This window comes from Nyctibius grandis, chromosome 8 (assembly GCF_013368605.1).
Source record: "Nyctibius grandis isolate bNycGra1 chromosome 8, bNycGra1.pri, whole genome shotgun sequence".
Taxonomy (NCBI): domain Eukaryota; kingdom Metazoa; phylum Chordata; class Aves; order Nyctibiiformes; family Nyctibiidae; genus Nyctibius; species Nyctibius grandis.
This window is the reverse complement of record NC_090665.1, coordinates 16,307,958-16,380,046: the sequence shown is the minus strand read 5'-3', so window position 1 is coordinate 16,380,046 and position 72,089 is coordinate 16,307,958. Positions and strand designations below refer to the sequence as shown.

Here is a 72,089-nt window from a genome sequence, read left to right as displayed (position 1 = left end):
TCATTCAGTTAGTAACATCTGAACCTGGTAACAAAACTTGGATGTCTATGACTGTATTTTAGTAATGACTGACTTAAATGATAATCTCTTTTGGAATATTATAGAAATGGTCAATTCTCAGATCAAAAATATTATGGTCCTTGGGGGGTGTGTGTATTCTTTTAAAGAGAGAAATTGCGAAACAAAAATGTAATCTTTAAAATTCTTAGATCATTTGTTTTTCTTCAATGAGAAATGTTTCCCTATTGTTGCTTTGTGGAAAGAGTGATAAGAAAGTAAATATTTTCAAGGAAATATCTTCACATCACAGAAGGGGTATCCTTACTGAAAAGGTAGATGTAGTGCTGTTCTTCCAAATGCTATTATTTCTTGGCAGTCTCCCTGAATCTTTCTTGAAACCATGGGAATGACCTCTGAAGAATGTCTTAAAGACAACTTTGCCTTTGGGCTATTTCTGTGCTATTTAAGGTATCCTGGAGATCGTTTTAAAGTTGTGGGAATCCAATGCAAGTACAAGTTGAGATTGGAAAGCGCTGTATTTGATGTGTCCTTCCGCTTATATTTGTTTTGTTAGCTTATACCCAAATTATCATATATTATGACTGTTGTAGTCACTTGTTGCTTCATCGGGTGGCCTTTTCAGGAACTCATTACTCCTGTTCTCCTGTTTATCCACTGTTTGTGTGAAGCTATGTGGGAATCTGCTGTGAGTTTGTGTCAGAACAGTTGTTCTTCCCCTTGATCCCCTTAATAAGTTCTAAGTTACAGGCAAGATTATAAAATGTCTAATTTTCAGCATGCTCAGAATAAAAACTCTAACCTGCCCACTTCAACAGCTGCTGCAAAATTAAAAAACTCTAAAGTCCTCTTACAGACTTCTACCATGCATATTTTGTATGAAAATCTGCTCATTTTAAGCATCCAGGAACAGATGAAAGAAAATCATGAAAGTACCTGAAATAACTACCATTGATCCCTTTATAAAGATCCAGGCTGAAATGATCACAGTGGAGTTTTTCGTTTGCTAAGGGAAAAGCATGGAATGGAGAAACATTGCCATCACAAGAGAAAAACTGAAGTCTTTAGTAAATCACACCTTGTATCAGCACATATTTTGTACACATTTCTACTACAGTCACTCCCCAGCTACTGTCAGATACACGTAGAACACTAAAACTCTGTACGTACTCCCATGCTTTTGGTGTGCTTACTGCTGTGCTCTGTAGCATTTTTATGGGTCCAGGCCAAGACTGAAGGAATCCAGGCTCACTTCTCTTTCCTTTCCCTTCATATAATTTCCTCAAAATTTGACATTTCTTCTTGCTGCAGCAGACATTTCTGTTTCTCTTTCTTTTTCTGCTCTCCAAAGCTAAGCTGTGGAAGACTTCTAAAATAAATCATGACAAAAAATCCTCTCTTATGAATTCTGCTCTCCTCTGGTGATCAGTCTCATCTGATTATCAAAGTCCATATTAGGCATTTCTTTGTGTTGATACTAGCCTGTTGGGCAAACTGGTTGTTCTTGCTATTTAGGCATGCTAGGTTTTCTGTGAATTGAGGCTCGTGAATTGTTAACAACTGTTTATTATGAATCCTGTGCAATTATCTTTTGGAATTTCTGATTGATTTAGCATCGTAAAATCAGAATGAAAGCATAATTCAGGTTTGAAGGGACTTGTAAGGGTCATCAGGTCCAAAGTCTGAGCCAGCTTAGAACAGGCTCCAATTTGCTCAATGGTTTGCTGTTTTGTTTTCTGGGTCTTTAACTTGCAGGTAGAGAAGAGAGGATGCAAACAAGTACTGCATTCAGAATTAAATTAGCAGTCTGAAGAAGTTCTATACACAAAAACCATTTATAATGTAGAGCTGAAATTCAAAAGTTATGTGTAAATTCCATTGTACTCAAAGCATCATATGGTGCCTCCTGCATTTTCATTCCTCCATCAGTCTGATCATGGAATAACGTTAGAACTATTGTTTTTGTTGCTGAAGTTTCACTTTCTTAGGCATTACATGAACATTTTCCACTAATCTGTTTGTTATGGGAGACACAAGGGACTGAAATACTTAAAATTCTTAGAGACCACTAATTGTGGTGAGATTTTCCCCTACTCTGCTTTGCAGAAAAAAAAAAATGAATTATGTACTGACTAATCTGTTCTATTTCTGAGGCATGTGAGGAATTGTTTCCTGTCTTCTGACATGCATACACAATGTATTTTAGATTACTCTGCTTGGATGCCTAGTACCTTCTTGTATGATTTATGGACAAACTATATTTTGGTATTTGAAAGAGATATCTCGTTTTCCATATCCTTCTAGTAAGAATATACTACCTGAAATGAGCAACAAACAAACTTAAAGCTGTGTCTGTTGCTATCCAAGGGAGAACAGATACTAATTCTCTGCTTGAGGATGTTCTTTCCATCCATGCTGCATGTCAAAATTTACAGTTCTCTGGCACTGGTAGGGAGAGGAACTACAGGGGCTCACCATCCCAGTTCAGTGAAGGCTTGGAATAAAGCTAGATTTGTGTATTTTCAAATCACACATGTTGTTCTGGGAAGTGCTCCTTAAGTGCTTAACTGATTAACCAGTGTGCTTCCAGGATACTGACACTTCTGTGGATGCTCATGTCTCTCACAGCTTAGGTGCTTCTTAGGAAAAATGGAGTATCTTCTCGACATCCTTAAAACTGAAAGGAAATAATATTAGGGGAAATCAGCTAAGTATCCCAAATATGAAGTGGTAGGAAGTTATGCAAGTGGAGCCAGCACTTGTGGCATTGCTGCTTTGTTCTCAGACTTGCTGTTAACAGGGTTCTTTATTCACCTTGTTGTCCCCTCTCTTGCTAGTCGTCTTCCACCTCCACTGGATGCAGGCCGGGAGAAACAGTTGTTCCTTACAAGGCAGCTTTAGCAAAAAGGAAGAAAAAAGGGTGTTGAACTTAGATTTACATATTGTTGTTGCTTGACTTTTCTGCTCTAGAGCACAGCTTGAATTCTTCCATGAAGAATGTTCTCTCCACCATGTCTGACAGTCTAAGCCTGGCAACACTCTACTTGCTGAGTACAGCCCTTCAGGTGTACAGAAGATAGCAGGATAGGTCCTCACCTACGAGAACCAAGATTCTCTAAAATGAGAACAGCCATAAATAAGGGATTATTAGATCAATGTCTCACTGCAGTCCTTTTTTTGTTTGTTTTAGTAGCAGCAAAACCTAGAACATTTTGTGCATCCACACATTCTGTCACTCCAAAGCAGAGTGAATTGAAATGGTCTTGGAAAAGAGGAAAAGTTGCAGCTTCCTGATGAGCTGGATTTTACTGGATTTGGAGACACAATAGTCATAAAGATTCAGCAATCCTCTTGTTGGTCCCATCTTTTTCCCACCTTCTAAAGGTATAGAGAAATAGCCTTTGAATGTAGTTCTTCATATATTCCGCAGTATTCCACGGAGGAAAAAACAGGGTCTTTTGGGGGTGTTAAATGGGATATATTACATCATAAAACATGTTTGCTAGGTTGAGTTAATGTGCAGGCTTAAAAGTTCTCTTTGCGACTCTGGAAGACTCTGCCAGCAAAACATGGGCTATTTTGTTTGAGTATTTGTTAAATCTGGTTTTGAACATGGCCTTTTGTTGAAAGACACGTTATGGGTGAGCAAAAGGTCAGTTACTGGCTCTGAAAGAAAGTAATTGCTTGGCTTACATTTGCATCTTGCATGCTAATTAATTTTTAGAGGTTTTAAAAGAAGTAAAACTGAAAACACTATTATCTGGCTCCGTGAGTTGTTTCTTTATCTAGGAATTATGCATTTAAAAAACCATTTGGAATGTAGATATTGTAATGTTTTATAATGATACATATTTTTCATGTCTTAAAATGGCAGAAGAAGAGAGAGTATGCTAGTATTCCGGTAATACAATGGCTTGCATCTTCCCAATGAAAATTCAGATTTCAAAGTTTCCTCCTAAATCCTTTATAGAAATCAGTTCCATGGAATTTAATAATTCACATCTTGCAGAAGGGCTAGACTTCTTAGGAAACAAAAGTCAGTAAAAATGTTTTAATATATTATTTAAAGTTACTGACTATTATGTCATTCAGCATATCCCCAAAATGGAATATTGTACACTGAGAAATACCTTTTACTGCACTGTTTTTTTTTTAAAAAAGGTAGGTCATGTAAGGTTTCATGTGATACTTCAAAAGATATATGGCATTTTAAAAGATATGATAAAAGCACATCTTAAACTGAATTGCAGTCATAGTAGGCAAATAGAGGAATATTTGCATACCAAGTGGGAATTAGCGAATTTCTATGTCCTTCCTTAACGTTTTTAGAATTTCTATTAAAACGATAATTTTGTAAAGGAAAACAGTATGATTTTTGATATTGGAAGAACCCCTTTGAGACAATTCGTCTCAAATTTATCGCTCGCTTGAAATGGATGGGAGGGACCATAAAAATAGCTAGCCAGATAAACAATGTATTTCAAACTGAACTTTTGGTCTGCAATCAAATCTAGGATTAGCCTGATTAGTCATCTGCTCAGCCATAAATTATTGTTATTCTGCTTCAGCTTCGCTTTTTCTCTCTGCTTTGGATTTAGATTGTACAGACACATTTGTTTTGCAGTTCATAAAGGTGATATTGCCATAAAAACAAGCAATTCACTACTTGTGACTTGTGTTCTGCCATTCTACCTGAATTCATTATAAAAATTAATCCCATTTCAGATTTTTACATATTAATTGAGACACTTTAGGCCTCTATTTCTGAAAATACTAGCTAAAATCATTAAATAGAGTATATGCTTTGTCCTAGGGAAGAATCAAAATTATTTTAAATTGTCCAAACATCTTCATGTAAGTGAGATAACATTTTTTAAAGTACTGTAAATAACGGATTTTTTTCCAACATTCATATCAGTAGGCAAAAGTTGCTAGCAATACCACTCTTTGAGCTTCTATTGCAAAGCAAATAGAAGTCAATACAGTGTTATTTAATGGGGAAAAAGAGATTTATTTCTGAAATAGTACTAAAAAATGTTATTTGTAAATAGGATATGGTATTGAAGAAAAGCTGCCAATAGCTATACAGAAGATGCATCTTTTCTTTCAACTCTGCCCTCCATTTCAATCCCATTTGCAGAAAACTAATGTCTTTCCTCTCTGTGTGCTAAAGTATGGAGTGGAACTCATGGGCCCCCATTTTTGAGTTACTTCCACAGTGCATAGAGGTTTCCATGGGAGACTGGCATTTCTAAAACTGTAGAATCACAGAAAGCTGGGATCTTGCCAGTCATGCAGCCTAAACAGTAAAGTATTGCGGTGGCATACCAAAAAATATCTGTTCAGATATGGTACTTGTCACTTCTGTAAAACTATGATGTATGTTTGGAATCTTCTGGGAAATTAGAAAATCCCATGTTATAATCAATGCTTTGGGTGTTGTTTTCATTTGTCCTGTAAGTCTGCAGTTAACAACTACCTTTGCTTCAGTTTAAGACAGAGTAGGTAAATTAGAAACACATGAAATAGCTTTCTCTAATTTTTGAGAAGAGTTTTGTACTACTATGGTTGAACTGTAGGGGTACAAATTTATGGTTGTTAAATGCAAGTGTACACAATTTTTTTGTGTACCTCTACAGTGTGAAATGTATATTGACTCCACTGAACAATATTATTTCATAAACAGTTTGAAGGAGAGCCTTCTGCTAACTTGAACACTGAATAGTGTCTGTGGAAGACGAAATCAACACCATTTAGTGCCATACATAAATAAGTGTGGAAAAAATATGATGGAATCTTTGTGTTAGGAGGTATATTTCAGAACTGCAGACCTGGCTATTCAGCATATCTGAATACATGGTGCTCTTACTATAAACTCTGCAGTCTTCTTTTTCCTTGTAGTATTAATGTCTAGGAAACAAGATTTTCATCAGTAACAGCAGCATTTAGCCAGACCTTTCAAATGGTCATTGAAAGAAAAAAGCCTGTCACAGTGAGTTGGTTTACTGTCCTTTCCCTGCTAGACACCTAAGGTTGAATTCTGAGTTGGGTCACAAAGGAAAGAGTAATGTAATGCCAGTCACCATCTGTGCAGCATCACATTACCACACATTCTAGCATCGTTTGGAATGCTATGAAATCAAAGTTGCAAAGACACGCATCCTTGCCTCAGTAGTGAGATGCACTGATAGTGCTGCTTGGGAACACTTAAGCAGCGCTGCTGCGTGATGGTTCATTCCGTTATCGCTTCACTTATGAAAAGCAGGTTCTCATCTCCCTTGCATCTGAGGAAATGAGATCATAATTTGGCCCCATAATAGTGAAATAACTCATTTGCTACCTAATGTGTTACTCCATTAAGCACCACTATACCAACCAGTCACAGATATGATTCCCTACTTCTTGTTTTAATCCTGCTACACTTTCAAATGTACTTCTAATGTTCGAGAATTTTTCTGCATGGAAATATAATTACATTTTTAAGTTGAGACTATGAAACATTGCATCTGGCAACAGTGATTTTGATACCTACAGATAGATTGCATTAATCTAACTCTGCTACTGAAAACTGACAGGCCTTACAATTACGCCGTCGCTAGATCTGCAAAAGCAGAGCAGGGAAGCAGCATTTGTAAGACTGCTTTGTGCCAGACGGCACACCATGTCAGAAAAATCTATTTGAGCCCTTGTGTTCTTGCATTATAACCAGCAGATTGTCAGCTGGAGTAAAGTACAGAAAGTACATAATTTAACTGACCTCGTCTCTGTAGGAAGTGATTCAGAACCAGAGGATGAAACTATTGATGTTTTGACTTGGGAAGGCCATTTCGTTTTTCCTTCTCTCTCTCATACAAGATGTATCAGTGATTGACAAGGACTGCTGCAAAACTTGTTCTGAAACATAAATGATTTGTGAACTTGAAAGACACGCCATGTTAGTAACACTATAATGCCACTTCTCAATCTCATGACCTCAGATAACTAGATGTAAGTTTCTGTGGATTGCAAATTACAAAATACAGCTTTCTTAATTTTCATGGTTACATGCTAGAAACCGCATATTTTCAGACTGTGATCTTGAAGTCAAACTTCAGACACAAAATCAGGCTGCTCTGTAATTGATCTGCAAACTTGGATAAACCACTTCAGTCTGAACACCCAAAGCACATTGTCTCCTAACACAGTGTGGCCAGTAAGCACCAACCTTTCAGTTACCTTCAGGTTCTTTCATCAACTTTCAGTCAATTACAAAACATCAGGTAGTTCACTCACAGGGGAACTGTTTGAGAACCCTCATGACTGGATATGTAGGGAGGAAAAAAAGCAGCTGGCTTGCTCCCCACCAGCACAGTTTGCTTGGGTGCACGCTCTTTATCACTTTATCTTGTAACAGGTAAAGATGCTCAGACTGACCATTACTAACATGGCTGCACCCCAGTAGGGTTCTGAGAGAGCCCTACCTTGGATTCAGCAAAAGTTTGTTAAACCCAAGATATTTAAAATGAAATACTTCAGAATCAATGAACCAATGTTTTCTAACTATGTAACTAGCAACATATAATGGTCTTTTACAGAATCCAGTTAAAAAAATGTGGGGTCGTCTGTCAAACCACTCACTAATGTTTGTTCCTGTGAACTACTCGTTTTTCAACCAAAATCAGTGAAAATCAAGTTTGAAATAAATGAAAATGAAATAAACAGTGCCACCTTAGTTGCATCCCTTCATTTCTTTCACTTCTTTAATTTTAAAAAAATCAGGCAGACTTGCTTTCCAGGAAATATAGGGCACTTTTTTTTTCTTTTTTTTAATCTCACTGTTTATGACTAGAATAACACTGCAAACATTTTTAAGCTGACTTTGAGCCTGGCAAATATTCAAGGCTAATGCAACTTATGAAATCAAAGTGGAGGTATGGCTGTCTCCTGAACAGAAGGCAGGTAAATAGAAAAAATCCAGCCTTAAACATGCATCTTTTTGAGTGTTTTACAGTACGAACAAGAAAAAGTATTTATTAGGATAGTCAGAAACTTCAAAATATATATAACTGGCAATGCTATCTTCATTGTTGTCCAAATGTTTCACCTTGTCAAGCAATATTCCTTTAATTTTTGTTTTAGTAAGCAGTTAAACCATAAGTGAATAACAGCTTTTTAAAATATATTTGTTTGTCTTAGGTGTCTAGACCTTTTCCAGTTAATGAAAGTCTAGATCATGCAGTGAATTAATGAGTAGAAAAAAAAGAAACGAACCTCCACCTCTGCACACTGTTACCCTGCAGGCAAAGCCAGACTGAAGGATATTAACTTCAACTAGCTTTGGGTTAAGTTTGTACTTTCTAGCTGTAATATTTAAACTGTAGTAAGCAAAATTATTTCAGTGTGAGTTCTGAACATGGTGCACTTGCATGCCAAACCTTTCTTTGAACACAGGTGACCACATTTTGCTCACTGTCATGGTGCTAAGGTGATGAATAGATATGATGCCAAAATCCTGTGTTATCATTTTGTTTTGCTTTTTTTTACTGTTTTGTGTAATTTATGTTCCCAAATTAATATTTAAAAAGTCATTAACTTTTCTGTCTGTGACATCCCTAATCCTTTAGTTCCCATTTACTATAAGTGAATTAAAATTAAATCAGTTTTTTATTTTTCATTCTATCTGTGGCTATTTTTTTATCTTTAGAACTGAGTAGTGATTAATGAATCTAAGCTTACTCATTTCTTGTTCTTCCCACTATAATAGATCTATAATTTGATCCATATGCCAGGTTTCCCACTTTTAGATTACTGTTTCAATTTCTATAAGAGTACATCTTAACACTCTTGTTTATTTTTGAATACGCTACTGTATCCATGTTATCTGAGAATAAACTATGCCCATGCAGCATGAGGTGTCAAGGTTTTGGGCGGGGGGGGGAAGAGGGGAGGGTGCTGCAGGGGTGGTATGAGCACATGTTCAGCCATAAAGCAGTAGAAAAAACCTGAACTCTTAAAAAAGTAATGTCCTTTGTGACAGCAATTTCTAAGTCAAGTTCTACATTTCATTACTGTGGTAAGTCCTTTCAGAGTCAACAAGTGTTTGTTTGTTTTTTCCAGTATGACTTAATTTTAATGAGCTTGGTGACTTCATATTATGTTCCCTACTCTTGAAAGTCTGCAAAATGCATTTAAGAGAACTTCTACATCCTTTAGAAGATTCATCCCAGTGGCAGGCAACTTTCAATTAGGTTTTAAAAATTATGTCAATAAATGGACATGAAAGCAAGTGTTTGAGCCCTTCAGCATACACTGAAGATCAAGCTTTTAAAAATGCAATGTTTTATAAACAGAATAATAATGAACCTACTGTCCAACCCTTGATCTGCCAAAAACTTTCAAATATTTGCATTTGTTTCATGTCTGAAAACCAAATATAGTAAGACTAAATACCTTACTGTTGTTTTATGTTTTGAAAGGTAATGCTATTTACAGGGTATGGACATTTAAGGACAAGCCTACTGGGCCAACCCCAATATCCACGTAGACCAATATCCTGTCATTAACTGTATCCATGAAGTGGATGCCTAAGAAGTAGGAATATGGTGGACATATACTTTTGCCTAATACTTTTGCAGACTTTCTGCACTTGAGCAGTCCTTTTCAGCTCAGGGACTTCCGAAGTCAGATACAGTTTCTGTGTACTCAGCCTCAATGTCCTTCTCTTTTGTGAACTTGCCCAATCTTCCTCAGAACCTCTGTAAACCCTGAGCATCTGCAATACCCTTTGGCAAGGAGTTTCACAGCTCTGTTACCCATTGCAGTACTGCTTTTACTGCTTTGAAACAGGATTCCACTATCTTAATTCATGGGTTTTTTTAATTGGTTCTTGTAGTTCTTGCAGTAGAAAAGATGATGAACATCAGAGACATATCCAGCCTTTTGATTACACTCACCATCTTGTACTTTTATCATATCCCTCCATGATATCTTTTTCTCAAACTGAACAATCCTAGTTTATTTAATAACTCCTAGTAAGGAAGTTATATTTTTGATCACCCCTCAGCTCTCCGCTGAACCTTTTCCAGGCTGAGTTTACCTTTTTTGATATAGCAGATAATAGGACCAGCATGGTGAACTGTAACACAGAATTTTAATCATTTTGACCCTTTTCTATGCCAAGTAATATTTTCCTTCTGTAAGTAATACTAGAGATTTCAGTCTGACTTGTAATCTTTCTGTGCTATATTTTCCTCATCTTTAAAGCAGGGATAACAGAAAATATTTCTCTCACAAGATTGTTAAGGTGATTAATGGGATTATTTTACTCTTACATAAGGAACACACTTCATACTTCCTCTGCCTGCTGGACCGAGACACACGCTGTTTAGGAGGTATCTACATGGCATAGCAGAATGGCATAGCTTAGATCTAAAGACATCTCTGAAAATGTAAAATAGAGTACAATGTAGAACTGGAGGATAACTGACTGGATTTTAGTTCTTAAACTATGGGACATCAAAAAAAAAAAAAAAAAGGCCTACTGGAACAGAAGCTCTAATTACATATTCCTCCTGGAAAGGTTGGTAAGGGAGAAAAACTTCTTCACAACTATTGTCTATAATTACTATAAAAATTAATACATATTGATAATAAAGATATTTTCTGAAACTGAATTACTGGAAAATCTTCTCATCTTTTGAATTAGACAAAACAGTATGGAAGGGTCTTCATTGTGTTCCCCTTTGTGCAGTTATTTCTCATGGCACAAAATCACACTAAAGCTAAGGCCTTAGCTAATCTTCAACAACTCTAAGACTGAAACTTGAAAGACTAAATAAACCTAACTCATAGATTGGCTTCATTTGACTTTAGATGTGTAGCTTTTGAAATGCTGATGTCTTTTTTCAGGTTAAACACATTAAAACTGAAATAAGACACACTATAATCTTTAACGTATATATGCAACAGCAATGAAAAGCAAGCAGCTGCTGTTGTGGATCATAGTTACCATAGCAATGCATTCCCATAGTCACTTAGAGATTCATTTATAATAGTAGCCACTTTAGCAAAGAAGGTGGCAAAAGTTGCCCGTAGCATTCATGTGATTTCCTGTATTACAGATTTTCACCAAGATCACACTAGGATAACTTTATTAACAAATGGACAGGCACCACTGAAGGAACATGATAAAGCAAATTAGAGAGTTGGTTTTCAGTTCCTTTCCTCCAATCTAAATAATTACTTGTAAATAATCCTTTGAAATAGGCAACATCAGATCCAGGGCAACAAGTCCAAGCCAATGTCCAATCAATGCCCTTCTGTTAATTTTGGTGCAGTCTTACCAGGTTGATACTTATATAAAATAATACAAAAAGAAGAACAACTTTCAGGGGCCCATAATTTTCCATGAAAATTCTGATTACTATAAAATAAAACTTGCAGACGTATCACTGAGTGGTATATAGGAAGAAAGAAAAAAAAAACCCTGAACCCTCCCTGCAGACAAACCTGAATATCCGCATTAAGCAATGATACATTTAAATAAACATGTATCAAGTGCTGTATAATACTTACACATAGAACTAATTGAACAAAAACAAGCTACAGATAAAAGTAGCAAAATTCTGCACTGAACAAAAACAAGCTACAGATAAAAGTAGCAAAATTCTGCACTGAAAGAAAGCCTCCTATGTGTTTAAGGTAAAACTATTGTGTGAAGTTTGAAGATGAAAACAAATCATTGTTTTCATTGAGAGATTTCAAAATTTCCAGGAGAAATTAAATAGACTTCACACAATAACATAAGCACTGTACCTTACTGTTACACCAATAGAAAGAACATACTGCGTGAAATCAGAATAAAAATAGGTATTGACTTTAAAGGAGAAAAATAATGACTGTCCTTAATCTAGACTTGAAGATGTGAGGAGAAAGGAGAACTTAAAAATACTGTTGCAGATTTTGATATTTCAGTGCTACAATCAGCAAATGTGCATATCATGATGATAAAGCACATTTGCTAGGATGTTGATTCAGCAAAATAACTTGTAACATTATTCAGCTGTTCAAAGCATGTAATACTTAAGACAGCAATTAAAAAGAATTGGAGGAAAACCACCAAACTACTCAAGGCAAAAAGTCTACAAAGCCAGTATTTCTGTGTTATGCTGCTGCATGTACAGTACGTTACGTGCATGAAATTCAACCCAATTAAAAATTTGATTATTTCTTAAAAAATGTAACCTTGTTGCTTTTTTTTTCATTTTTGCTTACAGTCTAAGCAGGAATTAGTATTGTACATAGACAATTAAAACAGCAATTTACTGCAATTGTTTATTGGTTAAAGGACACTCCCTCCCACTTCTCATATGACAGATTAACCTAAACCACCTTTTAGGTGTTATTTTTTCCAGAATCACAATAGTAATTTCATTTTGCCGTACAGTTAATTGGTACAATACAGTAAAATAGATTTTGAATCTGCAGAAGGTAGAACACAGAGGTTATGCTACGTGTCCTCAGACAACTGCAAACAGTGTCCCTCCCTCTTGGTCTCTAAGGTGACTGGGATAGATGGTTGGCTGGGTAGATACTTTACACTGCCCAACCATATAACCAGATTTCTTCAGATATGTTCTCTTTTCTGCCAACAGATCAAATTTGAAAGGTGTCTGAGGATATTGAGCATTTGTCCCAATCTGTGGATATTTCCCAACATAATAAGGCAGAATATTCAGAAATTGCAGGCATGTCCACTGCAGCCATTCCTGTGACACGTGCTTCTGCACTATGTGTATGCAGCCAGTCTGATGCATGTGAACAGAAATATGGAAACTCTTGATTATCAAAGTGCAGAACTTAGAATTTTTCTTCCTGGCACATCTTTCAGACTTGCCTGGTTAAAATGACAATGATCCCTATTTTGAAAGTGGCAAGGTGGTTCTGTGACTGAATGTGGGAATGAGTCTCTAGACAACTAAAAAAAAAAAGGATACTCCAGACTATTTTGCAGTATCTGCAAGGATTTTGAGATAGCTGTCAGTTTGGACAGCTGCTCATTCTGTAGTTTGAAATAGAGAACCTCAGAGTGAAGTCCCCTAGTAAACCAGAGTCTGTTATCAGACCTTTATATTGAGTTGCTGGATTATCTTTTCACTCTCAACTGTTTAAATTCTGGGTGGGTGGTTGCTTTCTCATGGAGAGAGAAGGCTTGGATCTATTCAAGTGTTCTTTCAAATCAATATACTAGACAATTTAATGTTGTGTAAGACGTCTCTAGCCATACAGTCTGTGATTTTCATGAAGCCTCTTGATGTCTCTGAAAAGAGTGGGAATATATTATGTACACTTACATTAAAGGTCTACGCATAACTCCAACACAACAGTGTTATGGGAGATGTAAAAAGTCCATGTATGGAGCCAGCAATAATAGATAACTGTTAGAATGATGCTTAACATCCAGCAAACTGAGACCCTATTGATGAGCTACTGCAAAGCGGCCCCCTGTAACTAAACTAACCTGCTATACATGAGAACTTCAGGCACTTGTACTCCACTGATGGTCTGTATTTGCATTCCAGTCACTGGAATCTTTGATGAATTACATTGTCATATATAATGAAGTCTTCACAGGAAAACTACTGTAGTTTCTTCTGAAGCTTAGAAGAAAGAAAACAACTCTAGAAAAACAGGAAATGCATATATTATAGTGCATTATCTAGTTTATTTTGCATTCCCTTGCACCTTGAAATGGATTCCCCTTTCCCCTTGAAATGGATCACTCAGAAATCATGCTTTTTAAGAGTTACAAGATACATTTGCCATTCTCTCAGAATTAACATTTACTCAGTCGCTTGCTCTCCTTTGCTTTTACTTACTAACTCTTCCTCCACTTTTTTCTTCACTTTTTAGTCTTCCAAATGAAATCAGTTGCATCTTCCTTTCAGTCTCCTTTGTTTCAAGGAAAATTTGTAAATCTGTGAAACCAAATTACAGCCACATTGAATAAAAAGGCAGCATCCACCTTCCTTTATTCCTCAGAAACAACCCTCAAAGTCTCCAATGAATACCAGTGAAACCAGAAATAACAACTTCTATGTTACTCAGAACAAGTTTTCTCATCTGTTTAGAAACAGCAGATTTATTTATTTGTTTATGGATTTGCAATGTCAAATGCTTTAAGAAAATAATATTGTTGTTGGAAAAGCACATTAGTTAAACTATTTAAAAGATTCTTTAAACTTTAAAATTATGTTTTCATCTAGTAATGATTGAAATATTCTGTTCGTATTCAGAAGGATCAAGCTGTTTCCCTATAACTGAACAAATGAGAAAGCCTGAGAAATAAGCAATGTAGAAAATAAATGTTAATTCAATATATTTGTTTATATTTGGATTTGTTAGTGACTTGGTAAGTTACAGACTAAATATTGTTACATGAAAAAACACTACTGGGATGTAAAGAAGACCAAACATGTTTGGCTAGTGAGGTTGAAGTTCACATCCAGCAAAAAATTCTGTTCAGCTCTCAGGATCTATTATTACTGTTTGAAATGTGGCATCAAGCAGTGTGTCCACAAATGAAGATCTGAGTTAAGAAAGGCTTATATATATTTATTTGTTATGTATGTATATTTATTTTCTAATAAAGCCAGTGGTTTGTAGAGTAGAACTTGCTGATTGGATGATTTGACCCTACAAACAGCATTTAACCAGGCGTGTTGAATGAGATATGGTCATGGCTGATGCACACCAAGAGGTGCAAGTTCACTGTACACAGTCAATACAGTGACAAAATCTCGGTATGATGGATTCTTTAAGCTGTTTTTACAAATACAAATGTCAAAACACAGTACACAGGGAGATAAGTACATGCTAATGTAAAAATACAAATGTATTTCCAATATTCTAGATAGTAAGCTCTTATATATCATGGAAATGAAATAACTGGAAATTATACACTTCTTCCCGAACGATCATATTCCTACTGCTCTTTTGGGACTGAACAGGCAACATGAAGGTTGTCTTTCACTTGGGAGAGTATAGGATCACTTTCAGAAAATCAGTATTGAAAGACATTAGGCCCTTTTTTCTTCTTAATCTTTTTTTCTCAGTTCTGTGTTACTTTTACAGAACGGTTCTTAACCCGTGGCCAGTAACACTGACAGCATCGACAGGGAAACACTGTGAAGGCAGCGTGCACAGCACACTACCTTCTCCATCCAGCTGACTAGATGGCTACAACCTGTAGGTTCTTCCCTCCAGATCCGGGATAGGATGGACCCATTTCAAAGCACCAGGGTGTAGTGGTCCCAGGATAAAAGCAAGAATTATACAGCACATGAACTGCCCATGCCAGCACTGGAATTTGAAACTGGAAAACCCGTCCTGTGGCCCCCGCAAACCAAACTGGTTTGTGCAGCTGGGTTTACTACATCAGTTGTTTGCAAACTACACGCAGAGTTGTATGAGGTGTTTTACACGAACCACACTTCTGTGCCTCTGTCCTGACGAAAAGCACCGTAACCTGGGCACGAGAGGCAGGGCGCCAGCCCCAGCTGGCTGCCGGGCACCGGCCACCGGGACGCGCCGGCACCGCACGGGCCGTGCCTTCCCCGAGGGCGAGGCCGGGTCCCGCCGCACCCGGGCGTCCCGGGCACTCGCGCTGCGTATCAGCGAGCAGCCGCTGAGCGGCAGGCCTGAGCCGCGCTGGCGCCGGTGCCGCCGTGCCAGGAGACAGCGGCGGGGCGGCCGCGGCGACCCTTGAGGGCGGGCGGGCGCGCGGGAAGCGCGCGCCGGCAGCGCTGTGAGGCGCGGGCTGCGGCGGGCCGCTAAGGGCGGGCAGCGCCACGCGGGGTGATGGGAACCGCGCTGGCAGCACCAAGGTCGGGTCCTGCCGGTCGCGTAGCACCGCCGGCCCGGGCCGGTACGGGGCAGGCCGCTCCCCGCTGTGCGGCTAGTGAGGGCCTCTGCCCCGGACCGGCAGTGAGACAACATGGCGGCGGCAGCTTCCGACCCCCCCCAGCCCCTACCCGGGCGATACACGGGTCCGACGGAGCCGGGGCTGAGGAGACGCAGAGCGCGCCCCGCCCCGCCGCCTCCTGCCCCTTCCTCAGCGCGCACGGACCTCCCCCAGCCCCGCCCTCCCCGCTTCCACCTCGCGCGCGTGGCGGCCCCTCCCTCCGGCTCCCGGCGAGGGGGTGGGCCGCACGCGACCGCGCCGCGTCACGTGCAGCCAACCGCAGCAGCCGCCGGCCCTCGCGCGAGGCCCCTCCCCGAGTGGGCGGGGTCAGCGGCGGGAGGAGGAGACCCCTCCGGAGGGGGGCGGGAGGCTCGCGCCCACCTCCGCGGCGGCGGGACCGGCGGCGGCGGCGGCGGAGCCCCTCCCCCGGGGGCGGGGCCGCCCGGGCCGGCGGGCTGCTGGCACCGCCCCCCCTCCCCTCCCCTCCCCCTCCCCGCCGTCCCCTCAGTAACTTGGCCGCCTTTTATCGGGCGAGCGGCGAGGCGGAGAGTTTATTGGTGCCGGAGCTACGGCGCGGCCGGGGCGGGGAGCGAGCGCGGCGGAGGGTGGGGGGCCCGGGGCCCGGCCCGGGACGATGCTGCGGCTGGTGTCGCTGAAGTTGGGGCGGCTGTACCGCTACGTGAAGCTGGCGGTGCTGGGCAGCCTGGCGGCGGCGCTGGTGCTGAACACGCACTCGCTGCTGGCCTCGCTGCAGCGCAACGAGCTGTCGGAGCGGCGGTTCCTGCAGCTCAATAAGTGCCCGGCCTGCTGGGGCACCAGCTGGTGCCGCAAGTTCCTCAACGGGCAGCTGCGGCTGGAGAGCTGGGGCCGCCTGCGCCTCTTCGACTTCTTCAACGTCAAGAACGTCTACTTCGCGCGGTACGGGGAGCCCCGCGAGGGCAGCCGCCGCGTCGTCCTCAAGCGCCTCGGCTCCGCGCAGGAGCTCGCCGACATCGACACCAAGATCTGCCGCCGCGCCACCGGCAGGGGCCGCTGCGACCTTCTCCAGGCCCTGCACGCCACCGAGTTCGCCAGCCTCAACGGCGACGTGCGGCTCCTCACCCCCGACGCCGTGGAGGGCTGGTCGGACCTGGTGCACTGCCCCTCGCAGCGCCTGCTCGACCGCCTGGTCCGCCGCTACGCCGAGACCAAGGACTCGGGCAGCTTCCTGCTGCGCAACCTGAAGGACTCGGAGCGCATGCAGCTCCTCATCACCCTCGCCTTCAACCCCGAGCCGCTGGTGCTGCAGGTAAGCGCGCCCCACGGCGCCCGGCCGGCCGGGAGGCCCCTGTGGGCGCGCCCCCGCCTGCTCTCCTTGGTGCTGCACCGCCGCCCCCGCCGTCCCGGCTGGGCAGGGCCCGGCGGGCCCCGTGCTGGAAGCGCCGTCGCAGCCGAGCGCCCGCCGTGGCCCTGCCTCCCCCCTCCTCCGCCGCGGCCGGGGTCTCGTTTGCCGCTGCGCAGGGCGCAGGCAGCTGTGTCTGTGGGCGGGGGGGAGCGGGGCTCCCGGGCAGCTGGCCTCAACAGCGGCGAAGCGCTGGGGTCCTCCTCCGGGTCTTTGCCCTAACAGTCACTCTGATGTGAAGACAGCAGCTGGGCGGGCTGAGGAGCGGGTCTCCGATTCCCACTCTGGGCAGGAGGCGTTTCTGTATCTCATTCAATCTCATAGTTTTTCTTTCTTTCTCGAAGTCTTAGTGCGTTTTCCCGATTTTCTTCCTCCTCGGTGCTGCCGTGCCTGAAGGCTTTCGCTCTCCCTCCATCCTTCGTGCCGTTCTCACCTGGGCAGGGCTCTCGCTCCTCCGGCCGGCCCCGGGCGGTGGGAGCCGGCGGCTGTTCCGCAGGAGGCAGGGGAGCGGCATGCTGTAAGGCAGGTGCTTTCTGGTGCATTGTACCTTTCCTTCAGTTAGGCGTTAGGCTTTAATCCTGTGGCACCTCCCATAGTACATATATTCCTAGGCAGCTGTGGGAATTGGTGATTAGTTTCTTAGGGTCTAGTTTAATAGACGGTGGGTAGAGACTTTAATGCTGTTGTGCTTTCCCTGTCAAAAAACTGACTCATGTGACTCGTGTTCTAATGTGAAATAAACACGATTTTTATTTTTCTGTTGGCAAAAATTAGAAATAGGTATTTCATAGCCTGAAAACGGAGTGATGGGTAAATGAACAGTATTCTATTTTCAGCTGTTACACCTTTTATATTCTTTAATTAGGAGGACTGGCTACGTGTGCAGACCAGAAATTTGTGCTTTAACATGTTACGTAAATTTTTAGGTGACAAAATTTGTAGGAAACTCTTTTCATTCTGTGGCACTACTCAGTTTCTTCTATTGCATGTCTATTTAGATTGGGAGCTTTGCGTTTTGGCTCTTACTACGGAGGGAACTCCAAGTATGCCTTTAGTGTATAAGTTTGGACTCAGAATTGTTTCGTCTAACTGCTGGACTGTCCTTGGCTTTATCCAATGTATGATAAAAAGACTATTTGCAAAAATTTGAAAGCATCGCTGCATGATTACTCTTATAAACATCTGCTGTTTCTCTAGTAAGTGGCCAAGAAATATCGAATGCTGAAAAAGCGGTGCTGGAGGCTTTACCCTCCAGCAAATTCACCTACCGATTAATTTCTAGAGAATGCATTTATGAGCTCTACTTAATCAAAAATATGTTTTTGTGTAGTATGCCTCCTGCCCTTCAGTCTCTCCATGTACAGCTCTGGGGTTTTGTTTTCAAAGTTTCCAGTTTGCTTCTCAGTGGACTTTGGGTACAGTATGTCTCTTCCATTTTAGGGTAAAGTTGCTTCTGAGCACAGCGAGGAAGGAAACTCCACTTAAGTAAGAAAATCAGAACTGCTTTGCTTTGCTGAATATGTTTGGAAATTCTTTGTGAATTGATTTGTTTTGGCTGCATTTCATACGGTTTTGGTTTTGAACACTGGTTCCAGCATACTGAGCATAGACGTAGATGGCCAGAAAACAGCTCTGTAAGTTTCTTCATAATTTGCAGTGCCAATGTGTTCTTTACAGACAAAGGGTATGGCACAGTTGCAGCATTTACTATTGTGGGGTGGATCAAAGGCAGTGGGCTGCACTGGTGGAGGTAAGAGTCTTGATTCCTATCAGCTTCTTGAGAAGCTATTGATGAGCCCTGAGGCTGTCAAGCAAATCTGTTGAAGACATGAAAATCTTTGGACGTGAACTTAACAAGAGCTTTGCTCGCCATTTATCTTAGTGAAGGTGCTGCTGAGAGCAAAGCAAGACAGATTGGTGGGAAGTGCGGCAGCCTTTACCAGTCCAGAGCGTGATAAAGTTGTCTGTCACCTCATATCAGATCAAAAGTGTTTTGCAGAGTCTTGTAAATTTTGATGAATAAGCATATCCTGGAAAATATTTCTGGGGAACTTCAGGCCAGCTTTGTGTGTTGAAATGCTCTTAATGTATTCTCCAGGAGAGTATTTATCAGCTTTGGTAATGGGTACTGAAGGTTTGAATACCTTCCCTCAGTTGGGAATGAAATATCTTAAATATATCAAAACGAATGAACTCTTCTCATTTGCATAACATGTCACATACCACTCCATTCTCAGCCTCTACCCAAGAAACATGTAAGGAACAGGCAGTTCTGTGTTATGAAGCTATTGCAACAGTGAGATGCAAGGTGCTCTTAATGAGAGGTGAAGTTACTTTCCAGAAGTGGTAACTGCTGAGAAGTTTGCTTGTATTTATACATAAGATATGTAAAACATCTTATGGTAGTTTCTGCAGCATTGATGAGAGCAGATACAGGCATGGGAATGAGACTTGTAGGCTTGTTTTAAAAAATCAGCTGCTTCCAAGAAAGGAAACCTGCATGATGTCGTGTGAAGATTCTGATTTTAATTTTAAATAAAGAAATAAATAAAAAATTCGCTGCATTTAACTGATAGTCTGTCACCAAAAGGCACAAGGAAAAGTATTGCTAGTTTTTTGCCTTGAGCTTTTCATGAAACACTACTGTGAGTGTTTAAAACACTGTCATGAATAACAGTTTTGGTTTAGAAGCAGAGAGAACTTCTAAATTCCCAGTGTTCAGTGCATTAAAGTTCTGCATTGTTTAATTAAGTTATAGGAGCAACCAAATGTAAATAGGCATTGAATTTAAAGCTTGATCTTTGATTTATAATAGAAAATTCACTGTAATCATCTACTAGAGCTAGTAATTTGTGGATTGTAAGACTTCTTATCAGAGATTGGGATTTTAGTTTGAAGTCTATTTGGAGTATGAATTATTCCTGAAGTGGCATTGCTTACAAACTGCATATTGTCACAGCTGACTGACAGCTTTTGCTGTAGGAAGTTTTCAGGTGGGGCTTTAAGCCATAGCATGGTACACTTTTGTTACAAGTCTCTGAACAGTAGTAAAACAGCACAGTTTTTTATAGATTACTTATTGTAATCCAAACTCAATATTTGTATTTTTTGTAGCTTTCTTGTTAACCTTCTTTATCCACATTTGTTAAACAGTTGCATAGGTGTGCTCAGTGAAGAATTCAATCCCTTTTGCCATTTTACTTCATGAAGCAATTGGTAGGATATCTGCATTATTATTTGGTACAGTTTACATCTTCTCTGTGTATTAAAATATTATTTTTACTTCCATAGAATCACGCTAAGCTGGTCAGTAATTAAATCCTCTCACATTTTTTATCTGAATTCACATTTGAATGAAACAACCTGTATGCAGGGGTTGAAGAAAGAATCTTTTAACTTGAAGTGTTAATGTTTAAGATTTAACTTCTGATAGGTTGGGGCTTTTTTCTTCCTCTAGTCCTTTTCTGCAATAAAGGCAAATACTTTATAGTAAAATAAGTTCTGATTTGTAATCAAAATTTGCTACATCTAAACCAATATTTCATATAAACATGAACAGCTTATTCAGACAAAAGCAACAAAACTTGCTGCTGTTCCCTTCAACTCATTTAATGGAAAACAGAGTATTTTAAATAGGAATCACCTGGAGGATAGGATCTGTGCATGGCATCTGATTCAGAATTGAGTATGATGACTGTGTGCGTCAAACACTTACAAAGGTAGGTCAGCCAAGGTTGCCTTGTGAAGAAATAGCAAAATTTTAAAAATAAATTGGATTACAGACTGAGTGCAATGTGAATAATCACTTCTTGCAGAATTCATAGAACCAGCATGGATGTAAGTAGATTTATCCTCACCCTATGACTTTTTATAAACCACCCACCTTTTAGTTTGCCTTTTAAAAATAACTGTAGTGGGGAAACTTTCTTCATTGTTTTTAGCCATGATGTGCGCTCAAGTAATGGATGTTATTCAGCTTTATGAAGTAACATGATTAATTTTTATCTTCACTGGCAAATAGAAACATAAACTTACTGTTACAGAACCAAAAATGTTTGCTGCCTGTTGTTAATTTCCAGAGGCTAAGATTGTTGTTCAGTCTTTGACTCTTACAAAAATTCTTCTCTTTTTTTTATTATTGTTTTCCCACCCCAGTTCCTAACAAGATTTTTTCCAAAACCGAAGCAGTTTAACAGGAGGATTTGGGGAAATAGTATAGTTAAGCTTTCTCTAGACATACCTCTTATTTTCCATCGAGCTCCTGCACTGATCTCTATCCGCTTCCAGATTTCCTATTTAGAGCCGCTGAGCCTGTCTCTTAACAGTTTTTGAGCTGCTATCGTGCCACCATAGCTGCCATGCCATGAGCCACGGTATGCAACCACGCATCATCCAACACATGAAGGCCTGTGGCAAAGTTTTGTTTTGTACTTACACACAAAAAAAAGCCCCAAAACCAAATGCCCCCAAAACAGGGCAAAGCAGAGAATTCCTTGTTCTGGGAGTTGGGGAAACTACAGTATAACTCATTACTGCTGAAGCAAGAAATTGTTTCTAGGTAAGAAACTAGTGTTTTTCAGTAAGGTGGTTGTATTTCTCGTAAAATGTTATGATTGGCTAAAAAGACAGTTTACATCTGTCCTGGTGAAACTGAAACATGAGTTCAATTGTTGTGGCAAAAGTGCATCTAGAGCTGGTCTTGCAATACTCAGTCCTGCCTTTGTGCTGGCTGTTGTGTTGGTGTACAGTACTGCCAGATGCACTATTAAGATGACAGTCCATTTGCTTTCTTTTCAAAACAAACTTGAAGTTTGTACACAAACTTTGCTATTAAAATAAAAATAAATAAAATGCTTGCAATTAATGTGGGTGTTTTTTCAAACTATAGAAGATGTCTGAGAATTATCTCCAGAGTGCATTAATGCAACTTAGTCTTGAGCTGTAGCTTTTAACAACCTGTTTAAAAAGGAGATTCCTCAAAGAATGATGGTGAACATTTGTATCTTGTATGTAAATTACAAGTCTCAAAGACATTGATTTTTCCCACTCTAAGAAAAATTCCAGTACCTATATGGAAAAATAGCAGTATTTCTGCATTTTTTAATAGTTTGTGTAAATCATTGCCTTTCCCTCAGATATGTATTTAGCTTTCTAAATACTTAAGTTTAATGGCTTTATTTTTCTCACAACTTCTGATCATTGTTATTCCTTGTAGAAAAAAACTCCATCAAAACCAACAGCTGTATCTCTGTTCCTAGTATAATCACTCTGCATGAACAGTCTGTTGCCACATAACCTAAAATTCTTCTGGTTTCTCTTCATGTCATCATTGGGGTTTCTGTTTGGTTTTGTCACGAGAAGAACAATAGTTGACATCTGGTAAACATATATTAAAACATTAACTGTGATGTCTTTGAAACAATTTCTTGTGCTGAGTTCACTCAAAGTAGCAATTTAGCCAAATGTTTTACAGAATTATTTTGCTGATCCATACATAATTCAGTAAGAAGTAAATAGGCAAATTTTCTTGCCTGGGATTTCTCTCTTCTTTTTTTATCATACATGCTGCTCTAGTCATAGGTTATTTTCTATTGATTGAATGCCACACAATTTTAATATTTGGTGTCTTTTAAACTTCATTGCTCACTTTGACATTTCTGATACATAATTCCGGTGCTAAATACCCAGTAGTGGATTTAAGGCAGTTATCTGCTCTACCTGATATGTCCTCTAGTGGACTTGTATTATTTAAGTCATGGCTCATACAGATACTGGCATTTTGACATAGTGTTTTTTATTGTGTAGTATTTTAAAATGTTGCATATTTTCCTCTGATTTTTATGAAAAAGTTAAAACCTAGTTTGAGATCAGTTGTTGCTAGTCATGTTATCTCCAGTTGCTCTGAGGCTTTTTGATTTTCTGCAATTTCATATATTATTTCATTTTAAAGATTCACTATAGTCTGCTGCAGATGATTATAAATGTGACTTCCCGCTCCCTCAAATTACTCCCATGCAATTGGACTATTTTTTTTTCAAAGCTGTTTTTTCTTTTTTGCAATAAACATAAACTAGGCTTAAGGAATGTCTCTACAAGTGCTACTTTATGGGTAAATTGATTTTTTTTTTTTTCCTTTTCAGATCTTAACTTTTCTTAAAATTCTTTTTTGCACAAATCGGTCAACTGGTGCCTGTAGAAAAGAAAATTCAGAAATCAAAGGATTTAAATTTTAGGTGTTAAATTGAGGCTTTAGTCTTTCTTCATTCCTGTTTTACATGCTTCTAAGTATTGTGGAGAAAGGAGATGAATTTGTTATCCATCCCTGAATTTCCATTGTGCAGATTTTTAAAAAGAAATTAAAAGTGATTGTTTTGTTGAATTAAAATTGAGTAGCCTCATGTTACAAGAACATTCCACTGATTTGACTGTATTGAAAATTGAAGAGTTAGTTTTTGCAGTGACATATGAGTGTACGTATTAGGCCAGAACTGGCTGGTACTTGTCACGTTACCATGTTTAATTATGTACCTTAAATGATCAAAGCTATTTTCATCCTTCTTTCTGGTGAAACTTTCCTAAAGTGAAGACATAGAAGTAAAGTATAAGGGATTGTTTTAGAATAGTCTAGAAAGGCTTGAAGTTATTGTGGGCTATGTGTTATGATGAATGACTGCCTTAATCTAGAGGCTGCTGAGAAATCACTGTACAGACTTACATAGAAATCCTCATGATAAATTGTAACTCTTAGCAGTTTTCAGTAACACAAAAAAAGTGTGTTACCCCACATTCCAAACCTTGAAATACCGATGTTGTCCATTTGCTTCTGGTATGTCTGATGTAGCAGGGGAGCTGTGGTTTACTTCCCTGAATTAAGTAACTGAGGCTTTGTTTTAGTCTCTTTAATTTTGCAAATTAACTTTCAGAAATAAGAGTAGGCCATCTCTGCTAGGAGTACTTTATAGTGATATATTCCAGACTCATACCTGATGAGAAGCAGATAGTGGTCATTATCATCTGTTGCAAATTTAATCTGAACAAACTTTTATGAACTAAAAACTAATTTGAACAGGTAACAACCAATATGACATTAAATTTTCTTTACTGTGCTTCTTGCATTTAATCATTATTCATGAATTTATTTGGAGAAATGACATACCTCTGCTAACATTGTGAAATATAACTTTCACAGTTCAAGCGTTCAACTTAATCATTGCACAACTTCTCATTCTGAGTATTTAGAGTTGTCTGTGTATTTTTGCCCTATAGTGTGTCAATGAAGCCTGATATGTACCTCTTGTTGGCATGAATTGTATGTAGTAACTGGTTGAAATGTAATAAAACTGAACAAAAGTCAAATGAATTAAAGAAACATAGTTTCAATAGGAACACTAATATTTGGGATATTCAATTAAATACACTCTTCACTGTGGCGGTGTAGGCTGTAGATATGTATATGCTTAACTTCTGTGGGAGTTTTAGTTGAATGTCAAATGACTTGGCATATAGTTGAGAATGAAATGGTTTTCATTATACTCACTAGCATTCACAAATATATTTGAATACATATCTTCTAGAATGGAGATCATTTCCTGACAAAAGAAGGCATCTGCGTCTAGACCATGCTTTTTAACCTCCTTGGATCTGAAAAGTTTTATTGTAAAATCTGATCTCCAGCCCTTTGTGGTTCCAGAGTTTACATATTTGCCTTGGTGACTAACACAAGCGCTACTTCTGTTTGCACTGCAGAATCAACAGTGCTCTCTGAGAGAGAACGAATTTTTTTCCTTTTGAGGAAGGGCATGTTATTTAAATACTACTTGCCATGCCAGTTTGTGCCTGGGCAAACACAGCTTGGTAGGATGATTGTAGCAAGGGCATCACAAAGAGTGTAATTGTGCCATGAAGGTCTTCAGGGTCATAAGGAGTAGGAAAAGAAGTCCCTGCTCTGTTGGCATATGGTTTTTAATGTTGTCATATTTAAGGAGCTTTTCATATTTTTTTTTTTTTTTTTTAGATAGATGTCACTTTATACAAAAATTGGTAGTGATGTGTAGCACCTTCTAGAGTAGTTTTGAAAATGAAAAGGATATTTTTTTTTTAATGGCACAGTGGAACAGTAGCTCAATGATGTCAGTTGTTAAACTGTTTTGGCTTTTTTTGGACTTGAGTATTAGGATGAATTATATGCTTGATTATGGTAAACTACTATTCTTTTAAGTGTTTAATTCAAAGGGGATTTGTGTTATTGCAGACTACAATAGGCTTTATCAGCTTCAAGCTGGTGAGTCTTCACTGCATAATCTAATTCACAGCTCTGAACATTCAAAACCAGTGGCAGATTTGTATATCTTCTCATGTTTAGACAGATGGAAGTGAGGAAGACAAATGCACTGATAGTGCGTTTATTGCTTCAGTGAAATGATAAATTCACCCTATTAATTCTCAATATTTGTTCTGAGATTACAGTGTATTTTTTTTTAAAGACATAAATGCAGTATTATTCTTTCAGAAACAAAATGTCCTTTGTCCCTTGGACAGATTTTGTTTCAGTTTTTAAGCCTTGCTTAAAGAGGTATCTTATAGCTACACTAATTAGGTCAACTAAAGTATTTTTTTGGTGTATGCGTCACTGGGAATGGAGGTAGCAGAAGTTGTTGTCGTATTTACTGTTTTCTATCTTTCTGTTAGCAGATTATACATATTTCTCTGAATAGAGAAAGATAACTTTAATGAGGGAAAACTTACTAAGCTTCCTGTTTGTAGTTTTTCATATGCATTACTATATTTTAAAACACTTTTAAAAGCTTAATTGTCTGTGGTTTCCATGGCGTTTTTGTAAATTCACGCATAAAATGTGAGTGAGTGCATCAAAATTGCAGATTCTTTTGTCAGATAGCTGTTTCTGGTTTTGAACAAGAGCTTAGTTTTTATCTTATTTGTCAAATGCACATTTTTAAGTCTTCAAATAGCATATTCAAGTACAAAATTATCTAATTAAATATTTATACTACTAATTTGAGAATTAAAATAAAAACTAAAAAAATGTTTTGCATTACTCCACAGAAACGTGAGATTTTTGGCAGCTATCAACTAAGCTTTTTGTTTCTAAATGCAGCTTGTTCATGGAAAACATGTTTAGTGACTGTACAAATTTATGTTCATGTCTTACTGGCTTTCAAAATGTTGGTAATACAGGAAGGAGAAAAAAATCCTCATGTTAAGTTAGCTGCAATTTCATCTAGAAGGATGCTTTCAAAATAGAATAGTACAAAAAGTTACAAATCTCTACTTGCAAAGACAACCGATCTGCACTTCAATTAATATTCTTGTCAAATTCACCGAGTGAATATAAAACTGCTGAATGAGGCACTTGTGCATATTTTTATCCCCTTCTTCGGCTACTGACTTGGGTAATGAAGTGTAGATGTGGCCGTTACATGCCAGTTCGAAGGGAGCCAAAACAGAGATGTTGTTTGTCCATGTGCAGATGTTGGCAGGATTCCCTGCCCTCCTGTTATCAAAAGATCTTTTTATTGCCACAGAGTTATAAATATATCTGTGTTACAGTATGGCATGCAGATATTTTACTAGTAATGTTTGGGATGTTCACTTCTTAATAAACCAAACTGCTCCTAGAATTCCTTGTGTGAAACGAAATTTGATGTACACAATGCAGGAAGCATAATAGATGTGTTTTGAAGATCAGTGTACCAGTGAGTAACGCTGTACTTTCAAAATCAGTTTAATCCGTTACATAAATCCCTGCTGCTGCTGGAAAGGAAAGGTCCTCTTAGCTCCTTTCCTCTCTTCTGCACCTGGCTATTCAGGCCTTCTCCCTTCCTTTTGTCAGTACTAGCATGACGTGGTGATGTGGTGAGCTGGATCAGGCTACTGATCCAACTGAACACCGGCCCAGCAAGTACCAGCTGCATTGCTTTCCTGATGACATAGAGGAGGGGATTGAAATGAGCATGCTTGATGGGTAGGGAGGGATGGACACTTTTGTTTCCAATGGTAGCATGGCCTTTGCCAGGTTCAACTGTTTGTGGTTGAGTTTGTATTTGGAAAGGGAGGCAAAGGCATAAGCAGGACTGTTTGTAGACTATTGGTCTGTTTGTAGAATAAGTAAGGAACACTGAATTAGCACACACTTCACTTGTTGGAAGGTTACTTTGCTAACCACAAAACAAGTGTGATTCTGTGATTCTGTGAAGTGGGAAAAAAAACCAAACCAAACAACCCAAGCAACTTCTTAACTGTGGAGTGTATCACAGAATCACAGAATGTTAGGGATTGGAAGGGACCTCGAAAGATCAGCTAGTCCAATCCCCCTGCCAGAGCAGGATTACCTAGATCATAGCACACAGGAACACGTCCAGGCGGGTTTTGAATGTCTCCAGAGAAGGAGACTCCACAACCTCTCTGGGCAGCCTGTTCCAGTGTTCAGTTACCCTCACCGTAAAGAAGCTTTTCCTCATATTTAAGTGGAACCTCCTGTGTTCCACCTTGCACCCGTTGCCCCTTGTCCTGTCAGTGGATGTCACTGAGAAGAGCCTGGCTCCATCCTCATGACACTTGCCCTTTACATATTTATAAACATTAATGAGGTCACCCCTCAGTCTCCTCCAAGCTAAAGAGACCCAGCTCCCTCAGCCTCTCCTCATAAGGGAGATGTTCCACCCCCTAATCATCTTCGTGGCTCTTGACTTGCCCTGAACTAGTGGATATTTGCCCCTACTTACCACCTTCATAAATTGCCCTGAAGTTTACAGGTAAAAAAACTGAAGACTGGATAATATCATCCTGATTGCATAGTAGATTCAGCTAGTAAGAGAGGTTTAGATCTCAATTACATAGTATCACAGCTTGAAAATACTGGTCTCAAAACCATCAAGTTAGTTCTGTATCATCAGGATTTCTCATGACCAGATTTGCCTGTGTGGGTAGATCAGGTGATCAAAATAGAGTAGAAGTCCAGACCTTTAGGCACCCCAAAAACTTTGAAGCTCTTCTGTTACGAATATGAGTCTGATGTCCTTTTGACCAACCAAGAAAGGTTCTTCTTTGCAATGTTAAACACAGTTATTTCCCCTAAAATTGTCTTCTATGCTTGCCATGTTAGAGGTTAGCTTAATGGCTTTTGCCATATAGAGGGCAAACTAAGTCAAGAATATATATTTATTATTATTTTAATTTCTTCATATGTACCATATAGACAAGATTGGCTACACAGAAACTTTGAAGAGTCCTTGAAAATTCCACAGAGGACAGAATAGTCTGGGATGGATGCTCAGCTTCCAGTAGGATCAAATTATCAAATAGTGTTAACACATGAACAAATGGATATTTTTACTGTCTCAAAATTATATTTAAAATATTAAATAATTTTAAAACTGTAGATGAACAAATTGCAATGTTCTTAACTGTTCCAAGCAAGGACTGCTGGAAGCTAGGTACAAGTTAACCTGGTACTCAGCTTTCATTTTAGATAGGGGCTCAATTAGGGCCTCCATAACATTTTATTGAATGCTTTAGTTATATCAATACCGAAGTGTTTTAATGACCATTAAGTCATGCCCTTTTAATGAAAGCCACATAAATGTGAAAATGGGCATTTTTCATTTGTGCAAACTGGAAAGCTCATCTTCTTAATGAGAGTAGCTAGATAACATTAAACAGTGTGTCCTAATGTCATGAGGCTTGTATTCAGATGCTACCTTCTGTTAAGTATTTTATGGTTTTGGTAATAATACTTGCCTTAAGCTTTTCTGTTCTTAATCAAAATAAAAATTTAGTAAGGGCTGCCCTTATGCTGGAGGATAACACTTCAGGTTCTCCTCTGCCATGTGATCAGAAGTACATCGATTCCTTCTTATTTGACAGGTGTATATTTTAAATAAGATAAATAAACACTCTTTACTTGACATTATGAAAACAAGGAAGAGCTCTGAGTCACTTAGCATAGAAGTTGGCAAGGAGCGTGCTTCCAGAGCAGAAACTTCAGTCCTGAATGTTCTCTCCCTGTCTGAAAGGCCTCTAGAAGGATGGAAATGAGTATGCTGTAGGGAGGTGAATTGTTTTGCTGGGCTGGAAACTCTCCAGTTCTGTGCTGGAGATTTAAAGTGAGAGCCACATGGAGTGTTAGAGTGACATTCTCCAGTATCAGCAGCATGGAAATGGAAAGGAATGGCCAACCCTTTTCTTTACCCTTTTTTTTTCTTGGGTGGAGGAAGTACAGTCTGGACTCTTAATAATTACTTCCTTTTTCCTAGTCACCCCTGTATAGTTTTGTACTTCCTCACATAATGATTCAAAATGGGCGAGAAGGGAATTGTAGCTGTGTATGAATTGCTGGGAGGAGTTGCGCCATGGAAGCACTTTTGTTGCCCATCCATAAGAGGGTCTTTGATGTGCTTCAGTAAACCTTTTCATTAGTAGCATTTGTACTTAAAAATTCTGTAACTAAGATTCCAGTTTTGTACTCAAATAACTTAGTAGATGGAGACAATCTCTCCACAGGGTTTTGTTTTGCACCTTCTGAAACCTGCAGCTGTTGTGAAATCCCGAAAATTCACTATAACTATTGTTGCAGTGCCAAGCAGGTGTTCCTGTTTTGTTTTTTCTTCCTGTGTGTTTCCCAGCAGCGTCTTTTAAAAGGTAGAGAAGACAACTGTAAGAATTTTCCTCTTGGATATTGCTAGGGGATTCCTTGATCCAATGACCTTTTGGGTCAGAGGCCAGTTAGTAGTCTTTTTAATGAAACTTGTTTCCTGCCAGGGAAGCATATACAGAAAATGACTAGTGAAATATGTAAGCACGTTTTGTGAGTAAAGATTGGAGTGTGTATTGGTGATTTATATTATTGTATTGACTGTCGTGATCTAAGCAAATCTATTTTTTTTTCAGGGCTTTTTTAATACTAAATCCAAAGTCCTAGTGTGTGAATTGAGTATAGCCTTAACTTTGCTGTTTGCATTTCAAGAATAAGCATTAATTCTTGGGGGTAGATGTGCCTTGCAGTTCCTTGTGTATTACAGAGCTTCTAGTGTGTCTGACCAACATCAGTAGTCTAACCTTGACTTAGCGTCAGCTGATGCCTAGTGCTTAAGATAAAATGATCAAAACTGTTATCAAAGGAAGCACAGACATAGATATATAAATTAAGGATTGTTGTAGGGGTGTAGGGAAGGAACAGGTTCTAAGCCTATGGTGACTGGGTATGTAAGCACTCTAACTTTTCTAAATTTTTTTTTAAAGTGGGATACGTACACAGGTGGATGAGTGCCGGGCACCTCTTCCCTGACTGGTCTTGTAGTTCAAATCTGTTCTATGTGATGTGTTTCCTTCCAGTGTCTCTTTCGCAATTTACTGTAAATGTTTTCTGCCATCATGGATTCCAGGAGGTATAAGGCTTCCATTCAGACTGAAGCCCACCATGCCTTTCAACCTAAGTGTGGTAAAACCTTTGCTACATCATCATTGCAGAATTGATTACGAGTTGCTTCTGGTGACACGATAGCAAGGCAGTGCGTGAGGAAGGAGCATGTGCACTTAGTGGTATCTCCTAACTGTTAAAATTAGTGTCCATTATATTCTTAGGGAGTGCTAACTTCTCTGCATTTGAGGCTTCTTAATTTAATGTTTTTATGATTTCTTCCTGATGCATAGTATGGAGGATACCTTTGAAATGCTTGTCTGTTCATATTGAAGCTTTAGGGCACATTCAGCACAACTGAAGTAGGAAAAACATGCTGGTGTGGTTTTGGGTTTTACAGTAGCTTGTAGTATGTTGTTACTATTCAGTCTCTTATGTTGACTTCCATGAAAGCTACTACTGGAGACAGATTTTACTTTTGATAAAAATTGTATGTGGCTGTGTGTAATAAACACACAGTGTACGTATGTAGCAATTAATCAAGAGGGAGATTGTTAAGGAGTACTAGAGGCATAAGAAAGCTTAAGCTTTTTTTTATACCTTAATTTGTTCTGTAATCCTTCCTGTGAGACATCTTCAAGTGAGAGGATCCTCAAAGGAATCCAGTCAACTGGAGAAAATGGCGGGGGTGGCGGGAAGAAGGAGCTATCACTTTTTAAAGCTTTTTCCTTTAGGTTACTAAAAAAATTGGTTTTAATTAAAAATTTCAGATGCAAAATTATCTTGGTGGGAAGTACACTTGCGTCAGTACAACAGATGTGTATAAAACACCAATAGAAAAAGATAGTTGGTGGAACTGTGCATGCGTATGTGAAAATATGTATCTTTCCCTTTAGTAGTCCAGCAGGGCCTCTTGCTCACATGAATATGTTTTGTTTTTTCATTCCCTTCAAAACTTAGAAGTATATGGAAATGTAGTGTTGATGGATATTTACAGATGTCTCTCCTAAATTTTATTGAACAGCCTTTTAAAAATCTAAGCTGTTTTGTACTAATGAAAATTTTAAAAAATCTCTTTATATACAGAGTTTTCCATCTGATGAGGGTTGGCCATTCGCAAAGTACTTAGGAGCATGTGGAAGAATGGTGGCTGTCAATTACGTTGGAGAAGAGCTGTGGAGTTACTTTAATGCACCATGGGAGAAACGAGTGGATCTGGCCTGGCAATTAATGGAAATAGCTGAGCAGCTGACAAATAATGACTTTGAATTTGCACTCTACCTCCTTGATGTCAGCTTTGACAACTTTGCAGTTGGACCGAGAGATGGGAAGGTTATCATTGTAGATGCAGAAAACGTTCTGGTAGCAGACAAAAGGTTAATCAGACAGAGTAAGTCTCTTCTTTCTCTCCCCTCCCCTCACCCCATGTCTCTTCTTTCTCTGCAAGCACAATATTTAAAGTATGGTAGTTGCTAAATACCCATTTTTTGAGGGGGGATTGGACTAGATGATCTTTCGAGGTCCCTTCCAATCCCTAACATTCTGTGATTCTGTGATTTTGTTGGCTTTATAACTAGATTACTAATTAGCAAACTAATTAGCTTTCTTCTGCAATTAAACTACTAATTAACTCGACCAATTTGTCAATTTTACGAAGCATTGAGTTTACCTGAACTTGATTTACATATACTTTTAATCTCTGTAATCCTGCTTAAATGGAGAGGTGTAGGTGGGAGGAGAGCGTTTGGATGTTGGATGGGTTTGTACAGATGGATGGACAGATAGACAGATGGGCTGGCTGACTGACTTGCCTACCTTAGCTAAAAGAGAGAGGTTCCTTTCGCCTTTTCCAGACGTCTGTAAGGATGGAAGTCTTGGCATTGTTTTCTGTGAATGACGAGGCAGTATTACTGCCTGCTTTGCCTTAGTTACGTAGCCTGCCTCTGGTTCAGCTGTTCAGGTAGGTGCTCTGTAATAATGGAACTGAAGGAAAGAGTCATTTTAGTGCTGTTCTCAAAAGGGAATAGTGAAAATTCGTTCATCTTTCTGTCAACTTTAAACCTCAAAGCAGTGGCAGCAGGAGAGATGTTTGACAAAGTAGCATTACATGGGTTTATATTTCTTTTGAGCTTATAAGGAAAACTTTACAGACTGAAGGGCTACAGACATTGAACATGAAACCTTCAATTCCGCAGAAGTTCAAGGCAATAGGCCAAGTGATTCCAGTTTGCTTTGGGTGAATGGATTTTTTTAAGCTTTGCAAATAGACTTTGTATGCTGTGCTGCTGAATTAACTTTGAGACTACTTTTTCTGTCCACGCCCTTTTCTAGAGGAAGTATGGGTTTTTTTGGGTAGTGTGGGGTTTTGGTTTTTGGTTTGATTTTTTTTTTTTCCCCTATTAGATTTATTATGTGTTCTCAAGCAGCTTAGATTAAAATTATCTGAGCCTACCAAGAAAACCTTGTCATGTCTTGGATATCCAGTATATTACTTTAGTACTTACAGGCCACAGAAATAAACTGTTGTCTTTTTTTCTTTTATTTTCCACCCTCTTCAAATAATACTGCTTAAGACACTGGATTTTGGAGCACGTCTGAATTGCTCAGTCACAAAGATGACCAAATGAACTCTGAAAAAGTTGATGTGTACATGGAATAGGAGCAAGTAGCATCTTGCAGAGTTCAATGCTGAAAGTGTTGAACTTACATCTGCGGTCTGTAGTTCTCAGACTAATTTGTATCTAACTAGGATTTTGCTGCATGATTTGTAATCTGACAATCAAGAACACAGAAAACAAATGAGGACACAAGAAAGTTCTCAGTGTTTGTATAAACTTGACATTTAGTACTGATTTAATTAATCTCCTGGAAAGCTTTATTAAACAATCTCTGTCTAGAGTGATGAATATGCCTGTTTAGATATGTGAATATGTACATTCTTTCCAATTGCACCGTACGGTAATATCTAATTGTACTCTGTGTAGGATATCATAGTTGAATTTGCTGAAGTCTTTTTTTCCCATTCTCCTTTGCTAGCTTTATTTCCATTTCCAGTTTGCTGTTCATTGTACAAATTTTACATCATATTTTTATAGTTTTAGCGGTCATCCTTCAGTACACTTTTTTTTCTAATCTGGTTTGCAGTCCACCATAAATGAGTAGACCAATAGTCAGCTCAGAGACTACCAAACACGGATAAATTTTTCTTTGTACATCACAGTGCTAAAAGAGATCTGCAAAACTATGAGACTCTATGATAAGGACCTCTTCTCAAAGCTGGCAGTAATCTAGAAACTTAAGAGGAAAGTTTGTTGTTTTTTTTTTTAACAAAAAGTGGTAAGAACTCAGGAGATCTCAGAGTTAGTAACGTTTTACGTGTTATTGTAGAAGGTGTTTTCTGTAAATCAGATTTTAAGTTAAAGAAAGCTTTGTGACAAGGCCACTAGTTATACCTTCAAATTTAGATGATGTTTTTAATATATATAAAGAAGGGTTTATCCATGTATGTAAATGCCATTTGGTTTGTACAATTTTTTCTTTCTTCAAAGATTACATGTAATGCCTCTGCTTTTTTATATGCACTTCTTAGTTACTACCATGTCTAAAGTAAGTGGTTGGAAGATAATGTTTCAGAAGTTTATGGCAATTACGTTGCAATGTTTTGGGGTTTTTTTGTTCTTTGATAGACCATTTGCCAGTGTTAGTTCCCAGGGCAAATGGAGAAACCAAATCTATGTTGCTAAAATAAATCATGTTGCTTGTTTGTTTTTCTCTCAACTTCAGCTGTGAATCATTCTCTTGTACTTGTTTGTGCTACGTTTTTTCCTCTGGGTATGTGTGTGAATGTAGATTTCATGTGTTTAGTGTGCTGTTTTTTCTGCTTCCCTCCCTTTGCTGTCTATTTTACCCTCGTTTCTTTCTTTCCCTTATTTTTTATATTGTGAGGACCATTTCAGAAGCAGGGTATATCAAACTGTCAGATGCAATCTTAGACCAGAACATTTAAGAGTTCATCTAAACAGAGTTGGTTTATAATTTAAATATTACCAGTTTGCTGCGTATTGAGCTTCTGACTGTATTCGGACGCACATGTGCTCTTTCCTCTCTCACTTTTTTTTTACTGTCTCCTTATATTTAACAGATAAGCCTGAAAACTGGGATGTATGGTATGAAAGCAAATTTGATGACTGTGATAAAGAAGCTTGTCTGTCCTTCTCGAAAGAGATTCTTTGTGCTCGTGTCACTGTGGACCACAATTATTACGCTATTTGTCAGAATCTTTTATCAAGACATGCCACATGGCGTGGCACTTCTGGAGGACTACTTCATGACCCCCCAGCTGAAATTGCCAAAGACGGCCGACTTGAGGCCTTGCTGGATGAGTGTGCCAACCCAAAGAAGCGATATGGTAGATTCCAAGCCGCAAAAGAACTGCGTGAATACCTTGCACAATTGAGTAACAATGTGAGGTAGTCCACAGCGAAAATTTTTTGCAACACTGGCTAAAACACTATTGCAAAGACACATAGAAAATGAAGTTTTGAACTTATGTATTAAAAAGAGAAAATAAAAAAAACCCTAGTTTATGAGTTTTATAAATACCATAAAAATATAATTTTATGGTGTTATGATGTTCCTTTGCAAACTGACAAGGTACTTCCTGAATTAAAACTTGAGCTACTATTGACTCTTCTCCCTAACTATTTAAAAGGGAGTAGGTCAAAAAAGACTGTGATAGCTTAATTGACAGCTTGTGTGTCAAAGGGTACTTTACATAAAACTGCATTTGTGTCACAGTTTTGTAAGCTGATGTTCTTACTTGGAAAGTCAAGTTAGACTGATGGCCTGTTTTAAAGGCCTTTTTCCTGACATCATTGTCTCATTTTTGTGTTTGTTTAAACACCTTGAAGTGGCATTTACATCCGGGTAAATATAGCTGTCTGCATTATTTCAAATTTAACAGGCTTTCATGTTAATGCTGTGCAGTACATTCCTACTGTGAGTGCAGGATTCTCACGTCTACTGTCTAATTTTAGGGGGTTTTACACTGTGGTTTATGCTTAGACATTGTGTATTTTTTTTAAGATCATCATAAACTCAAATGTCATTTGAACTAACATTCCTTTGATGTCTTATAGTTCTGCCATTGGAAATATGACTTAATGTAATTATTGTACAAAACTTTTACCCTTCATGCCAGTATATACACATGACTGTTTAGTAGGAGATCATGGTATGAGCAAACTTATTTTTAACAGAGATAATTTGAGAATTGGAGAGAGACTACGATAAAAAGATCTGTATTAATTTAAATTGGGGATAGAAGCTTGACTAAAAATAAAAATTCACTAGTCCAGTGTAGTTGAGCATAAACCAAAGAAAATGGTTTTGTTTATTAGTTTCTAAACAAATAGTAAAGAAAAAATGCTATACTGTAGTGAAGCTAATAATTCTCAAAATTCAAATTTCAGTGGTCCTTGGTTACTCTTTGAAGAACTTCTCAAACTATGTGCTTGTACTAGAATAAAACCCTAATTTTAGTAATAATTTCTAGAAAGTTAGCACTTTGTTTTACATCATTCCCAGTTCTGTTGAATTCAAGTGTAATGGAGTTTACTGAATATTCATCTTTTGGTTTACCAGCTAAATTGATTAAGCTGTATTCACTGTAGACATCTTTTCTTGAACTAGGTTTGACTATTCCTCCTTTTTTTTTTTTTTTTGAACTACTATCATGCTTCATTTTCCTGAAGTCTTATTCATAAAAAGATACATTTAGGAAATGTATGCATATTACTTCTTGTAGCAGTAATGAAGGAAACTAGTATTTCTTAAATGCGTGTATAATATAATATTTCTTACAAGCTAAAAAGAATTCTGATCAAGGTAGTATGTGCTACTTTCAAGAGCAAAGTCAGTATCCCTCTCATACTGCATCAAAAGACTGACAGAAACTGGTGCTTTACCAAATTGCTGCAAGTGCAAGGTGAGGAAAATGGCAAACTCGCTGACTGGCCCTTCTTTCTCAAAGCTCAAAAAGTGGAGCCATATAAAGATGCAGAGTACTTTTTGATTTCTTAAGTGATTATATTCAGGATATTTTAGAATTTGAAATTCTCACTTTAAGTCATCTTTGCCTACATACTCCTAATTTGCTCCCAGTCCTCTGTCTCGTTTTCTGCAGTTGGAATGCCCAATGCAGCTTTTAATTCTCATTTCTCCCCTCCCCTCATTTGAAAACCGTTTTACATGCTTGCTCTGGCACAAGCTGTCGGAGAAGGTTCATGTTATTTCTTGTCATAAAATCCACTTATCTGAAGAAAATAGACTAACCCTCAGACTAGGTAATACTACCCTACCATAAAAGCCTTGACTTATCACTAAAGTTGATTTTTAAACATCTACCACATTTCCCGGTGAGTGAGTGGAGTATGGGTGTTAAAGCTGTAAAAGAAACAAACACTGCCAGTTCTGGTTACTCCTCCAGGCAGTTCTGTAACTGTCAGAATGTCCTATCAGATTTGATTTGGGGTTTAGTTCCCTCAGAAATAAGTTACTAAAGCCGATTATAAAAGGAATTTGGAACTTTAAAAAAACAAACCAAACCACTACAGGGAAAACATTGTGGAGAGCAATAAATCTTGTTCTGTTTGCACCTATCAGATATTTATTGTACAATAACAATTTATATTTTTAGTCATTGCCCATTATTATTGATGAACATGGTGAAATATTTTTTGAATGAGATGTTTGGGGTTTGTATGTGAATTACAAATGTCCTTTTGTACTGTAAGTTACTGTTAATTGGAATATTTTATCAAAACTGTCTCCCTGTGCCTTTATATTGCAAGAAAGTTGTTTCTGCAACTTCTAATGATATTAATAAAGAATACTTTAAGAACCTCATCTCAGATATTCATTTTGAGATCAGTCAGTCTTTTAAGATTGACGTAGTGTAGGATGCATTAAAATATACATAGAACTGGTTTTTGTAGTGTTGCAAGATGCACCATCATCAAAAGTGACAGATAGGAACTTTTTTTTCCCCTCCTCCTTTCTAGTAGACTGTTTGACCCAAAGTATGAATTATCTGACAGGAAGCTTTTTGTTTTGGACATTATCATAAGTAGGACTCATTTTCTTAAAAACAACTTGATCAAGCCATATTTTTCTGTTCTATAAACTGAAATAAAATGTTTTCAAATTAAACAAGTTGATATCTTCTCTCTTTGAGAAACTTATTTTTCCTTGTATTTAGAGTCATTTATATTGTTAGTACCACTGTCTCTTCAGTACAATATTCTAGCAGTTAATGTAATATAAATACATAATGACTTTTGATGTTTCTCCTTTACTCTGGATTTTTTCAGTGAGCCTTTCCATTTGAAACTAAGTCCTGCCGTTATACTAGAGCATATATTCCCTACTGACTTTCTGAGCCTGTGTAAATAATAGGAACAACTTGTCGCAAAAACACTTGGATTTAAAAATTTTTTTGAGCTGCACTCCTGCTGCCTCAGCTTACATCTCCAGGAACGGCAAACATGTGGATTGAAACTTTTAAACTTTCCAGCATATCTCAGATGTCAAGATGATTATGATCTTAAGAAGAAACTAGCATAAATAACTGCTGCATCTTTTCTTTCAACAGTTTCCAGAGTGTAGCATAGTCTGATCCTGGTTGCCTTGAACTTCAAGAATGGTGTATCTGGTACTTTCTTACCGGGTACTTTTTCATTGTGAAATGCTCTCTTATGAGACACTTCAAATATGTTAAACTTTGTATGCTACTCTGATTTACCACAAAGACTAGGTTAAATGCAATTTTCTTTACAATTAATAGAGTGGAGACCTTGGCTGCCTTTAAAAGGCACTAAGATGTTTTGGTTCTCTACAGTCAGTCTAATGGTTTTGTAGAAACCAGCAATGGTGCTGGTTAGCACCATTTTTTGTTAGTTATCTATGTTGTTTGAAACTTGTGATTTGGAGATTAGGATAGATTGGACTGTGGAACCTCTGTAAAATGCACATGTCCAGTGAGTATCAGATAAATGCTCTGTTAGAGAAGTATATGTCTCAATTTGAAGATTTGATGTGCAGCCTGCTTAAACCGCTTTTGAAGTTCCTCATGGTTCCTTTCTATCCCACAGTCTTCCCAAGCCAGTCCATCAAATGGAAACTTCATTAGTGTTGATTTCTCCTACTTTTTTTTGTTGAAGTTGCAATATACAGACCTGCTAATTTATTTGATAGCCTTCATCTGACTAGTTCACTCATTATTAGCATCACTTATTTCTACTTTAAATGCCTGCTAGTTTTTTTGTTTTCTGTTTCCTTACTTCCAGAACATGTTCAAAGACATACAGCTAGTTTAAATAGACCTTTATCTCCTTCTAGTTTCATTTAGGGTGTTTTAAAAAAATTTTTCCTATGCTGATTTGTCATTTTTTTTAATGTGACTCTCCAGATCTGACAAGCGTCGGTTTGCTGGGGGTACTTCTAAGCATCACATTCTTTTTGTATTTCGTACTGAGTTTTATGAACACGTTTCGCTATTCTTCCAGGCAAAAGTCTTTGGTAGTCTGACTTGTACTGTACCTTACACTAATGAGCTTTTGCTAGATGCAGAAAGGCCCTGTGGCTGCTAGATGCATTTGTAGAGTGTGCATGTGATGTGAGGACAATGAAGAGTTTGTTGTTTTGGCAGCAGATGAGTCTGTTGTTGCCATGCTGGAAGTATGAGAATATACCTGTTTTGTGTGGTTCAAAAGCTAGACAAATTTCAGGAGCATTAGTAATGAACATTTGCCACGAATACTGACTTGCACGTTCAGGTCAGAGCAGGAAAGTTCTGACTTTAAAAGAAAAAATATCTAAGGCTCTTTTTTAAATTTGGTGAGTTCACTTAATTCTTCTGAGAACAGAAATGTGAAAGCAGAATATACTTCAAAGCAAAATAGACTGTTTAGCATACAGCTTGTGTTCAGATAGAAAAAAGAGCGTTTGTTTTTTTTTTTTAGGTCAGGGTTTCAAATAGCTTGTCTGTTAGTCAAAGAATTTTAATACACATCTTTCTATTCTGAACATGATGCTTTTGTATATGCTTAACTTTTACGACAGATTCTAGGTTTTGATATTATTAATGGAGGCTTACTGCATCCCTTTAATGTGCCCTTGGTACAATAACTACAGATTCCCAGACAGATGCCTTGTATCTTTTTAAAGGAATGGCGTTTTCAGAATTTGGTGCCTTTTTATTTTGTGCTGCCTTTTCCTCAAAAATAGTTCTGAAACTCCTCAAAATAAGTTGAGCAGCTGATTTCATTGCTTCTAACCACTAATGCAGTTCAACTTTTACTTGAAAGTTCTCATATTCTTAGGTTGTTCGGGCTGGGGTAGGAATGTCTGGTTTTCTGTAAAATCTAGCAGTTCTCAGTGTGCAACTGTGTTACCTGGACCTCAATAGATATTTTTTCCTTACAAGAAAACTTATTTTGTGGGGATTTTTGGCACTTTCATGTATTAAAATTTTCTCTTACTGTTGCAAATCAACTTGCAGTTTCACTGTGGGAAGAAGGGCCTTCCTCCATCTGGAGAGAGCACAAAGAAATAATGATCAGAATTCTGAGGAAATTAAAAATCAGAGGAATATTTTGAACTTGCTGACTTCAGTGCCTCACAGTAGCAAATTAGTTTACCAATAATGGGCCTAATTATTTCATTGCTTGTAGAATATCAAGAGCAGTTCGAGTTGTTGATTTAGATACTCATTTTAGAAACTCTGTGTTGAGATGGTTGAGCTTAACATGCTCGTGCTTGCTTTCCTAAGGGTAAATTTAGAGATCTGGCAGAAAGCAGATGTAGTTGTCAACAACTTTTAAGAATTGCTGTCTTTAAGGGAGCCAGTACCCTCAGTGAATGAGCGGGGAATATTTGTACAGTGAATGCACAAAGTTACATGAATATGGCAAAGCATACTTTGGGTTTTAGTTTCTTGAAACTCATCTCCCACTGCTTATCTAGTTCTAATATGGAGCATTAATCAGTATACTTTTTAAAAAATACATAGATTTCTCTTTTAATTTGCTTAGTGTTTAATAAAAGCTATACACATGAACACCTGGCTTTTTTTTAAAAGTCTGTCAGCTGTCACTTCATTTGTTTTAGAGGAACATCAGACTTGACCAAGGATGGAAAACCATGTTTCTTTCTCAGACTGCAGCCTTACATTCTTTGACTTACATGCTGTTGGTTGTGTTTGCTTTTGTTGGTGGTGATGTTTTGTTTAAAAACTTCCTAGTTTACCAAGTAGGAGAACTTGAGAGGGAAGATAAAACCAGTCTAGCAGCTGTCCCTTCAGCTGTTCACCTTCCCCTCCTCAGCTGTACACATTGTTACTATACTCCCCAGCCTTTTTGGCAGATACTGTCAGATATTCCATTACAATATTTTTCTAATTATTTTTCTAATTACTTGGAATACTGTAGCTTTTTCCAAATGCATTATACAAGACTTTATTGTTAGAGTTTTTGTTAACATCTTTGTTAGAAAAGGTGGTATTTTGTCTCTGCCGAATAGTAAAATTATGTATACATATTAAATGATGTTTCTTCTTTTTATATCCTGTTTATTTTCAGCATAATCATTAAGTACAATCATAATATAAATAGATCGGATTTGCTTTCTACTAACATTGTATTTTTTTCCTTAATAATTCATTGGCAATTGAAGCAAAGCGTCACCTCATTCCCTATTCCTTTCAGGAAGGTGGGGATTGGGTAAAAAGAAACTGGCTAACGGAAGCATGGTGGTGTTTGAAACGTGAAAAATTGTGCTTTACTACAAAAGTGTGGACCAATATTTAGTTTTATAGGGCATATACTTGCTATGATGTACACCTGCCCCATCACCAAATACTTACACTGTCAGAAACTTTTTTCTATCAGTTGTGTAGAAATTCTTTGCTGCTGACACAGCTGTCTGAATTTTTAACTGTTTATCATGTATCTGACTGCATTATCCAGGTACTTTAACAGCAAGCACAGTAGGAAGAAAACAGAAACTTACGAGCTCTTTGTCCCCTGAGCACAGCGTAGCTGTTCTTTCTCTGGTGCTGTCTGCTGCTGTGTCTGCTACTTTGGGGTTATGTCTCTCCTGCCAAGTAGCTCAGTGCAGTAGGAGGTGATGGGCAGGCTGTAGCATTGGTGCCAAAGCCTCTACATCTTTGCTCTGTACGTGTCTGAGATTTTACTTCAGCCTAAATTGAGACTTGCCTCCTCAACTGAACATCTTCAGTATGTTTATGCTCAATCAGCAGTTTGGACTTTTATGTATCTGCTAGGGCTTGGAAGACATCTGTCGTGCACATGGATAAGAGCCTCTGGCTTAGTTTTCCCTGTGAGGAACCTGGTTCACGTGCATCAACACTGCTCTGCAACCAAACCATCACCTGGGAGTGGGAAGGTGATTGAGAGATTCGCTTCGAATCTGCCTTACTTCTCCAAAACAAAATGTTAATGTAAACCCAGACTCTAACAGCTAAATGTGTTCTTCACTAGGCAGAGTGAGGACCCTGCATTGACTGAACTTCCTCCGAGTTCTTAAGTTTATACATAATTTATGTGTTATTTTTTACAGATGTCATATTCAAATTTTATTTATGTATACAAATGTGTACACATGTATAAATACATATACACACAAAAATTTTACTTGTATAAATGTATAAAAATGAAATTTGTATAGATCTACACACATGTATAGGCATATATGTATATTTAGCATAAGCTGCTGTTGCAAAATTCTGATTGGACTCCTAGTTCTTGGCTGGTGTTTCACTTAATGGATTTTTTTCACTTGTGAAAAGTCTGGTAACTTCATTTCCCTGCTTCGTTGTTTTTATCTAAGTCACTTTGATAGCAGATCTGACGCCTTAAGTACCTAAAAACTGACCTTATACTGGTGTTAAATCTATAATCAGCTATTGTTTGGAACGACTAATGATCTTCCTGTTCTTATTTTAAGTAATTCTTAAGTAAGATTTTTGATTTCTGATGCAATAACAGATTACATGCCACTGTTGTATTTATATGATAAGGAACTGTCATTATTGATTGTTTTGATAATGTTGTCTCGATTTGGAATACTAGTCTTACAGACTTCTAGATGTTTTGTCAGTAATGCAAGAGAAGGATTGTGGCTGACTTTTAGATGTGCAATGCTCCTCAACAGAGCCCATCGAAGGAATTCTGAAATGCACCTACAAGGACCCCATCTCCTGTCATTCACTACATGCAGAATTGAGGCAGCCTGTTTCTTTTAATGCCAGGATTTTGGAGGCATGAGTATATTCCTGTGTGTTGGAGCAACTGTAACCCCACCTTAAGGCTAAAACCTCATGAAAAGGAGAAAATGTATTCTAATAGATTAATTTTTGTTATATCTTTTTTTGTTCTGCATTATTCCATACTTGTCTGGAGCTTATGTGATTACACTTCATGAGACTGGTCTAATTATGCTGCCTTTATAATGTTAAAAACTTGCAAAAGTCACTTTTTAGAAATTTAGAATTGTTACTTTAAGTCGAATTTTATAATTTTGATGGGACCTATTTCCATAACTGAGCAGTAAATGCAAAAACTTTTGCCAAGTGTAACCATATTTTCATATTATGATTGTTCTAGACACTTTTTTCCATGTTTGGTCTAGCAGTCTATTTTGTACGTTGAACTTTGGCTTCCCACCAAAAATATCACTGGTATCAGACTTGGATTTACCCAGGAGGCACTCTCCTGTCTGTTATCACTAAAATTAATGTATGGTATGGATACAATTGCAGTTATACTTTTCCTGTCCTGGTTGAGGTAGTACCTGTCCTTGATCTCTAGCACTGCTCTTTATTAGTAGATTATCAGAACTTCTCTATTATGCAAACAAACAAACAAAACTGTGTTCTGTTGCTTAGGAATCATTACATTAGCCACACTATGAAGTATGTTTGTGTGAATTAAAAGTACCTAGGACTGCAAGCAATAGCTGCATTAGAAGCTTCCATAGATGCATTGGCAGCAATCTCACTTTCAGCAAATATTAAAATATCACAAAGGTATTCATGTACTAGGTGATTTGGAGAAGTATCACTTCGCCAGCCTTAGACTATAACCTATCAGAAGTCCAGAAATTAGAAATAGTGGTTTGAGGAGTGAAACAGACGTGGTTTAAATGGATACTGCCAGTACTCCACTTAAGTAATATTAATAGTGGACTTCTGAGTCAAATAACATCTTTAATTTGAAAGTTTTGACTTGAAGACCATCCCTAACAAGATTTCAGATTTGTAGTGGTTAAAGAGTTATTCCAGCAAGAGACAGACCTTGCTATTCTTTAGCTTATGATTAATCTTTCTTAATTTAAGTCTACATTTTGAAAAAGGAGGTACCTGTAAGTAGGGAATTCAGATGATGGAAATGTAGCCTTCTATGGTCATTTATGCCATTAGTTTTTAAAGCTGCTTTATTTATTTTTTCATTGGAGCTTTTGTTCCCAGTGAGCTACACATGGTAATTTGCATCTGGTATACAATGATATCAGCATAGTGAATCGCAGGAAGAGCAGGTATTGGGAGAGTCAGGATCTGTTTTTAAGATTTATTTGTGCTCAATATTTAGCAAGAAGAAAAGAAATATAATTAGAAGACCATGAACCAGGGTAAGAGTTGTTTCTTCCAACGAAGAAACAATGAGGGGAGGATGTCTGCTGAAATAGCCCCTTCGTCCACGCAGCTGAGAGATGTCCATGGAAGGAAATGTGTTCAGCAGCCTGTAATCACCCTGAGTTCCAGGTAGATGTTTATCTTTTGTTCTACCCATTTCCTTTTGGTAACTGTTTTCTGCTTTGTAATCAAGAGCCAGAATAAATTTGACCTATGCTTTTCCTTACCTAGTGACAAAAAGAATCTAAGGCCAAGCATTGGTGGACACTGGTTGCTCTTCAGGGAATGAAAAATGTTAGTGCAGCAGCATGCAGGTAGAGGCAGGGTGCTTCACCTCCACAGTGTTTCAGAGTTCAAAGGGCCTGGGATATCTTATTTCCTTGCTCAGTTTGAGGCAAAGTGGTAGCTTGCGAAAGGAAGCCTACAGTGGCAGGTATTAGCCAGTGCGCCTTTGCCAGGTTCCAGCTGAAGAGAAAACAGTGTTTAACTCTGGGAACAGCCGTGTATCTTGGAGATTCCTTTGCAGTTACTGTGCCTGGACTGAGTCCAGTTTCTAGGCAACTTTTCTTTCTCCAGTATTGGACTGTCTGTCAGTTGACGTAACAAAAAAGGATGCCGAGCAGTAATTCACAATGGCTGAATGTATGGTCAGATGATTCCCCTGCAAGAAAACTACTTAACAGAATATTCAGATCATGTTTGCAATTCAAAGATCTATGCTATTTATTGATATATTTAATTGAGGCCCATTCTTTTCTAGCCTTTTGATAAGGTTCTTGCTAAGTTGTCTTATTTGCAGATAACTCTAAGTAGCCCTTGACATTTGTAGCACTTTGACAAACCATGGAGGGAAGTGAGACAACAGTCTACAAGTGCCTTATGGCCTTTGTAATTTTGAACAGATGTCCAAGGTGACGGAAATGCTTTGAAGTAATTTGGTTTCTTAAGAAAAATGTTGCATGCATTCAAGGGTATTAACCAGGCAGGGTTTCTGAAATTTATATATTTTATATATTGAGTACAATTTTTGGGTCAAAATATTCACAGGTACCCTTTTTATTCATCCTGGTTTGTACATCTGCAGGTTTTATTCCTAAAATGGTTTGGAATGTTTTAATACTTACAGATGACATTTTCAAAGCTGAGTGTGGAAAGTGGTAGCATTTATCTTACTTGCTGAATATGGTAAAACCCAGTAATGTTTAGTTACTTTGATCGTGTACATTCTAGACTATATCCTCTTAACTACCAACTTGTTTTCCTAGTAAAAAAAAAGATAGAATAAAATAATAGATGTGTTAATTGCCAGTTAAATAGTCCAGCAGGCTATGGCAACCCTCTCACTTCCTCCTGTCTCCTTTCTTTGTTTTAAAAATACCATGTGATAGAGGGTCTTTTCACTACAGTTAACCGATGTATAACAGTAAGATTTCTGTAAAAAAATTATGCCACTTTGGTTTTCAGTGGAACAAAAAAATGCCTGGAGAAACAGAAAAAAAGAAAAAGAAAAGAATCTGAGACCATCTCACCTACGCACCCTCATGGATAGTAAGATGTAGTGTGTTTTGTAGGTTTTTGCCCTGTTACAGGAACTTAGGGGACGTTCTTGCTCTGAATCAAGTCGAGCATTGATGTGGCCATGGATCCTTGAAAATCCCTGGAGAGATCTCTCAGAGTAAGTATTGCATTAACTCGCTTCCTGACCTGCTATTCCACCCTGTCCCAGAGAAGTCCTTCCTCCAAAATTCCTCAGAAGGCAATGCTGTGTTTTGAAGACGGATAGCCCAGAAAAGCAGGGGAAGGGTTCTGTGAACTCTTCTATCAAAAATACAGTGAACATACCTGGTTCCTGTCTCCTCTCCCCTAGGCAGCACTTCCCTTTTGCTGCTGACATGTACTGTGTTGTAGTGCAGTGCAGGTCACTGTGGCTTAGCCAGGGTCAGACATGTCTGTCACACGTTCATCCCTACGGAAAAGACATCTAGAGCTGGAGTTTCCGTGAAGTAATGTTTGAGCACTGGAACAACACTGTGAAGGCATACAGTGTGTCAAGGGTTGTGCAGTTTTAAAATCAAAGGGTTAAGTTTCCCTTACTGGTGTGCTACCAGTATGTTGTCAGAGACTTTACCAGTTTTTGAAGACTGGTATTTGTAGAGAGCTGTTTCAGAAAGGGGAATATTGATTGCTACTGCACTGAGATCATGAACAGGGGATGTGTATAATGTTTAAGTGCTAAGGTTGTATTTTAGTATTGTTATTCAAGAATGGGCTCACATACATCAAAGCAAAGCCTGGACTTGTTTATGATGCTGTTAGAAATCTTCCTCTGTATGACATACATAGTAGCATTAATAATGATATAATTATTAGTAGGAGTAATTTATATTATGGTAATGTCTAGGCACTGCAAGGACTGAGCCTCTCCGTGGAAGATCTCCATGAAACAGAGAAGCAAGGAGACAATCTTGACCCAGAGAGTAATGATTTAGGCATTAGTCTACATGCAGATGGATCACCAAAAGGTGTGGGAGGAGGTAACAGTAAAACAAACCTGTCAGCACTGTAAGCTCCTGTCATAGTTCACCAACCTGTTACCATTTTGTACTGTCCGTAGGCATTGCGGCAGCAGGGAACTAGGGAATCTTTCGCCACTTTACAATTCGGCAAGGAAAGGGTGAGGTTCCAGCAGTGAAGGACACACAAGAAATCACTGCAGTTGGTGTACAACGTATATGGGTTTTAAGTAGCCTGTTCTGGGCCAAGTCTTCCCTGAAGGGAACTCTTGAGAGCTGCTGAAACTGTTTAAGCCTGCTAAGCAATCCTGTTGGGTAAATAAATTGCTGTATTTGGGGCTTTAACGTGTGGCTGAGCTGTGAAAATCTCTCACAAAGGAGTGAATGTTCAAGGTTCATACTACATGTATGTGTTTATTTGTAAAGCATGAAACAGGAAACATTTCCAAGCCTGGAAGGAGAGGCATAATAATGTTCAAGCCTGTTTCCCTTGCACAACCCGGGTTTAACAGAAGGAAAATTGAAGTGCGTGGGCTCAGAAGAGTCCAGGAGTCCTCTGAGAAGCGGGCTTGAAAAAATACCTTGTGGTTTGTTGTGGCAAGTAAGCTGAGGTGCAGAAGAGAGGCTGAGAGGTAGCAAAGAATTGGTTGATCCTGAACTGTAAAATACATGAAAAATCTGGGCTACAGTTCTGATTTTCAGGAAATATGTATTGCTGGGTCAGATTCTCTAGGATTTTCTACACTAAAAAGTTTTACTCCTTCCCCACCTTTCCCCCCAGGTTCCGCATACAAATTTTTCTTCTGAGTTTTTCTTCGGCTTTTAGATCTAGGTTCACAGTATTGTGAAGTAAAGGCATTTACATGCCATACCATAATAGGGTAATATTTGCCTCTACAGAGGTCTGTAATGCAAACCTCTATGGAAAAAGGTAACTCGAGAGTTCCAGCAGTAACTTTTCCTTGTTCTGTCTTGGAAAGAAGAGAAAGATTTCTTTGTGCTCTTGATGCTGTCTACTCCGTTGCTTTCCTGTCAGCTTGAAAGGATCAGAACAAGTCTGTCCTAATAAAAACTGGTTTTGAAAGGTTAACGTTTAAACACCGTAATCTTCCCCATACCACAATGCTGAATGGATTAAGCAGAGCACTTAAACACACACTTTAAATTGAAGTTTAAGTGAAGTTGCACAGAATCGAGTTTATATTTGTGTTATTTTAAGATGTGTTTCAGGACCATTAAGTGCATGCATCCTTTCAGGAAACCTTTATTAGACACCAGAGAAAATTAATTATATCTAGATTTGATGTAACCTTAATATGCACTGGGATTGCTCTCCATTAGTTTTTGTTTTTAATGACTGGAATAAAAAATTAAAAACAAATGAAATATTTAGGAAACTATTATGACTACAAGCTGATCATGCAACTAAAAGGCTTTAATAATAGTGAAAAGAATATGTTCTGTAAGTTTTAGAGATATAAGTCTATATGTGTTTCATTTCCAGCTGTTGAATAACAAGTGTGGAAGCTGATGGTTCCATTTAATTTTGCTTCTCTGCTAACTTAAGTCTACCATCAGACAAACATTTAAAAAAATGTTGATCTCTTCAACTTCCTCTTACAGTTGGAATGGTATTTGACTGAAGGAGGGCAGTAAATTGAGTAGACTGATTTAATACGAGACATTAGCCTTTTCACATATCTCTAGTACTTTTCAGTTGGGAAAGAGCTAATGTATTTATTAAATATACTTGCAAAGGAGGAGGGTAGCTCCTTAGTAGGTGGTGTAGCGCTGTTTGTCCTTGCCTTACAAAAGGGACATGGTCAGTCAGTCTTGCTGCTTCAAATTTTTGAAACTGCCTTTTGAGTAGGTATTTTAAAATTTTAACCTTATGAAACTAAAATTTGTTTCAAATTGGCATAATGTCACCGTTTAAGGCTGGGTGGACTGTTAAGGGGACAACAGATGCTCTCTATTAACCCCTTACTTCCCCGGAAGGGAAAAGGAAAAGAGAAAGGCAGAGAGACTTACTGGATGGAAAGTTAAAACAGTTTTAATAAACAATAAATAATGAATAAATAATGAACTATATACAAAACCACTACTGAGCTCCCCTCGGTGACGATCACGTCAACGCTGCTGGGCAGGCGCTGAGCAGTCCGGAAGCAGACGGGGCAGCAGACGGGAACCGGGTTCACAAGCGCGGGCAGGGCCCTCCCAGGATGTCGGCCATAGTGGGAGAGAGCGCGACCCTCGTGGTCCCCCAGCTTTATACTGAGAATGATGCAGGTGGGATGGAGTCCCTTGTTGGTCAGGTTTGAGTCCCCTGTCCTGTCTGTCCCTCCCCACAGGTGTGACACTTTTATGGCCTTTCACTTGCGGAACAAAGAGACCCAATGGGGACCCTGGTTTCCATGGCCACAAGTGCGTGTGATCACCTTCAGAAACTAAACTCACTTAAAAGACACTTAACTGGAAAGCCTGTCAGAAACCAAACCAGGACACATGATAGAAGAGGGTTTTTTTTAAAAAGTATTGGCTTCATTGAGAGGGAGTCTGAATATTACCTCTGAAGTACCTAAGTTCTTATACTCTGGTCCTTCTATAATTAATGGAGAGGCACTTCCAGACAGTGATTTAAAACCTACTTCTAGAAATATGAATTTTACAGTCTTACCTAAAAAAAAAAAAAGTAAAAAAAGAAAATGTAATATTCAGGAAATTCTGCTAAAGAAAGAGACAAAGCAGAATGCCAGTGCACAGATATCAAATTTATTGGCATGGGTTTTCTGACACAAGAGCCATATATGAATGTGGGACTCTCATTTAATATTTCCCAAATGAGATTAAAAAGGTAAGAAATAAAAGTGATGATTGTTCTAGTAGTGCGTGTATAGGAGAGCTCGTTGAAATTGTAAAAGGTTCTTCTTCAGTATTTTGAACTTCAAAGATGAATGTTTCCTGAAATGTCACACTGCCGTTACATATGGCTCATAACCTTTAAATGTGGTTACAGTGAAACAAAACGTGTTTCAGATTCAACACATTAATCCTCAGTGAGAGATGTGCAGAGCTGTCATTTTCACCAAGCATTCATATATGGTCACTGGGGTTTTCCATGGTCTATGGTCTATTCCACAGAGACACTTTGCCTTTTAGCAGGTAAACACAGATTTTTTTTTTTGCTAGCAAAACTGATAAAAATCTGTCCTCAGAGAAAAGCGGCTCTGTACAATCTGTAGTGCTACCCTCTTTTTTCTGTAAAACCTTCAAGAGCCAAGAAACCCATTTTCACAATGCTGCCATAACACCGTGCTTTTATTTGCAATTTTTTTTTAAAATATCTCTAGTAAATATTGTCAGTGAAGCTTCATATTATCACCCGAGTGCCATCTGGAACAATCAGTCTTTAAACCTGACTATTTAAAAATTAGGTGATTAAGCCAATAATGCTGGATGATGTATGGTTTCTGTATTTTCTATTTGGGCTTGCAAATTAATTCATAGTATGTGCTAGCCCGCATACCACCAACCGTGTTCAGTTTTTTGGAAGAGTGGCTTTTCGGATTAGTTTATTATTTATTTGCCAAACATTTTATGCACAATGGGTCACTAAGTAACACGGCACTGAAGCTGTATTGTTTTTCCAGGATAGAAGCATTTCCAGAAATATTTTTAAAAGAACAAAGGCAAATTGTTCAGAGGCGGAAAGTCAATAGCAGTTGGATCCCTCTGCCCCTCTGACTTTTATTCCATAAGTTGTGACAGAGTCATTTCTGAGGGAGGAAGGAAGTTGAACGCAGAAACATCTGTGCTAAATGTCCAGTAACTTTGGCACCTGAGCAGTGAACGCTCGTAACATCAAATCGGGCCAGGCTGGTGGCTGGCGGAAGGGGGAGAGAATAGGAAGAGCAAAAGCGAGAAAATTCCAGGGCTGACGTAAAGACATTTTAATCAGGGAAGGGAACAAACCCCGAAGTGAAGCAAAGGCAGGTGCTCACCTCTGCCCCAGCAGCACAACGCCCAGCCAGTCTGTGAGCAGCAGCCACCTTGGGAAGGCAGCCCTCATTCTTCCCCCAGCAGCTGTACTGCTGGCGTGGCGCTGGAGGCACGGGGTGTCCTTTGGGCAGTCCTGTCTCCCCTCCCAGCCTCTGCCCACCCCAGCCTGCTCCTGGGGAAGCAGGGTGGGAAGCAGGGAGGGCCCTGGCAGCGTGCAGGCAGTGGTCAGCAATAGCCACAACATCGGTGCGTTACCATCAAGGCTGTTGTAGCCACAAACCTCAGCACTCTGTGGGCTGCTGTGAAAAGTGAACCCAGACCTGGCCAGAGCCAGTACAAAAACCATCCAGGTGAAACTGAGAAAGAGAGACTCACAAAGGCTGCTGTTACCAGGAAAAAATTACATAAGGCCAGTATTTCCTTTCAACTGCTTATTTCAACAATTTATATTTAGTTTAAGTCTCTTGGATTTTGGGGGTAATATTGTCTTGTTAGGAGAGATGATAAACTGATCTCAGATGACTAGTGGTTTATTGAACATGACCTAATTATAATGAGGTGAATGGGAAATACTTTCTGACGGGCTGAGAAAAGCTCTGTGGGAAAGAGCTATGCAAGGTTGTCTTAACCGTGGCAGGAGGGGATGAATGGAAGTTAACTCTTGAGAGACTGCTCCAGGCACTTACGTAATTGGATGATAGGGGCTATACTGGAACCCAGATAGAATAATTCAGACTTCTTTGAAGTCATTAAAAGGACTAAATCCACTTCAGAGCAGCAGCATGATTTTGAGTGCAGTTTCTTTGGAGAGCCCTGCAGTCAGTGAGCTTATGTCTCTCAAAGACAGACAGATAAATTAGTGCCCACAGGACTTTTCTAAAATGGATTTGAGTTTTTAGCAGTTACAATTCTCCCCATAGAAATTAATGATTACTTATTACCTCAGCAGCCCCACAGGAGTGTGCTGTTTTTTGAACACAAGGTTCTGTGGGCTACACAGTTTAATATTTATTTCAAATTGCCTGAAACATGTCAGTAAACAGGGGTGGAGAATGTAATCTTGTACTTTGAGTCCCACAGATGATACACATTTCCTACTAGTTGCATAATAATAAAAGTGATGGCAAATGGCCCCAAAGACCTGAAAGCTGGACCAAGAGAACAGTGAAAAGCAGCGGCTGTGCTGGGGTGTGTTTGCTGCCAAGCCTGTGGGTTGTTTCAGGATATAACACAGCAGAGGAGCTGCAGGAATGGGGCGCAAGTGAGTTTCAATAAAAGCGTTGCTTGATTTTTCTGGCCTCTTGTTTATCAGCTGAAGGTGAAAAACCTATAATCGCCCAAATGAATTACAGTCTTAGTCTTAAGCTCTCGAGATCTCTCATCTTAGAAGCTTTTCAATTGATTTCAGGAGTGTGGCCTGTGAGAAATAATATAATATATGAGCATCATTGTGGAGTCATTTGGGGGAGAGAATAGAGAGCAATCAGTTGTAAACACACCCCGACCCTTTTTTTTTTTTTTTTTAAGAATGCAGAGTTCATAATACTTAGACTTTTAACCTGTAAAATTGCTTGTCCTGGTTTTGCAGGGATAAAATTTATAGAATCACTTTTCTGTTAGATTTTGTTTCAGTTTGTGGCCAGCTGTGGGATGGTGATCAAGGCTATTAGCCGTGAAAGCCAGGGCAGCTGCCCCAGGCTGGCCCACAGGTGTGTTCTGTAACATAAATGTCATGTTCACTATAAATGGGAAAGCTGCTGGGGAGGGGGGGTCATTTTTCTCCTTTTCCCTTCTCAGCAATTGCTATCCCTGGCGTGACTTGCCACCACTTTGTGGGGTAAGTATAATTTTGTGTCTTTTGTACTAGCATTGCTATTGGTTTCCTTATTTTATTAAATCTGTTAAATTTCAATCCATGAATCTCCCTCCTTTTCCCAATTCCCTTTCTTGGTCAGGGAAGGGACATTGGGTGAGAGAACAACGGGTTATTTTTTAGTCCTGGGTGTGGGCTAAGAGAAGTCATTGCTATTACCATAAACATCACTAACATGGCAAACAAATTATTTTTTCTGTTTTGATTTTATAATAATGGTGTAGATACTGAGACAGAAGCCAATTGCACAGAATAACTGCAGATTCTGGAAAGAATTTTGATCATTGTTAATATTTTGAAAAACAAAACCTGGAATTGCTAGAAAAAATGAATATGCACTGTAAATTCTCACAAAAGTGTGTTTAATTTATCAATTACAGACAATTTAAAGCACCTATATACCTATATTTGAATACATTTCTAGAACCTGTTGTATTACCATTATTATAATTTTATTGTGATGGTTTGATTTCAGTGTGACAAAAATTTGGTTTCTATTGTTACACATGTAAAACCATATTAAATTAAATGGTAATTTAAAAATGGATTCTGATAATTTCAAATATGGATGCAGGAAAAGTAAGGCTGGAAGAAGTGCTAAATACAGAATTTTGAAAGCATTCTTATTGTGACACAACATTTTCTCTTTTTCAAATGTTTTTTTATATGGTGTTCACTGACTGGAAAATATATTTTCTTTAGCTAAGAGAAACAGGTTGTTTCTTAAGATATTAAGTGAATTAAACTTGTTTGCTATGGACTTTGTTGTACCATAAGCCCCCAGAAGAAGCTGGTTTCCCTGGCTTTCCATCTCACTGCAGGACACAAACAGCAGTGCAATGGTGAGGAGAGAAGTGCTGACCAGTCCACTGGTTGCTGTCAAGCAAAAATCTTTCGTGCTTGAATTCTGCTAATCTTCCCTCTTGGGATGTACTAATTTGGGTCCCTCTTCTCTACAAACTCAAGTTGACAAGAAACCTTGAGGGGTGCAATTAAGTTTGAAACCACAGCTCCTTTTTCGGAATTGCCTGAAAGCAGCCAAAGGATTAAAACCTGTCTTGACAGGCAGCGTGGCTGTGTAAGCGTTACCTTCGTAGGAAAACAGGCGAACCCTAACCCCTCCGCAGGTCTCCTTCCTGCACCTCCCACTGCCAATCAAAACCTTGTTCTCTCTGTGATTTTCTTTTTTTTTTCAATTATTTCTTTTCCCCCCAGACACAAGTCTTTAAGCCTTTGCCAGGTCTGAAGCCAGATGCAATAGCTCACTCTCTCACAAAATCAAAATCACTGTTCTCTCACCAAGGGCTAAATGAAGGTACGATGGCTCAGTACTGTCTTTGGTTGATAGTTTACGTTTTGTTTGAGTTTTAGATTGCTTGTGGTATCTAGGGAATGAAATGTGATCCTATGTTATTCTAGTGAGCTGACTTAAAATGTATCCTTTTAGCCTCATGAAGACATACAAAGCTCAGTGTGTTTTACAAACTGGACATTATTTCTATTCAAACAGAATGAAGGCTCTAATATTTTAATTAGCATTCGGAACAATATTTTTGTCTTTTCTTCCTTTGATTTTTTTTTTTTTTTCCTTACTATAGGTCTGAAAATTTTTTTTTGCTCTGAACAGGAAAGTTGTTTCTGGTAATGGTTCAGAATATATTTGTCTCCCCTAGTGTCTAAAACGAGTTCTTCCTTATCCTGTATTAGAAGTATTACAACCTCTCCTCTACAAAAAGCACATTCTGTAAGAAGCTAAAAACAGTAGGAAATGAAGCTAAGAAGCAGGTGCCAAATAACCTAGCTGTACTTTTCACAGTTATGAGTAATCTGCACTTCTCTTTCCTAATGCCTTGACTAAAAAGGCTTATTTAGTGCGTGTGCTTCAAAATGTAATATAGTGCTTCATTTCTCTCATAATTTCTGAAGCTGGGAGCTAAAATAATGTTTTTCTGGGCCTTAGCACATTGCTTGATCTTGCAAAGTCTATTTCATGGTCTGCTAGGTCCTAATGGAGATTGTTGGTAATGAGATAACATTTATTTATATAAAAGTAAATTTACTGCCAACTGCCTAAAACCTACAAGCAATTGAAGTAACAAGTTGTTTTAAGTTTTCAGTTCATTTTATCAGTGTGTAAGAAAATACACAGAGGTCACAATTTCAACTCCCGAAAAACCCCCCAAAATTCTACGTGTTTATATGTCATGGTATCGAGACATATTGTCTTTGCAAACTTTTAAATGAGGCTGTATGTGAATGTTTCTGTTGGAGATGCATTTATGTTTGGAGCTTCTGCTTCCCAAGCCATTAAAATCATTTGGCAATAAATGTTACACCTCATTCAGTAAGATCAGATCTTATGTGTGTCTGTTAATGTAATCAACCTTAAAGCTTAACCATATGCAAAAAGATGGGGAACTTCTATAGATGATCTTGACAGGCTTTGAGAATGACCTCGATATTAGCTATGCTAATAGCATTTCTAACAGAGAATCTGCAGTCGGCTTTTTGCCTAGAGCCACATTGTAAATTATTGCTGCATTGCAGATTATAGTTTAATTGTTCAAGGGAAGTGGGGGGGAAGATTACCATTCTAAATTCCCAAGTGGTATCTGTGGTACATCAGTGAAGGCCAAACTGAAAAGTATAGTATGACAATACAGATGCTGTACAAACCAAAGAGAATCAAAAGATTTTTCTTCCCCCCAAGGAGCTCATTGTGCTGTATGCAGCATCTGTGCTTTAATGTACAGGATGTGTCCTTTCAGTATGCGCATGGAGCTCTGTTTTGAAGTGGTGGTGATGTGGGTGCTCCATTTCTGATGTTTTGTTTAGATGTTGCCAATGTTTGGGTGGCAAGTGGTTTCTAAAATCAGATTTCTGATTTGGGGGTCATCAAAATTGCATTCCTTTTGCAAAGATAAAACATGGTATAAACAACTAGACATAAAAAAAAATTTATATCAGCCCATGTATGCATTTACAGTAGGGGGAAAAAGACTATTGGGAAAGATCTATCTGTTGTTCACAGGTTTAGTAATTGGATTATATATTGATTTTAAGTTCAGTTCTGTATCTACAGAATCGAGTGATAATGTAATGAGCTCAAAGGTTTCATGAGTTCAAGTTTGAAATAGTGAAGCCATGGCTTAATTTTGTAGGTCGTATCAAGTCTATGCCAATAGTTCTTTAGGTGATGGCACATTATGTGTGCACCAACTGTTTTTAAAGGGGTAGCGACTCTTAAAAATGTCTGTTACCTCTGTTTTATTAAAACCTTCATATGGAGAGTGCTGGAGACACTGATGATTAGGACTTCAAGTGTAGTGGCCTCAGGCAAAAGGGAACATTGTACATAACTTTCAGAAACCTCTCCAAGGTGGTTGAAATAATTCTTCGCTGATTTTTTAAAGATTCAGGATTGTAGGGCTTTCCAAGGCTATGAAGCTGGCAGTCTACTGCACAGGAAGATTTATTGAGAGATTTACAGTTTACAATCAAAGCATATTAGATGGTTTAAAATATGTACGCTACGTTTTCATGTGCATTTATAAAAAGCACAAGCAATGTGGAAAATAATGGTTTTAAAAGTTTGCAAGAGAAGGTTTGTAACAGTAAGATGACAGAGCAAAAAATGGCAAGCTTTGTCAACATTGTGGGAGGTGGGATTTTAGGTTTTGCAGTGGTGTGCTTTATCTTCTTTTCTTGTTCTTTGTAAATAGTGATAGGTTGAAGTTGTACAATTTCAGTTGGTTGTGTTTTTTTTTTTCTGGAGAGAGCATTTGTCACTTTTTTCCCTGCTTGGTTAGTTAAGTTAAGATAGAGCATTTGAGAGAAATTGTGCTTTCAATTTACACCAATGTGAATCTAGAATAACTAATCTGGAATTTGGAATGACAAACGGCATTCATGTGCAGTTAGTCTAGAACTAGCAGGACAGAAAAAGAGAACCTAGCTACACCATGCATTGATGAGCAGGATGAGATGAGACTTTAACGAGGGAGGTTTTAATTAATGTCCAAATACTTCTATTAAATTCAGGTTTATGTTTTAGGAAAAGATTTAAAATACAGGTTCCAGAAATAAGTTTAAGGGAAAAATTTTCTTTTGATTTGCACGTGCTGCTGAGGGAGACACCTCATGCTCTTTCCCTGCCTTTCTAGCAGCGAGAGACCAACGTAATGCAGAAGAAAGTTTGTAGAGAGCAGCTGAGCCTGCAGGTTCAACTGTTCACTGATGCACCCTCAGCTCTGTATTCCTGCTATTGTTCTCATTTACTGGCCAACCTGCAGTGGTTTGGTCAGCCAGTTCATGCAGCTGAACTGAAAACTCATGAGAAAATCCACGCTTTTCAGCTCCTGGATTCCCAAATTGGCTCCATGAACCGATTCACCTGGCAGTTGCATTCTAGTTCTCTCTCCATTGCTGGGGAAAAAGAGAGGAGGGGTTGTGTGGACTGGGGTAGGATTACAGGTCCTGCACTCCTGGAGCCAGCCTGAGTGAGCAGAGAGTGTTGGCTAGGAGTTATAATTAGGTCTATTCTGACTAGTTAGTTTAATGTTATCTGTGATTGAGGAGATGCTAGTCATTCCTAAAACAAGTAGCAGTGTGTGCCTCTGTGCCCAGAATGGCTGTCTGCCTGTCCTGGGATGGCAGGGTGGGTCTTGAAACAACATGTGGGTGACACTCTGCCTTTTCACCAGGATGGCAGCTTCCACTGAGGATAGGATTTTACCCTGCATCAGGAAAAGCACAATTAAAGCTGCAAATCGGCTACATAGTTCACTTCTCTTGAATGTAGGTTAATGCCAGAGCAGAGTTATTTTATGGGGTTTTTTTTCTGAATTTATAAAAGGACCATAACTATCTGTTCTCCAGGCACTTAAATCAACCAAATTAAAGCATAGAAAACTGGTGAATAAACACTATAATCAATGTAGAAAGAAAACAACTAGTAATCACAAAATACCTAATTCAGTAGCTATGCAGAGCCAATGATTAATAATAATACCACTGCATCTGTAGCGTGGTTGCCCTTCAGCACTTTTAAAATACAATACCAAAAAGCCTCGCAGCACGTCCTAGGGGTCAGACAACCAGCTATTTCAAGTCAATAAGGCAGGAGTGTATAGTAAAGGTGCTGAAGTTGCTGCTGCTTATTTATTCAGAGTAGGGCTGGCCTTAGGGCATGAGCTGATTTCAGCTGCCACGTTACATTTGGGGGCCAGAGGCAGTCTCTCAGCTAGGCAGGTAGCAGATCTGACAGGGCTTAGGTCAAAAATTGCACCTTGGAAAACTGCAGTTAGCTCCCACGTGCTATGAAACACTCACTGAATGTGTTCATGGTCACTTGCTCTACTTCAGACTTTACATAAATTCCCTCTGAGTTGCTGTCTTGTCCTATTTCATACTTAAGATGAATATATGCCTTGTCTTGAGGCTTGTAGCAAGCTGACCAAACACTACCTGCAGAGGATAATGTGGACAGAAGTTAATAGGAAGAAGAGATGTTGCTGTGCTTACCAAAAACATGCATGACACTGAGCATAGGGGATCATCATTAGAGGAAATACCATGCATACTGTCTAAGATGTATGGCAGTGCCACTGGTGTCACAAAATCATTTAGGCTGTATCATTTCCTGAGTTGAAATGCAGCATAGCGTTGTAACAGCCAAAGCTCTCATCTATGCTTGCGGTTTTTGGAACAATAAATGACATTTCGGGTTTTGAGTTTGCCTTTTGGTAGAGCCATCATCACCATGACAGGCAGCTCCACAGAGCAGCACAAAGCTATCAGTATCTGTATAGACTGTACGGGCACAACCTTGTAAGCCTAAAGGTGGGTGCTGCCCGAGGTTAGTTGTGAGGCACTCCTCACCCCAGTAGCAGCCAATGCCCCAGTGTGAATTTCCAGCTTCAGCTGGATAAATACTCTGCTTTGTGTGGAAGGTTACTATCTATTATTAAATGATTCCTGTATTCAGCATCTGAAGCACTGCTTTGCAGAAGTACTGCTTTACAGTAAGAGGCAAACTAGCTCCTGTACAATCTATAAAGCTATTCTTAATTTTCCTGGGTGAAAGGTATTAAAAAAATGCAAGTGATTAATCATTTCTCAGCATATATCTGGATTTTTTTTTTTAATTTAAGCAAGTGACTTAAATATTTAGTGTAAAATTAATAGGTCAGATCATACTGAAACCTTAGACTAACAGTTCCAGAAACAAAGAAGTTGCTGCCTTGTTTAAAATGATTTTAAAGTATGTATTTTATATCTAAAGTAAATGCTTTTCAAAGTAACAGAAGTTCATGTTTTAGTTGAAAGGGGAGAAAAATAACTTTATCTGAAAAGAGTATGTTCTAGGAACTGCAGTACTTTACTCTGACCATTATATCTTTTACTAAAATACTACGCAATTCAAGATTCTTTTAAAAAAATTATGCAAATTTTAATAGTTTAATTAGTTTAGGTTGATTTTTTGAGCTCAGAAAAACACATCAGTACTGAGAGACAAATGGAATTACAGAGCTGTGTTAGAATAGAGCTAGTATGGTAAAATATTAATAAGAATGATTTTAATCTCCTGTGCATTGCCAAGAACCGTTAGCTTGAGAGAAAGCTGTTGCAAAGATGTGATGTAGTACAAGTGGCAGCTGGAACTGAGGATGCTAAACAGAATTATACGCAAAGCAGAACTGAAATGACAATTCTATAATGGCATCTACGTGTGTGAAACCTAAATTGAAGGTTATGCATGAAATTCAAAATAACTGATCTGGGACTGGTGTAATTATTGTGCTGAGCTATTATTGTAAACTCTTCATTCATCTGAGCCTTCCACAGTACCACATATAATGAAGTTTAGATGCTCTTACTTAAAGCTGCACGCTCATATAGGTCGATTCCCCCTGGCAATACTGCCAAATCTTGTTGAATCTGAAAAGGGAGCAGCAGGCTTTAGGAAGAGGAGGTGTTAGATGTAAGTAACTTCAGTGGATCTCAATGGATTTAGAAGGTTTTTTTGAAGTGTAGAAGGAAGCTAGAGTGATACTGTGTCTCATGATTCATGGGATGTGAGCAGATGAGGTACAACCCTCAGCTGTGTAGAGAAATTTGACTGTGTGTGCCTCTGAGGACAGCATCTCGGTGAGATGCAGCTCAGCAAGATGTCCCTCTATTGCTACTCAGATTCAGTGCTCTGTTGTAATTCCCTAAGCTACTTAGCATGGACTTTGAAGCATTTGATAAATTGGGAATATTTGGGCTTTCTGTGATTCTTGTACTATTAAACCTTGACAGACACTGGGTTAAACTCTACTCCATTCCATTCCAGTGTCTCCACTAACACCTTATACATTTGTTTTATGACAATTCCTTGATTTGTTAGTTGATTTTGAGGCCTTCCCACTCAGGAGATTGCACTTCTATCCAGATGCTCTGTAGCTTGCAGAGTTGGGCTGTGTTTCGATGATATAATAAATGCCAATTTAGTACTCTTAGCAGAGGAAAAATTGCTATGGGCACATGGCAAAAATGCTGACTGTGTAAAACCCTTTGTAGGTTCTGGTGAGTTTCTAAATGATTGACAAGTTAACTTTTTACCGGTCCATTTATGCTGAACAGGTATTATTTGTCTTCTGTATCCAGAATAATGTTCCATAAAAGTGTAAGCCAGCCTCAATTTCAGAATTTCTGCTTTGGCTTGCTTGAAAAATGCAACCGCATGAATCCAGGTTCAGATCCACATGCTTCTGCTTAATGACAAGGAGTATGAGAGAACGCTTCCAGCACTGTATGTGTCAAGGACTGTAAACAATGCTGCAAACAGATACATTGGAAGCTGAAATTGCTATCTCATAATCTATGATAATAATTTTGACATAAAATTATGACATAATTTTGTAAGCAACTATTGCTCGTTCCTCAAGTAATATGGGAAATGACAGAACTAGATTTAAAGTGTTTTGAAGCAGAAACACCAAAATAGTGATGGAAGGGAAAAAAAGGTGTTTAGGAATGTTTGGAAAAGCACTTTGCAAAGGTCACTGGTATATTTTGGTATAAAAATAGCTTGCTCTTTTTGAGCACGAGGAGGAGTGGAGTTGTGACTAGTCTTTAAGTAAGATCTCAGCTTACCTTTCAAGATTGTAAAGCTGCAGCTGGCTGGAAATTGGCTCACTTTGTATGTCCACGTGTTTTTAAATGATAGGAAAACAATTTGGACTGTTCATTTTTAGGCCACTGTGAAATACTGATGCTTAAGGCAGACAGTAATTTCTAGAGGCATTGTATTTTCCTTCAGTACTAATTGACTTATCCTATAAAACTTACATCTTGAAGAACTGGTCCTGTTCTAGTTGCCCTTGTCACATTTTCTTCCCTGGTGTAACTTGGCTATGTAGCCTAGCTGCAGGAGTAGGGCTTCTGTTCTTCTATTTCAAGAAGTGTGACTGTCCTCCAAAATGTGACTAAGTGAGACTCCCATGCAGAAATGATAAGGGGCCTGGTTACATCCATTTTGTTTGGAGGAAGAAGTAGTCTTGGCAAGTGAAATAAGTCTTCCTAAAGTGAGATCTTGGAAAACAAGACACAGCGAGTTGTTAGACCTCATGTTTGGCTACAGTATTGTAAGAGAACTCTACAGATCAGAGGAAATTCAGATATTGCTGCCTTTGTCTCCTACTAATTGCTAAATTTCCTTGTGTTCGTCAGAATTCACTGGTAGTAAGAGGTTGCCAGTTTTGATAGAAATAACCAGAAACCTGAAGGGTGAGAAGACTGTAACATGGAGTTGTTGTAATGACTAATGAAATCAGAATGAAGGCTGAATGACATTGATGATAAACACTAGTGGGTCAAAATCTGAGCACTACTGTACTCCAGGAAATGGCAGTTATATTTAGGAGAAAGAAGAAAAAAAAAAAAACAAAAAACAAACAAAAAACAAAACAAAAAACCCTGAAACTTGCATGTCAAGTTGCATTTCTCTTACTTATGTTTACTCTTTCCCTGTTGTCTCTTCAGCTTTTCCTTTTCTATGCATTTCCTTCTGAGCCTTGACAAGGTAAGCAATATTGTTGCGTTGACACATTAGGGTAGAATAAGAAATTCAGAAAAGTATTATGTGAAAATTGTAGTCAGCACAACTTTTCTGGTGGCGTTCTAGACTTTTAGCTAAAATATTAGGTACTAGAAGCTCCTTTCTAGCTCTTAGCTCATAATTTAATCTACCAGTTTACCCTCTGGGGCACAGCACCAGTATTCTGTAGCTGTTCTTTTTCTCATTTCCTATGATTTCTCTTTCACACTTGGACTCTTTCATGAAAGAAAAATCAGCAGTGCTCTTCTGCCCATAAGGGCTTGTCCCGGGTTGTCCTGCATGTGTCTGCCTTTGGTGACACGTGTCAGGCTTTTGTTTGTGGCGATCCCTATTGTTTCAGCAATCTCTTTCTAAATAAAATACTTGGATAAAATTCTTGGAAATAAAAAGCAAAATGCTGTGCAACAGAGGATAAAATATGGGGCTGACAAATGAATAAGTGGATTTGATAAAAGTTACTTCTTCATGCCATTGCCTGCTCATGTGCCCAGCTTAGTTTGAGGAAAAGACATCTATTCACAGCGGCATTCAAGCACATATTTAAGTGCTTTACTGAGTCAGAGTTTCAGTGATCTCTTTTTTAAATTATACTAAATTATATAAATTACTCACACATTACTTTGGAGCATAAGTCACCTTTTTAGAGATGTTAGCCTTGTAAAATAAACAGGGCTAAACCCCAGAGGGAAGAAAACCTATATTCCTTCTCTAAATTTTAGGCATAGGCTTCTACTGCAGCCAAACCTTCCTCTTCCAATAAAAACCCCTGTGGTGAGTTCAAGTGTATATATATTTTTTGTTTTTCTCTAATATGATCTTGGTGATTTGGAGAGCTTGGAATTCACACTCCTCATTTAATCAGAAAACTTTTATAGGTGGTACTTACTTGTGGTGGAATGGCACAGGCCTGCAGGCCAGGAGACCTGAACACATCTCTTTTACCTTTTGTAGGTGAAAGAAATGTACTTTCACATCAGACTTTTTCTCTAGGATGGAAGTGGATTTGAAATCACAATGACATTCTTGGCAATTTCTTTCCTTGAAACAGGCCCTTGAGGCTACTTTTGCTCGTCTGAGTAATGAACCATGAGTTGCACTGGAGTCTTAAGCACAGCCCTACGTGTTTCACTGACAAGGTTTGGGATTAATCAGATGCTTACAATTGAGCAGGTGTTTACTTGCTTGCCAGTCAAGGATTGTCCCATCCCAATACTTGCCTTTTATGCTAAAAAAACGACTACAAAACAATTCTACTTCTCTGACTGTCTTTTCCCAGTTAGCCGAAATGAATACTTTAAAATCCTTATCAACATAATTAATCTCATTCTCATATAATGCAGGCTTTTATTAGAAAACTGTCACCATATGTCTTTTCTTACTCAAGGCTGATGATTCTGCAAGTATACACAAGATGAATGTGCGTCATTCTCTCTGGGATTCTGCACATTCCTTATTTCTCACAGCTCTTTCACTTTTAGGATGGACATTTGTTTAATCAGAGCAGTCCTGCCAGTCATACTCAGTCATTCTTGGAGACATAAGCTTGGCTAGTAATTAATTATGCTCTGAATTTGTTAATGAATTCAGGCTCAGGACATCTTAATATATATGCCTCTCTTATATCACGTATTGTACCTATACCCTAACCAAACATAAATTATTGTCTTTAGTAGGCTGATATTCATGGCATGCTTGAAAAGGTGGCTGAATTCTTTGAAGATGTGATCCTGTGAGGTTAGGATCCCTATCAGCTTCTGGACTAATGGAAAATTATATCTGATAGAACTGCTCAGCAGTTTATAACATTGATAGTTTCTGTGCTTTTTATCATCAAATCCCTACATATTGCATGAGGTAAGTATTCTCATTTTTCGGAAGAGCAAACTCAGGAACAGCAGCGATGTCATTTGCAGCAGCGCACAGGGACTGGAGCAGCACCTTTGTGTCTGTCTCAAGCCAGGAAGTCACACTTCAGTCCTTGTTCCCCCTCTGTTTGGTGGAGGAATCACTGTGCTAACTGGCGCATTGGTGCAGAAGCAGCAGCGCTAAAACTGATCTTGTTTTCTGCCCAGGGAGCAAGCAGTCTGTCAGGAGCTGCTTTCCTTCTAACTGCAAGCAGACTGCAGCCTTCACAGAAGAGTTAATGCCTTTTTATTCTTCTGTGGGAGTTTATCTCAGTTTCCAACCTATGAATATAAACATTAGTTAAGAAAATCTTTCATTTTCCCATCGATAAGCCACAAAATTAAATTTTCCTTTGATCTGTGCTGGAAACTATCATATACGTAGGTTTCTCTGTTTGGGGAAAATGAAGGATTAGTTGCATTAAACATCTAGAAAATAAAACAAAAACCATGACCATTTTCCTAGGGAATAATGGTGTCACGTTATGCTTTATCAGTATCATTTATCTATGCATTGTGTAGAAAATAAATCCTTTGTGAAGAATAATTACATAGATTAAAAGTGCCACTATTAAAAGTAATCAACGGAGTGTTTTGTCAGTTGTGGCCAGATGAAAAACCTGTTGAAGTCAGTGAAATGCCTTACGCTGATTTAAGCTGGCTTTCATATCGCTCCATATAATCATGAGTATGCTGCATGGAAGGCTTTTGTATTTTTCTCTACTATGTCATATAATAGGTAAAATATTTGGAAGTTAGAGCAAGAATCAAAGCAGCTTATAAACCAAATCTCGCTATCGGTTATGACTTAAAGCCAGATTTTGAATGCATTTAGATGCTGAAAGATCAGCTAAAGAACCTACTGGGCTTTTCAAAATCATGCAAGTGCTTTCCTGCATGTTCAAAAGGAGTGCAGGTCTGTGCATTGAAAGCTGGCTGTACACTCAAAATCAGGCTCCCAGATAAGTGCCCATTTGTTTTTAAAAGGATATTTAGTCATTAAGTCACTGAGGTGCCTTTGCAAATGCTACCCAGAAAAACAACTTCTTATTCTAGAATATTTTTAGATTATCAGCAATGCAATATGCAAACTTCAGTCAAACTAAGACCACTGTCTCAGCTGTGAGTGGTCAGCAATGATTCTGGAATATATGGCTATAAAGTAATATGACTTATAAATCATCCAAAAGAGAAATTGTTTGTTCTATTTTGTTGTATACAATTATTATGCTGAATTAATTGTGTTTTAAGAAAAAGACAAAATATTTTAAAAGGTCTTGGAAAAAGACTGCAAAAACGTATTAACAACAAAGATGTTAGTGTCATGGTATAACAGAAAACTTGCTAGCTGATACATGAAGCAGAATAAATTGTTTTTCTTTACAATAGTTTTGACTCATGATACTGACAGCAATGGGAACATATCTACAAAGTCAGTGCAACTTAGAAGTTATGTAAATCCAAATGATAACTTGTTTCAGAAAATGTCCTGGGAAAAATCTTTATCGACTTTAAGAAGCAAGCAAAAAAGATGATTTTGCTTGTACATCTGGGGTGGCACGTGAAGGTTTCTAGAAGTGCTTCATTGGCTGAGAGCTGAAAATTTGGAATCTGCGAAGCCAGAGTGTATAATACAATGCTACCATTTGTGGAAGAACTGTTTGTGTGTTATCAGGTATTCCCAAAAGGCTCCTGGGTATAAAGTTTAAAGTTAAATAGTGAGTCAATGTAAAAGCAATTTAGTGTTTAAAACTGTGGAATGAGGAACAAAAGATGTCAAATGGCCGAGATAAATGCAGCTCCCTTTTGGTAGTTGTTTTCAGGCATATTCTAGGACTTCTGTGTACTGTCTTCAACTCGTAATTTATGAGACACTTTTTAATTGTCTTTTATCTTCCATTGTGGACCTATAGAACTAAAAGATCTTTGCTTCCAGGCAGTGTGTAGGATTTACTACAGTCAAATTAATGACTCAAGCAACATTAAAGTCTCTATAGTATTAAAATGCTTTGTATATCAAGAACACTCTATTATTAGTCAGCACAGTCTGTATTTAAGCTTTCTGAAATTACTTTATTCTCAGGAGAAACTGTTTCACAATGGAAGCCTGATTTTTCACCAGGTGTACCTGACCTAGCATAATTAATGCAATGTAGTTTACAAAGATGATACACACCTACGATGCCAGGCATATGGTGAAGGTATGAAATTATATACACTCATTTTATTGTACTCAGACATTTCTGAAAGTACAGTCATTCACTGCAAAACCTGATCAATGAGACAGAGGCTGTCTTGCCACCACCTCAAATGTATAATCTTAAAAATAAGCAAGCACTAGGAGCAGCACTGCAACCCCCAGCTACCCGCAAATGGCAGCATGTCTACTTGAAAGGCTAGTTAAAAGGGTTGAATTCTGTACAGAGTCTTGATGTTATCTGTTAGCATTCATCGGCAATAACTGTGGATAAGCACAGCATAGTTACTGGGAAAGTGAATACAAATCACCTCCACTAGAGAAGACGAGTCATTAGACCTCAGAGGTAAGGGCCAGAACTACTTTTATGCTGATTTCTCTTTTATCTTTTTTCTTTCCTTTGAGGAAGGAAAAATGAGAGACCACATTCAGTAAACACGGAACTAAATTTGCAGTGACTGTTAGCTGTAAAAAAGCAACCAGCTCTAGTCTCGTGCTGTCAAATGTGTACAGTATGTTTTATTTTTGTCAGTATAAAAAACTATGTGGTCAAGCTCATTAAAAATAAGCCTCACATAAACCTTCTGTTTCTTACATGCAGAATCTTAAATGAATCTTGAAGGATCCTGCTGAAATCTTGATCATTCATTTCTTAGCACCTGAACAGCTGCTGAGTGATGGCTGCTGGAAGCTCTGTGATGAATGGTAAATGGCTTGGATTAAGAACTGGCTAAAAATTTACAAAGTATAAGGAAAAATAAACAGCCGAGTCTTTATTAACACCAAAGGAAACAGTGCAGAGTGCCCAGGGATAGCTGTGGAGGTTGCTGGAGTCCCATATAGCTACCAGTAACCTCTCTGGGCTTTTCTGCTTGAAGGATGGCAAAGTGGTGAAAGTTGCCCATAGTTTTGAGAGGTTTTTTTGGCTGAGAAAATCCAAAGGTTTTACTCCCACAGAATCTGAGCACCAAATCTGTAATTTAAATCTGTAATTTAATCTGAGATGTATCTGATTTTCATCCATAATAAAGCAACAGAAATGCAAGTGCCCTTTGTCTTCTCTGTGTCCATTATCCATAAGGAAACTGAGAAGGCCCCATTTTACAGAAAATTATCTTGCAACCTGTGGAGATGGACTTGTAATTAAAGCATGGTAATCTCCACAGTCACTTATTCAGCCCAGGCCAGAGGATATAACTCCTCTAATGCACCACTTTCCTACCTAGGGCACAAGAACAAATACAATATTTACGTTTAGCAGCGGCTGACAGTATTGATGCTTGTGGCTGCACTGCAGTTATCTTTAGACTCTGTAGCAGAAATGACCTACCTGGTATCCCAGACATCCTTATCTTAAGGGTAGGGTAGACCTGGATGTCTCAAAAATGAAATAGTCACATGTATTATCTAATTCTGCAGGCAGCTGAAGGAACTGAATTTGTACCTCACAAAATGTTCTTCTCTTTGTAGACTGAACTATGTTGACAGGAACCACTAAAAGCTACAATGTGATGTAGTTATTGCTCAGCTGTGTGAAGTAACATCACAAAACACTTTAGAACAGCAAGTGAAATACCTAGTTAAAATTTTAGAGGAAATGCCTACTTCAAACATAATGTACTTAGAGACTTAGCTAAACTTTGATTTTTCATTGTAAAAAAAACGCTCTAAAATCTTTAATAACTTCAAAGGTTGAGGGCTTCAGTTTTACAATAGCAAAATGCTGACTGAGCCTTTCCTCAGAACAAGTTCAAAAGCAAGAGCACAACTTGCTTTAATCAGAGACATCTTAATTATATTATGGTTCTACCAAAGTCTGTACTGCCTTGATAACTGCAGCTGGCAAATTTTACCCTTCCATTCCTCCCTCATACTGTACAAAATAATAAGTTTCCACATATAACTCATGAATTATGATAAATGGTCTACATTGCACGGCCTTGCCTCTGATCTCTGATTTGAAGACCAGGGTTTTCAGTGTACTGGTGGAAAGCCTTCCATTCCTACACATTCTTGCAGAAAAGAGGAAAGGAAAACTCAGCCCTTCCTAGCTGTTGTGTACCTCGGTCAACAACTTCAAATTTCTGAAACCTGTAAATTATAGAATGTAGTTATTACATGAAACAGAAATAACAACTATGCTCAAGTCTAGCAGGTCATGGCCATATTACCAACAGGCAATTAATTATGTCTACATGAGAAGGGAGAAACTGAAGCCTGCTGAGAACAAGAGAACAAATTGCTATTATGTTATTTAGTGCCCCTTACTGGGACTAAATATCTGACAAGGGGCTGCCTGTTTTTATAATCCTTACAAAAAAAAAGCCAGAAAATACTTTACCTTTTGTGATTGTGGGTTAGGCAAAAGGAGATGCTGTATAACACCCAGCATCTTCCTTACTACAGGACTTCTGCAGGTGAGACTGAACAAAATGAAAGGCTTTAGACAAATTGGATTGGGCCCAAATCCTGCCAACTGTGCCAGAGGAGAAAGGATGAAAAGCATCACAGATCCTCCTGTAAATAATGAAGGTCTAATAATTTGTATGTATTAGCACGTGTCTGTCTATGATGTCGTATGTTCTGGTGACAATTGCCTGAACTGTCCACATGGGACATGTCACTACCTTCCCTGCCCTAGCCTGTGACTGTGTTTTGACCTAACCTGTCTTCAGTTCGTTCCCCCCTTGTTTTCATTCCTTCCCTTCTAAATTATATTTTTTCTATTTTCTTCAGTATGTTGCTACTATACATTTTATTCCCTTCTCCGTGTCTCTGTCAAGTCTTTCTAACTTGCTGTCTTTCACAATTCTTCCCAGTTCTTTTCTTCTGAATCACACAGCTCACTCTTTTCCTCAGTGCCAAAGCTACAGAAAACAGGAGGAGGAGTTTATCTTTTCTTGATTCTCAAGTATGGTGTTAAATTACTCAAAGCAATTGTGCAGTTACAGAAAAAATCTTTCTTTAGTCCAGGCTAGAAATTGCATATTCAAAGCATTGTACTGTCAGGCTGTACCAAAAGCCTCAACTGTTCACGTGGGAACTGAAATTTTGGAGGCTTATATCTTTGCCAAATTTTGGAGGATTTTCACACCATGACATGGCAGTGATACTTTCCCTCTGGCAGATTTCAATTTCTTACTCTCTAGCCTGAAGGTGTTAAGATTTTTAAATTAAAAAAAAAATATTTTTTGAATGGTAAATTGTTATTCACTTGCATCCTTCTTGAAATTTGCTCATCTGTTTAAGCTGATATTTTCCAAAATCTTTCAGCCTGAGGCAAGCGCTCAGGACAGGAAACTCCTGGGAATGGTCAACACTGGCCAAGTTACAAACAACTAAAAATAGGTCTTATTGTGCAAGGCTTTGAATATGCTGACTGTAAGAGGTACTGTCAGCTCCATGTGTATGAGACAGAACAGACTGCCTGGCTTTCTTTAGAGGTACCTTGGCAAAGACCTGCTCATCTCCTGAGGCAGTTCACATGCACACTGTTTCTGGGCACATTTCCAAACAAAGAGTGGAGTAAATGCTACTCCACAAGCCAGGACAGGATTGAAAAACTTGCTCTGTAGCCCCTGTGCTCTCAGAGCAATAAGCAAAAATGGTAGGGTGGGACTGTGGTTTCTATCCTCTTTACGAATCCCAGAGACTGTCTCCAGCTGCTCATCACCACCTCTTCTGGAGTTCAGAATCTCTGTGGTTTTGCCAATGGCAGATACAAGTGGTGAGTTAGATCAGTTGGTTCACTGATATATCAAATATGAAGGCAAAAAAACCCCACCACTAGCATAGTTACTATACTTTGGTGTAAAGGCCAATTTACTACTAGTTTGCCTGACCGACTTTATGCTCACAGAAATGTTAATGTTACTCAGTTCATCTTCATATGCTGGTAGGTTAAGCACTACGGGTTCTTAACCTCAGCTCTCCAGCACCAGATCAATATGAGCCAATGGTTTTCTGATTAGCCCTATATTGATTTACCTTAATCTAAGTGTAAGGTTTCTCCCTAGTAACACTAATCCCTCAAGACTGATGATAGATGGCATAATGATCTTCATTACCTTCTTTTTGTTGTTTTGTTTTGGTTTGGTTTTTTTTTGTGGCATGGCTACAGTTCACAAGTAGTATATGAGCTGTTTCTCCATGAAGAACATGCTTTACTTTGAACTTAGTAGCATCATCTTTAAGAAGGTTAGTTAATTAGCTTCTAAAACTTTTTATGTAGATATCTGTAATTTTTATTTTTGTGGCATGAACAATTCTCAGTTTTTTTAATACTCATGATCTGAATAAAAATAGTTTCTAGAAAGAGATGAGTACGGTATGTCATTATGGACAGGGGTTGACTGCATAAGAGTGTATTTTTGCCTTCTAGGAGTAGATCTCTTGAGAAAAAATCTCTCAAGCCTAATAGAACCCTAGTTATGCTATGTCTGTAAAGAAGATGTCAATGACTCAATAAGACTCTTTATTTTGTCATGGAGTTTTATCAGGTGTGCTCTGCTTATGTATAAAAGACTTTCCCTGATCCCTGTTAGCCCTGTAAACATCACCTAAGATCTGAAAGCCAAGGTGGATACTTTCCTTTTCAACCCTAGTGCTGTTAGTAAGAGCACCACAGGCTAAATTATGCCATCATTTAAATTGTTTATCTCCATTTATTTCTTTTTTAAAAGATATTTTTGGATAAACTTGTCCAAATCTATTAGTTTTCAGCGGGATTTGCACAGGTGTAACTGAGGACAGTCTGGCCTGGAGCAGTTTATATGCTGCAGGTGACAGCACATGAAAACATGCATAATCAACACATGACCTGAACATTTCTGTCTTCTACTCTTCTTTACTGAATAGAAGTTAATTTTCAGTATCACAAAATGATATGCTTGTCACTGTTTCAATACAATTGAATTGGTTTAATACAAATGGAATAAATATTCAGTCACTGTAACCAGAAAGATTCTCTTCCTCTTCTAGATCAATTCCCTGCCAGTAGAAGGTTGCTATATACTGACTTTGGTGTTTTGGCTAGTCTAGTTTTAAATTCTCCAAGCAACAAGGCATCTATTGTTGCTATTTAAAGACTTTCATTTTACTAGCTTCTACTAGGGGGAATTTGCAGCTTCCCTATTTTTTAACTTTACGTTAGCTAAACCTGTGCGTGTCACAGGGAGTAACGAACTACAGAAACTTCGTCCTCTGTTCTCAGCTGAAATTACTGTTAAAGCACAGCAGTTTGGTGTCCCTGGGTGCTTACAGGAATATCAAACTTCTTTAAGAGGTACAGAACACCTACAAACTCTATTTGGCGATGTTTTCTTCTCTTTAATCCCATCTAGTGTATTCACTTAAAATACAGCTTGCTGAGAAAATGACTTTTGATCCAAGACTGGCTTAGTAACTTTTGGGACTGCCTAATTGGGTAGCTTGAGATGTGTTTTGAGTTAAACCCAAGTGATGCAATTATGCTATGGGTGCCTGAATTCATACCTGGGAAATAATGACTATTTCAAATACAGGTAGCATTCAGGAGCTGGTTTATGCCATGCAGATTTTGGTGGGAGGAGGAGAAGGTAGTAATTTGTGCTTGTAGAATCAGCTGTGCTAGAGGAGGGGTTAACACCTTTGTGACTGTGGCAGCTGTGTGGCTGATTTCTGTGAGAGGGGTTTTTTTGGGGAGGGGAGAGGAGGTTTAAATTCTGCCTGCCTAGCTAAGAAGCTCTTCCAGCGGTGGCTACCTGGAAGGAGGGTGCTTCTGTCTTGCCCTAGCTCTACTTCTCTTTAGTTATTTACAAATAATAAATTAGATAAATCAGAATAGAGTTGCAGGTAAGACTCAGAATGATTTTTCTTTTTGTTATTGTAAGAGGTGATACGTATGTGTACATATTTAATGTTCTGGGGTGAAATCCCTGGAGGCATTACCAGCTGGTAGAGAGCACTGGCAGCACATTGACCTGGCCCTCCCCAGCTCCCTTGGGGTTCCCCAGTTGGTGTCTGCCTGGGCCCCTCTCCCACTCATCTGAGGTTCACCTGAGGGGTAGGCAACTGTGTTTGTCACTGTCTCCTCTC

The 72,089-nt window shown here is 38.6% G+C and overlaps 1 protein-coding gene across 1 annotated transcript; it reads left to right on the top strand.

The window, feature by feature from the left end:
* Positions 1-16,580: 16,580 nt before the first annotated feature.
* On the top strand, positions 16,581-37,620 carry DIPK2A (divergent protein kinase domain 2A). The gene is made up of 3 exons (XM_068406404.1): positions 16,581-17,246; positions 31,801-32,104; positions 34,856-37,620. The coding sequence occupies exons 1-3, from the start codon at positions 16,593-16,595 to the stop codon at positions 35,185-35,187; spliced, it is 1,290 nt and encodes a 429-aa protein (XP_068262505.1). The 5' UTR covers positions 16,581-16,592; the 3' UTR covers positions 35,188-37,620.
* Positions 37,621-72,089: the final 34,469 nt, after the last annotated feature.

Coding starts and splice junctions, on each gene's coding strand:
- DIPK2A (XM_068406404.1), top strand. CDS start 16,593: ATGCTGCGGCTGGTGTCGCTGAAGTTGGGGCGGCTGTACCGCTACGTG. Junction 17,247..31,800: donor CCGAGCCGCTGGTGCTGCAG/GTAAGCGCGCCC, acceptor CTTTATATACAG/AGTTTTCCATCTGATGAGGG. Junction 32,105..34,855: donor CAAAAGGTTAATCAGACAGA/GTAAGTCTCTTC, acceptor TATATTTAACAG/ATAAGCCTGAAAACTGGGAT.